Source organism: Arvicanthis niloticus, chromosome 22, assembly GCF_011762505.2.
Source record: "Arvicanthis niloticus isolate mArvNil1 chromosome 22, mArvNil1.pat.X, whole genome shotgun sequence".
NCBI classification, from domain to species: domain Eukaryota; kingdom Metazoa; phylum Chordata; class Mammalia; order Rodentia; family Muridae; genus Arvicanthis; species Arvicanthis niloticus.
In genome coordinates this window covers 9715308-9787396 of record NC_133429.1, presented here as the reverse complement: position 1 = coordinate 9787396, position 72089 = coordinate 9715308, and the positions used below count along the sequence as shown (strand labels likewise).

Sequence of the window (72089 nt, the reverse complement as noted above, 5' to 3'; positions counted from 1 at the left end):
CGGGTCTGCTGTTGTGTGGACCCCGGTTTCCACCTGAGAAATACTGGAAGGTCCACTCAACCCAGAGCCACAGAGGAACAAATGAACTCAGAGTGTCAGATAACACATCCTGAGATATTCTAGAGGAGACACTGCACCCAGAAGAGCAGACACCTAGCTGGACTGCTACCTTGGAGGCACCAAATCCTGTGGCATCCTAGAGGTACCACTGTAATCAGTACATCTGGAAAAGATCACAGAGATATCTGGACCCCCTAGGAGATCAGACACAAGCCAGATAACTGGAAAGGCAGGCTTCAGTCAGAGACAGCAAGTACAGGCAGCACTAGAGTTAACCAGATGACAAAAGGCAAGCGCAGGGACGTAAGCAACAGAAACCAAAGTTACATTACATCATCAGAACCCAGCTCCCCCATCATAGCAAGCCCTGAACACACATTCACACCAGAAAAGCAGGATTCAGAATTAAAATCACTTCTCATGACGATGATAGAGGACTTTAAGAAAGACATAAATAACACTCTCAAAGAACTCAAGGAGAACAGTGGTAGACAGATAGAAACCCTTAAAGAGGAAACACAAAAATCCCTTAAGGAATTGCAAGAAAAGGCAACCAAATGGGAAAAGGAATTAAACAAAACCATGCAGGATCTAAAAATGGAAGTAGAAACAATAAAGAAATCACAAAGGGAGAATACCCTGGAGATAGAAAACCTAAAAAAAGATCAGGAGTCATAGACACAAGTATCACCAACCGAATACAAGAGATGGAAGAAAGAATCTCATGTGCAGAAGATACCATGGAAAACATTGACACAACTGTCAAAGAAAATGCAAAATACAAAAAGCTACTAACCCAAAATATACAAGAAATCCAAGACACAATGAGAAGGCCAAACCTAAGGATAATAGGAATAGATGAGGGGGAAGACTCCCAACTTAAAGGACCAGTAAATATCCTCAACAAAATTATAGAGGAAAACTTCCCTAACCTAAAGAAAGAGATGTCCATAAATATACAAGAAGCCTACAGAACTCCAAATAGTTTAGACCAAAAAAGAAATACTTCCTGCCACATAATAGTCAAAACATCAAATGTACAAAACAAAGAAACATACTAAAAGCAGTAAGGGAAAAAGGCAAAGTAACATATAAAGGCAGACCTATAAGAATTACACCAGACTTCTCACCAGAGACCATAAAAGCCAGAAGATCCTGGACCGACATCATACAGACCCTAAGAGAACACAAATGCCAGCCCAGACTACTATACCCAGCAAAAATGTCAATCATCGATGGAGAAACCAAAATATTCCATGACAAATCCAAATTTACACAGTATGTCAACACAAATCCAGCACTTCAAAGGATAATGGATGGAAAACTCCAACACAAGGAGGGAAACTACAACCTAGAAAAAGCAAGAAAGTAATCTTCCAAAAGCCTTAAAAGAAGGTAGCTAAACAAACATATCTCCACTGCCAATAACAAAAATAACAGGAAACAATATTCATTTCTCCTTAATATCTCTTAATATCAATGGACTCAATTCTCCAATAAAAAGACATAGACTATCAGACTGGATATGTAGGCAGGACCCAACATTTTGCTGCATTCAGGAAACACACCTTTGTGAAAAAGACAGACACTACCTCAGAGTAAAAGGTTGGAAAACAATCTTCCAAGAAAATGGTCCCAAGAAACAAGCAGGAGTAGCAATTCTAATATCAAATAAAATCATTTTTCAACCAGAAGTAATCAAGAATGGTAAAGAAGGACACTTCATATTCATCAAAGGAAAAATGTACCAATAGGAACTCGCAATTCTCAACATCTATGCCCCAAATGCAAGGGCACCCACATACATAAAAGACACTTTACTAAAGCTTAAAGCATACATTGCACCCTACACAATAATAGTGGGAGATTTCAACACCCCACTTTCAGCTATGGACAGATCATGGAAACAGAAACTAAACCGAGACACAATTAAACTAACAGAAGTTATGAACCAATTGGACTTAACTGACATCTATAGAACATTTCATCCTGAAACAAAAGAATATACCTTCTTCTCAGCACCTCATGGTACCTTCTCCAAAATAGACCATATAATTGGTCACAAAACAGGCCTCAACAGATACAAAAAGATTGAAATAATCCCTAGTACCTTATCAGACCACCATGGACTAAAACTTGTCTTTGACATGGACAAAAACAACAGAAAGCCCACATACACTTGGAAACTGAACAATGCTCTACTCAATGATATCTTGGTCAAGGAAGAAATAAAGAAAGAAATTAAAGACTTTTTAGATTTAAATGAAAATGAGGACACATCATATCGAAACTTGTGGGACTCACTGAAAGCAGTACTAAGAGGAAAAATCATAGCTCTAAGTGCTCACAAAAAGAAATTGGAAAGAGCATACATTAACAACTTGACAGCAAACCTGAAAGCGTTAGAACAAAAAGAAGCTAATATACCCAAGATGAGTAGATGGCAGGAAATAATCAAACTCAGGGCTGAAATCAACCAAGTTGAAACAAAAAGAACTATACAAAATATCAACAAAACCAGGAGCTGGTTTTTTGAGAAAATCAACAAGATAGACAAACCCTTAGCCAGACTAACCAAAGGGCACAGAGACAGCATTCAAATTAATAAAATCATAACTGAAAAGGGAGACATAACAACAAAAAACAGAGGAAATTAAAAAAATCATCAGATCCTACTACAAAGGCCTATACTCAACAAAACTGGAAAATCTAGATGAAATGGACAATTTTCTAGACAGATACCAGGTACCAAAGTTAAGTGAGGAGCAGATAAACCATCTAAACAGTCACATAACTCCTAAAGAAATAGACACAGTCATTAAAAATCTTCCCACCAAAAAATGTCCGAGGCCAGATGGTTTCAGTGCAGAATTCTTTCAGACCTTCAAGGAAGACCCAATCCTCTTCAAGCTATTCCATTGAATAGAAACAGAAGGAACACTACCCAATTCATTCTATGAAGCTACCATTACGCTCATACCTAAACCACAGAAAGACCCAACAAAGAAAGAGAACTACAGAAGTCTTATGAATATTGAAGCAAAAATACTCAATAAAATTCTCGCAAACCGAATCTAACAACACATCAAAACAATTATCCATCATGATCAAGTAGGCTTTATCCCAGGAATGCAGGGATGGTTCAATATTTGGAAATCCATCAATGTAATCCACCACATAAATAAACTCAAAGAAAAAAACTACATGGTCATCTCACTAGACGCTGAGAAAGCATTTGACAAAATTCAACATCCCTTCATGTTAAAAGTCTTGGAAAGATCAGGAATTCAAGGCCCATACCTAAACATAGTAAAAGCAATATACAGCAAGCCAGTAGCCAACATCAAACTAAATGGAGAGAAACTTGAAGCAATCCCACTAAGATCAGGGACTAGGCAAGGCTGCCCACTCTCACCTTACCTATTCAATATAGTACTGGAAGTCCTAGCTAGAGCAAGTAGACAACAAAAGGAAGTCAAAGGGATACAGATAGGAAAGGAAGAAGTCAAAACTTCACTATTTGCAGATGATATGATAGTATACTTAAGTGACCCCAAAACTTCCACCAGAGAACTCCTAAACTTGATAAACAACTTTAGCAACTCAAATCAACTCAAACAAATCAGTAGCCCTCCTCTATTCAAAGGACAAACAGGCTGAAAAAGAAATTAGGGAAATGACACCCTTCACAATAGCCACAAATAAAATAAAATATCTTGGAGTGAATCTAACCAAGCAAGTGAAACCTCTGTATGACAAGAACTTCAAGTCTCTGAAGAAAGAAATTGAAGATCTCAGAAGATGGAAAGATCTCCCATGCTCCTGGATTGTCAGGATTAGCTAGGTGATGAAAGAGAGAAAGAGGGGGAGACAGGGAGGCAGATGTTCATGTATCTCCACCAGTCAAAGATAGTTGATATGTCTAGGTGTGGTAGTGGGTTACACCTCTGATTGAGCAATACCAAACTTATAAAGCCTTTGGTTAACATTGTTAAAAAAATGTATAAGTGCAAAAAGGAAAAGGGGGCATGGGATAGGGGTTTTCTAAGGGGGGGGAATGGGGAAAGGCGATGGCATCTGAAGTGTAAATAAGATATCCAATTAAAAAAGGAATTGCTTGTTTATTTAAAAAGTGGCTATAGGATAGTACTACTCAGAACAGGAGGATCTGCAAAGTTTCCTTTTATGTAGATTACTTTTCTAGACTTTCTGATCTTTATCTTTCATTTAACATTTCATGTAAGTTATCATTAACTGATTTTATAGCTTCCTCAGATTGTATGTGACACCATTGAATAGCCTGATTATTACACTTATTGTTAGGAGACTGTTGGTGGCCGACTTTTAGCAGAAAGTGGCTATCAGCTTTGTAGCCATCTTGAGCCATATACCCTGACATGTGACTTGGATTACAATAGCCTACAACAGCTGAGCACACTCTGATAATCTTGGTTTAGATACCTTGATATTAAAGGTGTGTGAGATTATAGGTGTGTGACTTAAAAGTTTAATTTAGAGATAAGATTTAGAGTCAAGACCTAAGGGCATGATTAAAGGTGTGACCAAAAGGCGTGGCTTAGAAGTGAGACATATAAAAGGCAGAGACAGAACAGATCAGAATCAGACACATCAGACATTAGGGAGACACAGAGGAAAGGACCAGACACAGCAGAGAGAAGACAGGTAGCAGGCACTTGGAAGAGAACTTGGAAGAAGTAACTTGGAACTTGGAGGGACTAGGAGCTAGGGACTAGGCACTAGGAACCCAAGACTTAGGACTTAGACTGAAGAATAAACAGGATTGAATTACACTCTGTCTGGTCTGCATTCTTCGAGTCCGTCCTCAGTCTTGCTCTTGCTGAACCCTGACCTGCGGACGGGAGCAGCAGCTTGTGCCGGGATACAGTGGCTGCCCAAACGTGGGTCGGCTTGGGCCTCAACATTTTGCTTGGGCCCCGACATTTTTTGGCCGCCCCAACGTGGGGCTAGTGTGGACCCCAACATTAGGAGATATCAACAGGTATTGTAAGATAAAAATTTCCTTTTATTAGAAGTTAGAATGTTTATTTGTTTATTTACTATTTTATTATTGAGACAGGGTTTCTCTGTGTTGCCCTGGCTGTCCTGAAACTTTCTATGTAAAGACCAGGATGGTCTCAAACCCAGAGTTTGCCCTGCCTCTGCCTTCTGAGTGCAGGGATCAAAGGAGTGCTCCACCACCGCCTTGCATAGAGTAGCTTTGAAGTTTACTCTCAGTTTTTTCCTGTGTGAGCTGGGGTGATGATGGCTTGATTGGAAGGAAAGAACTAAATCATTTTTAGAATACTTTATTTGTTCTTTCTGTCTGCTGTGGCTCATTGTTAACTTTTCCTGAATAGAAATATTTATCATACAGAATTGTTAAGATAGTCATTGAATACAGATGATTAAATGAATTTTAAAATAAGCTCATTTGTGATCATTGTGTGTTTAAAATATAGGTAGGCCACATGTTTCTTTTACACTAGTCATAAAATATTCTCTATTAAGAATGGACGTGGTTTATCTGAACCAGTGTTGACATGTTCCAGAAATACTCCATAAGTGATAGTTTGCTGTTGTACCATTTCTCTCCCTTCTTCCGGTGCCCCACTTCTTCCTGAGGGAGTTGACAAATAATATTGGCTACTGTAAGGAATTGCAGTATTGATCACATGGTTAGTAAACTGTTAAAACAATTGTGCTCTGTGAGTGAGAACAGGATGTCAAGGCTCACATTTTAAGAATTTTATTAAGATTTCATATGAAAACCAGGCATACTTTACTATAGCAGTGTGAATAAGTACCATAATGTGTTGGAAACTTTATGAACTATCCCATAAATCTTAGGACTTGATTACCATTACATAGTAAGTTTAGTCTGCTTTAGGGCAAAAGAGCTGAACTTGGCACAAGTTTTCTTGTGCTACTCAAATCTTATTTATTGCCAGGAAATTGTGTTTAAAGCTTGTTCTCTTTCATCCAGTTGAGTGTAATAGTTTAATAAACATTAAGGGCTGGAGAGATGGCTCTCTAACCAATAGGTTAAGAGCACTGAGTGCTCTTCCAGAGGTCCTAAGTTCAATTCCCAGGAACCACATGGTGGCTTACAACCATCTGTAATGGGATCCGATGCCCTCTTTTGGTGTGTTTGAAGACAGCTGCAGTGTGCTCACATATATTAAATAAATAAATCTTAAAAAAATCAGTATATGAAGTCTAACCAACATTTAAAAGTTAGACTAGAATAGAAAACAGTCAAGTTCATCATACATAGAAAGAGTAGATATTGGTATGGAAAGCATGTGTGCTTTGTTGCATTTCTCACTCCTGTGTCTGTGTCTTACAGATTGATATTAGAGGAGTTTAGAATATTGTGTAGAAGCAGATGTATATGTTAGCTCATCACGAGAATATTAGAAGCATGGCTCCTGTTTTCAGAAAGATCATGTGAAAGATCCAGGACAACAAATAGATGATTTAATAAAGGGGAATGTGCATAGGGAAAAGGTTGGGGGACGGGAGAGGCAAAGGAGAGCTTGGACCAGGGAGAGGATGAGGATAAATAGCAAGAGAGTGAAAGAGAGCAACAGAGAAAGAGAGAGAGAGAGAGAGAGAGAGAGAGAGAGAGAGAGAGAGAGAACGAACTCCATTGTGTTCCTAAGGAGGTGTTTGAGTCTAACAGCATTGGCTAATTGTAATTTAGAAGAAGATACTGGATATAAGAATTAACCTCAGTCCTTTATATTTTTAAGTGGTTATTGACTCTTATTTTCCCTTTCTGTCAGAGATTAATTTTAATCGATTATCAGAGATGTATTAGCTTTTCGGACTTAGGGATAAATGGTAGTAGTGTCTTGGCCATTTCTTTCTGTTTCAGGCCAACTCAAGAGAATTTGCTAGTTTTCTCCTTCTTTTCACTCATTCATAGATCATCAGTGAAATGACTTCATGTTTTAGTATTGAAGACCATCAGTTGCTCCGCTGTTTCTTTGCTGAATCTGCAGAAGTTAAGTATTTTCTAAAATGACTTCTTTTTGAATGACCTGTGCTTAAGTATAAACTACCTCAAACACAAGAATGTTGTGTTTGTTGTCCTTTGTTGTCTCTGCATAGAGAAGTGCTCCAGATGCAGACAATTTCTTTTCCTCCCCATGGACACTGCTCAGAGCTTTAGGGCTGCTCTTCTCCTTAGCCACTCACCCATTGCTGGACAGGTTGCATCTGGTTTTGGCAGTAGGTGAGAATGGGCAGCCTTCACTTGATCAGCCTCTCATCTGGTGGTCTTGGCTCTGCTACTTGCATAGAGCTGCATTTGGCTTTCCTCAGAACAGAAGCCACAAGGGTCTGGCCCCTCATTCTCAGTACAGTAGTTTGTCTTTGAATTCTTTGAAGTCTATTTTTGAATCAGGGCTTCTTCCTCTAGTTTTCTTCTCTAGTTTCAAAGGGCGTTCCTTGAATCCATGCACTATTACTGAGGTGTGTGTGTGTGTGTGTGTGTGTGTGTGTGTGTGTAAGTAAATGTGCACAGAATCTTGTAAGTTTGGAAAATCAACTCAGATATAATTCAAGTAAAATATTGTAGGTTATCCTAGGATTTACAATGTTTATAGGATTGCAGAATCATCATTTTGAACAATGTCTGTAGGGTCCAAGTATTCTAGTGGGTATCCTTAGGGAAGTGTTGCTCCTTAGGAACTTTTTATTGAGGGTAGACAGGAACTTTGAGAAACTTGAATCTAGCTTTGAGTAAGTTATATTTTACTTAGTGCCTGTACAGTTATATTTATGTGTGTGAAAATCCCATAACCTGAGAGATAAATTCAATCATCCTGAAGTAGTAATGGTGCTGTTGATAGAATGACATCTAAGAAACACACTGCTCACAGTAGGATTGGAATGATACACTAAAAACCTGTGCTGTCAACTCCTGGATGACTGAGATGTTCCTATGACATTCTTCTTGTTCTGACTGAACTAATTCCCCATGGTGTCGCACCCCCACTCGACCAGCAAGGAAAGATTCGAGCAACTGGATCTTTCTCAACACCTTTATTGAAGCGCTTCATTCATCATTTACCCGGGGACCTTGAACACCCGAAGGGAGCTGCTTATATGCTCAGCCCTGGTAGAGGAATGCACGTGGAGGTGCGCGATTGGTCAGAATTGCAGTGTTTCATTAGCATATCCCACTCGGGAGGGAGGGTTTGATGCCAAACTGAGTTGGCCCAAGGGTGATCGCATGTGCAATGCACTTGTTTACCAGTAGATCATACCGGAAGCCAGCGCCATCTTGACCAGCCGAGTCGGGGCGGTGGCCTACACCATGGAAAGGCATTTAATGTTTTTAAATACAGAAATTCTCACCTTATTTTTGTACCTCCAGTTACTATAATTTTAACATGTTACAAAACTATTTTGTGTCTGATAATTTTTGTTCATTATGAATTTTAGGAAGAAAACGCCTTGAACTCTTGCAATTTCCATGATCCATTGTGTTTTGTTTTTTCCCCTAGGGTAACAGTGTTTTAGCTAAGCAATTGGTTTCTGTCCTCTCAGTTTGTGGGAACTTTTATTACTATGTATAGCAGTGTATGTGTTTCATGTGTCAGCATCTATTTGTTTCTATGTATTATAAAGAAACCAGATGATCCCTCCTCTTTATTAAGGAGAAACCCATGCACAACTGGTGTTATTTTGACAGCATGTGGACAGCTAGAACTTTGTGTTTACCGTAAAGTTTTGTTCTAAGTTTTAGCAGGATAGATAATGATACTAAAGGACAATGAACCCGATTGTTCAGAAACAAGTGATGAGCTTTACATGTAGACTGGCTCCTTTAAGTATTGACCAGGTGATCTAGGCAAGTTATTTAACCTCTTGAATCTGTGTTGTATCAGCTGTAAAGAAATAAACATTTACCAAAAGATGAAAGCCAGTTTAGAAGTTTTCCCCACAACTTAGATTATTTTGTTGGTTTCAGTCCCATTCTGATTTTTTTCCTTTTTAATACTGGATCTCATGGAGCCCTTGAACTTAATATGACCTTAAACTTCTGATTCTTTTGTCTCTACTTCCTAAGTGCTAGGATGTGAAGACATGGAGATGCAGCTCCCAGGCAGGATCAAGTAAGGATTGGTGAAAGGTGCAAGGAGGGGCTGGAATGCTGCCCTTGAGGAGAAAATGTTTTTCTCACTTGCCCTCAGCTATGTTCTGCTTCCATCTGTCTTTGTGGAAGAGGCTCTCAAGGTCTCTGAGTTATAAATACAGGAGTGATTTGTTAATCAAATGTTTTAAGAAGAAGCATTTGCTTAGTCTTGCCTATATTCCTAGTATTATAGGAATAAAGATTTTATGATTTTAGCTTGCCAAAGGGAATTTGACGGAATTCGTGTTTTTAATCTATGTAAGGCTTAATAAAGTTTGTGTCAGTATGCAGTTGCTTCTGCCTTTGCTCTGCATCCCGTGTCCCAGGGTCTCTCGAGATCCATACCCAGGCTCCCCAACACACTAGACACTGACACTTGATGCCTGAACAGGGACTCTGAAATTGATTCAGGATGGTCAGACAAGGTAAGTTTATTTTACCACAGGGAAATAAAACAAGGTAAATCTTCTCCTTATCTTGCTATGCTTAAGCATCTCTTAAAAGTGCAGGGAATTTGTGTATCTCAGTCTGATTTAGAGTTGTGTCTAGAGACAGCAAGAGACTATAATCCTTGCTTCCCTGATGAGGGTTCCATAGTTTCTGACATTTGCACTAGAGTGAAAGCTAATGTGGAAAAGGCTGCAAGGCAGGGTAAAAAGATTCCAGTTCGTTTTTGGTCTGTTTGGGCTGTTATTTTTACTGTATTTAAGGCTATGAATGAAGACAGGGTAGTAACAAATGTAGCAAAAGAAGTTGTGCCTTCAATAAAGGATTTAAATTTAGATGAGGAAGTCAAGGATGAAATAAATAAAGATAAACAGGAATTATTAAAGCCAGAGAGAACTTGGCACAATCTTTGTGTGATGCTTCTGAGTCTCTTAAACAATTGTCAGGAAGGACTGATCAGTTACAGAAGGATTTCGATTCTCTAAGAGTACCAGGAGCCAGAAAAGCAAAAGTAAAAGTTTCAATGTCTGTGCCACTGCCTGAAGTAGTTTTTTCTGCATCCTTTCCAGAGGATGACATGTTAACAACAGATTCAGATGATGATGGTGATGAATTTCCTGCTTTTTCTTTTCCTATAATTAGGTGTGGCACAAGGGCTTATTATGAAGGAATTCTTGTCGATTATATTGGTCAGGTGAAAAAGGCAGTAACTTTATATGGACCTCAATCTCATTATGTTAAGGAATTATTAAATGGTACAGCTCCACATTATAATAATAATTGGGCACCAGAGGATTGGAAGGTATTGTGTCGAGTATTATTAAAGGAACCTGAATACTTGCAATGGCAAATGTGGTTTAATGAGTTATTCATAGAGAAAGCAAGACCAAATGGAGTTAGTGCTAACCCCACATTACAAGTTATTTCTCATGCCTGCTAACAGGGACAGGACAATATAATGATGCTCATGTTCAAACACAGGGATCTCCTGAGGAAATTCAAGAGCAACTTAGGGCAATATCTATCAGAGCGTGGGAACGGATTAGACTTTCTGGTGAACATTATGGCTCATGCAGAGCACGTGCCCGCGAGCTCCCCGCAGCCCTTGCTCATCCGGGTCCCCAGAGCCTTAGCCAATGGAGCTGGCTCCCCGGCCCCGTGGGCAGAGCTACGCCTCCTCTGTCTCCCCGAGGCTTGTGGTCCCCGCGAGCGGCCTGGGGCTGAGAAGGCTCGCAGAGGCTGTGAGCCTGGATCGCACTGGAGAACTCAGGTTGTGAGCGCCCAGTGATCTCCACAGGTCAGGAGCAATGCTCGCAGTGGCACAAGCTGGGATCTGAGCCATCCTAGTAAACACACTTCAAAAACGTGAGGTGCCGGTGGTCACGTGGGGCCGGCGCTGCCCAATGAGGAGCCGGGGGCGGGGCGGAGGCCGCTGACGCGGCGGAGTCACCCGGGCAGCCTCGGGACCGGTGGATGGCGAGAGTCCCGCGGCCTGGAGCTCCAGCCCGCGCTCTCCGAGCTCGCTGCCCACTCCGGGGCACACAGGCCGCATCGCGTGGAGGCCGCGTGAGCTCGTGTTCACCCGTGGAAGCCGCCTCGGGCGCGCCACCCTCTCCTCGCGGACCGCTCGGTTAGGCGAGGTTTGCGTGACGAGCCTCCCCGGGTGGCTGCGACCAGCTCGGGCCGTCGTTGCGGCTCGAACCACGCGCGCTCGCCTGCGCTCCGGGGGTCTCAGGCCCTGGAAGGTATGCGTGTCCTCCGGACGCTGGGCGCGGGCTCCTGTAGGACGTCGCGCGTGGATCCCGGCGCCTTGGCAGCCTCCATTCATCTGCCAGCTGCGCGCTCGCCGCCTCCGCGCCCCTCTCTGCAGCCCTTTCCCCACTCCTCGGGTGAGGAGGTTCTCCTGGAAGCGCAGGTGTCGGTTATGAGCCCGGCTTTCCCCTGAAGCTCTCAGTAGAGGAAGTCGGGGTGACCCGCCACAGCCCGACCATGGGGGTGAACGTGGTGCATTGGTTCCAAAAGGGACTCCGGCTCCACGACAACCCCGCCCTGAAGGAGTGCATCCAGGGCGCTGACACCATCCGCTGTGTCTACATCCTCAACCCCTGGTTCACAGGCTCTTCCAGTGTGGGCATCAACAGGTGGCGGTGAGTCCGAAGCGCTTTCGATTGCGGTGTCCAGGAATCAGGTGTCCATGCCTTAGTGACACATCTGAGAGTTGGTTTTAGTCCAGGGGCCCAATTGCCTACACCGTTGAAGAGTTGTAGATGTGGTCAATATTAAATAGTACAGACTTAGTAGTAGAGAGTACCGACGACCCCGAAACACTTTAGCTTTCACCAGTAAGTTATGTGTCTGTGTTTGATGGGAGCTGCTTCCCTGATTTGTGAGAAATAATGAGGAGGAGAATTAGTCACCCCCAGATCTTAATGGCCTTGATATTTTAGGCCTCTGAAAGGGTTGTAATCTTTAATGTTGACAAGTGTGTCTAGGTAACTCATAGTGTGGAGAAAAACCATTCATTTATTATAGTGGGCTCCGGATCCAGCTTTCTTTACCCTTGAGGATAGGCAAGGAAAAGCAAGGGGAAGAATTACCTGATTTCTCTTTGCTCAGCTCTCTCTCAACTCCTCCTTGTGGTTCACAAGAGAAAGCACAGTTTTTCTTTCTAGGCAAAGTATAATCCTTCTAGGGAATCACTTCTGGAAGAAATCCTCCAGACATTTTATAAGCTGTACCTTTACAAAAAGCATGAGGTCCAGGGTCCACTTAGCTTTGTTTGTTGAGTTAGGTTTGTTGAGTGACTTTTTCCAGAGAAATGTAAAGTAACATCTACTAATATCTCAGGAAGGGCAATGAGGGAACAAGGAAAAGATTCCATCCAAATCCAACCTCATAGAAAAGTTGAGTTCCTGTGCAGAGACAACAGTGTGTTGTATTCTTTGCCCAGGCTCTGTTCTCTAATAGTGTAGGGTGGTGGAGATGTGAGATAGTAGGACTTCATCAGCTGTGAATATTCTTCAGGGGTGTAGCAGAGTACACCTTAGTCTTTCCAGCAAGAAGAGTTTCAAGTCTTCCAAAGCCCTGTCACCTACTTCTGCCCATCCTCCTCCTTCTCTTTCCTCAATTTGTCCAACGCTTCTGGAATTCCCTCCACTAATCTCAGCTCTGTGGTCTTGCTGTAAGAGTCTTATCATCTTCTCATGGTCAGGGCAATGTCTTGGGAAAGCGTATTTCTTGTAAATGTAATATGTAAACTCTGTTTGGCGAATCATTTTAGACACATTAGTAACTTCCTGTTCTTAATTAGGATTTTACCAGAAGTTCTTAGAAAAAGTCAATATATTGGTTCATGAACTTAGACAACTCTTCTTTTATACACGTTCATCAAGAGACTAGAGTCAACAACTCGGAAGATCTGTAATTACCATCACTTGTGAGTTTTCTCATCCAACCTTCTTCATGTTATGTTACATTATGTAACATAAGCTGAGGTTATGTTACAACATTAACATGAGGACCTTAAGTCAGGATTTGTTATGAATTGCTGTCTGTTTTTCTGACCCATCAAAAGGAGCACCGGTACTCAGAAGCTTTACAGTTTTATGAGGTCCCATTTGTCCATTCTTTGTCTAGAGCACAAGCCATTGGTATTTCAACAGAGGAATGGATACAGAAAATGTGTTTGCCTTGCACCTTTCCTTGCCATATTATCCCTAACTCCAGTCAGAGTGATTTACTTTTGGAAATAGATCTACCTGAAGACTCAGCTATACCACTCTTAATCCTATACCCCAAAAGATTCCCCACCATGCCACAGGGGCACATGCTCCACTATGTTCATAGCAGCCTTATTTGTAATAGCCAGAAGCTAGAAACAACCCAGATGTCCCACAACAGAAGAATGGATACAGAAAAATGTGGTTCATTTACACAATGAAATACTATTCAGCTACTAGGACCAAGGAAATCATGAGTTTTGCAGGCCAATGGATGGAACTAGAAAATATCATCCTGAGTGAGACAGGAACCTAGCATGGCTGCCCTTGGAGAGGCCCAACAAGCAGCTGAACAAGTCAGATGTAGATACTTAAATCTAAACAATGGACAGAGCAGGAGACCCTGTGGGAAAGAGTGGAAGAAGCTGAGGAGGAGGGTGACCCCATAGGAAGACCAGAAGTCTCAACTGCCCTGAAACCCTGAGATCACTCAGACACTTAGCCACCAACCAGGCAGCATACACTAGCTGATCCGAGACCTGAAACATATACAGCAGAGGAGTGCCTGGTCTGGCCTCAGTTAGAGAACATGCACCTAACCCTAGAGAGACATGAGGCCCCAGGGAGTGGGGAGGTCTGGTGGGTTGGGGTAAGGGGTGGGAACATTCTTGTGGAGTTGGGGGTGGCTTGGGGTAGGAGGAATGGTATGAGGAACGGTTGGAGGGCAGACCTGGGAGGAGGGAAACTATTGGACTGTAAAAAATGATTAAAGATAATTTTTTAAAATAAGGGAAAAAAGTAATACATTTAAACAAAAAATACTGTTGAAGTGGAAAACCTCTTTCTAATGTATATCCTTGAAAACAGAAATAAAAGACTGGTAAATGTAATCATATAACAGTTGTACATGCCAATATCAACATGCCAAAGAAACCTTAGTGACATGCTAAGTGGTGACAGTGTGTGTAGTATTCTGAATCAGGCCATCTCACACCTGTCCATCTAGAGTATAGTGCAGACCATGTTGGCAGATCCTTTGGTTTCAGTGTACTCCGTAGTGTTCATATGTTGGATGGACACGTAATCCTCAGTGTGTCAGTGTTGAGAGGTGCCCTTTAAGAGGTGGTTAGGTCATAAGGGCTGTGATACTAAAAATGGTTTTCCTCTCTGGTATTCCCATGTGCACATCTTACATTTCCACCTTCTCTAATGGGAGGAAAGCAGGCACTTGCCAGATTCTGGTTCCTGGATCTTGCACTTTCTAGACTGTGAGCAAACTTTCTATAAATTATGAATTTTCCAGTCTTAGCTAATTCTTTTATAGTTGCATAAAATGTGCAAAGATAGTAACATTTTCTTAAAGCCTTACTCAGTGAATATTTTAGGCTTTGTAAACCATGAGTATTTCATATTTTTATTTCATATTCATGAATATTTTCATATTCCTATTTTTATGCAACCCTTTACATATATAAAAATGGCTTTCAGGTCATACAAAAGCAAACAGTGGATTGTATGTATTCATCCTATGGACTGTGGTCTACAAATCCCTCTGTAGCTTATTCCTTATGTGAGTACTTTTGGGTTTGAATAGTGTTTGTTTTTATTTATCTGATTTATCTTTGCTTTGCCTTTTTCCTTAAATGCTGGTTCCTCTTCCTGATCTTTCTTTCTTTTGTGGATGGGAGGGGGTTGTCAGGACGCTATCCATATGCTGTATGGCTGAGCTACATCCCCAGCCCTCAATTTAATTTTCTGAGATAGGATCTCAGAGTTGCTGAGGTTTGCCTTGAACTTTGAGTCCTACTGCCCCAGCCTTCAAAGTAGCTGCAATTTCAGGCCTGTGCTACCAGGTTCAGCTTGAATGACTCTTCTATAGTATAGATGAATAACCTGCTTTGAGTTCTCAACCTCTGATAGCAAAATATGATCTCTTCACATTTATTGTTATTGATGACTTTAGAATTTTTTAATTGCCTTATTTTTGCCATGTTTTTCCTTTTCTTTTTAGTTTTATGTGAATTTTATTCCTCATTGGACTTTTTAGTGGATTGACAATTTTATATTTTTTTACTTTTGTTTCACTATGGGGTGTTTTAAATTTCTAACAATATATTTGGACCTAATTTTATCTTCTTTTGTTAAAAAATTTTTAATTGAACATTTTATTTATTTACAATACAGACGTCATCCCCTTTTCCCATTTCCCCTTCCTAGAACTCCCTATCCAACCCCCTTTCCTCCTTTATGCTTTTATACCATTTTAATTACTTCCATGTATTAAGGTCAGTTCTAGGTTGAGGGTTTCCCCAGCAAAAACACCATCCAACTGACTTTTCGAATAACCCTTAAGTTTCCACTTCAGGGAAAGACACAGGAGAGTGGCTGCCTCTGCTTAGGTGAGAAGCCGCAGGGAACTGAGCAGGAGGCAGGCTTTATATAGGGTTTCTTGATTTCTAGGGTGGGTTCGGTGGGATTTCAAGCCAAGCCCAGGGATTGGTAGTTTTTTGGGCTCAGGGATTGGTGGGTTTGGTAGGTTTTCAAACCTGTAGTGGGTTTAAACTTTTTTCAGTACAGGCTGAGCAAGCCAGTAAGCAGTACCCTTTCATGGCCTCTGCATCTGCACCTAACCCCAGGTTACTGCCCTGTGAGTTCCTGCCTTGGTTTCATTCAGTGATAAACTACAGTGGGGAAGTGTAAGCCAGATAAATTTACTTTTCCCCAACTTGCTTTTTGGTCATGCTGTTTTATCGCAACAATAGAAATCCTAACTAAAACAGCACTGTAGCATCATTTAAGGTAAGGCACTTTGGTGCTTGCAGCATTGATTTTTGTTGAAGAGTGTTTGTAAATGTTGACTTTTGAATGTTAACATTATCCTCTGTGTTACAGAACAGAAGTTTTCAATTTTAATGAAATCCTAATCACTGTTTACTTTCATGGATTATGCTTTTGGTGTCGGTATATAATTGATTTTTCAACTATTAAAGCAATTCCTGATATGGAGACTATACAGTAGGATCATCTTTCAAGATGTTTTTGCTTCAGTTAATCAATATTTTGTCAGGTAGTTTTACCTCTGTATTCATGGTGAGTGTTGACCCATGACATTTTGTTTTTATCATTTTCAGGCATTGTTATTAGGGTTGTGGTGAATTTAAATAAGGAGTTGAGAAAGTGTATTTGTTTCCCAATGATTGGAAACTGCTTTTTTTCCTAAATGTTTGATGGAGTACAATAATGCAACTGTCTGAACTTGGGTTTTTAGTACATATACCTGATTAACACTTAATGGTTTTAGAGTTAGCTAGTCAGCTTTTTCAGATTCAGTTATCAGCTTCAGTATGGTTTATTTTTCATGGATTATGTCTGCTAACAGTTAATTTTTATTTCATTGCTGTGAGTTTGTTTATAATATTCCTTATTATTTTTGCTTCTTGTAGAGTTTGAGGCGAGGCTCTTTCTTTGATGTTCATGATCCATGCTTAATTTTTCTTGAGTATTATTAGAGGTTTTTAATGCAATTAAATGTCAAAGCTACTTTTATCTGGAGAGTTATCTCTGTGTGTATACACACTCAAGTGCATGTTGTGTGTGCATTGCATGTGAGTGTGCATATATGCAGAGACCAGAGCAAGAATTGGGTTCCTTCTCTTCATTATTGCCTTGAGATGGTCTATGGTCTCTCAGAACTGGAAGCTCGCCTTGGTGGTAAGTTTGCTGGCCAGCTAGCACATGGATGGGTCCAACTGTGTTTGCCTTATAACACTGAGGTTTCCTGCAGGTGCCCTTGTGCTTTAGTTTTTTTAACCTGGGTGCTAGGGATTCAAACTCAGCTCCTCATGCTTGTATAGCAAGTTTGCTTACTCAGGGAGCCCTCTCTTCAGCTCCTGTCTAAAGTTTGGTCTTTTTTTTTAACACTGAACATCTGTTTTCACCTCTGTGATCCTTTTCTTTGGTTTAGGTTCCACATTTATTTTCTATCTTTTCAGGGTAGAAACCTATATCTTTGCCTCTTTGTCATCCCAATGTAAACACAGAGACATGATCTTGCTTTTATTGGTGATTAAGTTCATTCCAGAGATAATTTTTTATTATCATTGATTTCAAAATGTTACTTAAATATCTGTTTCAGAACTTGATATTATTCTTTGTTTTAAAATTTTGGCTGTTTCAAGTGCTTTGATCCAGTGAGATAATATACCTATGATTTTTCTCCACTTTCAAAATTTGCTTATGGTCAGAATGTGAACTGTTCCTAATGAACATTTCAAATGCCCTTGAAAATAATGTAGAATAACACTTATTTCTTCCTGTGTGGAAGTCAGGAAATTGAGTAAAATGTCAGTGAAATTGAGATGGCCAGTACCATTATTAAGAACTTCCATAATTTGCTGATTGATGTTTAGTTCTGTCAGTGACTAAGGGGGTGTTTATTTCTTTCCCAGAGTTGTCTATATTTCCTGATGTTGAAATCTGTTACAGTAGGAACATACACATTCAGTATTCAGTAGCTATGTCACTCTGATGCTCGTCATTATGGCCTGCTCTTTTATGTGAGCTGAGGTTTCCCATCTTGATCTTTGATTCCTCCTGTTAGTCAACTTTCCTATGGTTTGAACCCTTTTCTCCTATGGTTGTGTTTAAAGTGAACCTTTCTGGATGTATCTAGTTAAGCTTTACATTTTAATACATTCTAATATCTGTACTTTTATTGGACTGTTTAGATGATGAGTGTGAAAGTTAGAAAGGTACAATTAGAATTAATTAATTGCACAGTTTACAGATGTGGTGTTTTGAAATCAGGGTATTGTACATGTTAGGCTCCTCCAACTGAGCCACACTATCATCCCAACTATGATATTTTATATAAACCTAGGGTAGTAATGAAACTTACTACAAATAAAGAGACAGTTCACTAATAAGTATGTGTCGACACAATTAACATATATAAGCAACTACAGAAGATAGAAGAGAAAAGCACTTATAATAAACAAGTTAAGACCATTATTAGACAGTTCATATACATGCTAATTATTTGATAGGGCTGTTGCAAAGGTTGTATTGAAAGACAGCATTTCTGGAGCTGGGTGTGGTAGCACACATTTGTAGTCTCAACTATTCAGGAGGCTGAGTCAGGTGAATTGCTTCTGCCTAGGAGTTTTCCCTGAGTCTGGTCAATAACGCAGCAGATGCTCCCCTTCAAAAATGAACCAACACACAAACACTCTAAGAAGAATCATTAGAAAACTCATAGTAAGAGCACTGGTAGGCCTACTGTGTCTGCAGCCTCTAGAATTAGCCCATGAAGAAGAAGTACAGGACAGACTTGCATACACATATTTTATTCTTTACTAAAGACAGTAGCTTCAGCCAATGTGGATAGAAAAAAATCAGTAGATGGTTTAGAATGCAGGATAGCTACTTGGAAATATCCTTTTGTGGAGCAAATTAAAATTCATATCATATGCACAGACCTTGCTGTGGAGACCCTTAGGCAAACACTAGGTGGAGCTTAAGAGATTCTGTGGAAGAAGAGAAGGAAGAATTGTAGGAGCCAGAGCTGTCAAGGACACCACAAGAAATTGGCCCACAGAATCAACTGACCAGGGCTCATATGGGCTCACAGAGACTGAAGTGACAATCAGGGAGCCTATATGGTTCTGGCCTAGGCCTGTATGTTATAGTTGTGTCGTTTTGTCTTCTTGTGGGACTCATAACAGTGTGGGCAGGGGTGGTTTCTGACTCTGTTGCCTGATTTTGGGTCCATTTTCCTCCTACTAGGTTGCTTCATCCAGCCCTAATATGAAGGGATGTATCTAGATTTACAGTTCCATAATATCCTGTGTTTGGTTGTTATCCCTGGGAGGCCTGCCCTTTCTTAAAGGGAAATGGAGGAGTGGATCTGGGGGAGAGAGATGGGGAAGGGACTGGGAAGAGAGGAAGGAGGAAATACTGTGGTAGGCATGTAATGTATGAAATAAAATAAAACAAAAACAAAAAACCTTGCAGTACTTAAGTAGAGAGATCTCTGGGATGCATTATGAAGTGGATAATATAATAAGAAATGTTTTTGTTACTTGTGTTTTCATCAAATAGCATAGGGAGAGATTAGGAGGAGATGGGCCAGTATAAGCAGGACTGATAGGGACACTCACGCATGGGATTTGTTTGACTTTCCTTTGATATTTCTTTTTTTATTATTAAGTTATTTTATTTTATTTACATTCTAGTAATTGCCTCCTATTTGTCTCCCATCCCACAGTTTCTTATCCTATTCTTCCTCCCCCTTGCCTCCAAGTGAATGCTATACCCAATTAGGCCTCTCTCTTCCCTGGGGCCTCAAGTCTCCTCAGCATCAAGCACATCTTCTCCCATTGTGGCCAGACCAGGCAGACCTCTGCTATATATGTTCCACGGACCGTGGACTGTCCTCTGTATGTTCCTGGTTGGTGGCTCAGTCTCTGGAAGCTCCCAGGGGTCTGGGTTAGTTGAGTCTGCTGGTCTTCCTATGGGGTCACCCTTCCCTTGAGCTTCTTCGGTTCTTCTGCTAATTCAACCTTTAGGGGTCTCCGACTTCAGTCTAATGGTTGGGTGTAGGTATCTGCCTCTGTCTCAGTCAGCTGCTGGTTGGGCCTCTCAGAGCACAGCCATGCCAGGCACCTGTCTGTAAGCACATCATAGCATCAGTAATAGTGCCAGGCCTTGATGTCTCTCCAACCCCACCCTGATGAGATAGATCCCACCTTGGGCCGGTTATTGAGCTGCCTTTCCTTTAATCTTTTCTCTATTTTTCTCCCTGCAGTTCTTTTAGACAGGAACAATTCTTGGTCAGAAACTTTGACTGTGGGAAGTGTTCATTGGGAACAGTTCACATTCTGACCATAAACAATTTTTGAAATTGGAGAAAAATCCTCACCATTAGATCCTTCTATTTCCTGTCTACCCCTTATCCATCTGGCATAGGTATTTTCCCTTCCTCGGGACACTCCCTCTTCTCCATTCCCTTACTTTATCCCTAATCTCTGTGGCTGTAATGACTGTATCTTGCTTATTAAAAACTTATAGCTAACACCACATATAAGCAGATATACACCATATTTGTCTTTCTGGGTTTGGGTTACCTCATTCAGGATGAATTTTCCCCCTAGTTCCATTCATTTGCCTGCTGATATCTTGAATTCATTTTCTTAACAGCTGAGTAATACTGCATTGTGTAAATGTACCACATTTTCTATATTTCTTCATCCACTGACAGATTATCCAGGCAGTTTGCAGTTTCTGGCCATTATGCATAGATTAGCAATGAACATAGTTGAGCAAGTATGGCTCTGTGATAGAATGAAGCATACCTTGGTTATATACCCGAGAATGATTTAGCTGGTCTTGGGGGAGATAATTCTTATCTTTCTGAGGAACTGCCACACAGATTTCCACAGTGGCTATGCAAGTTTGTCCTCCCACCAACAATGGAGGAGTGTTCTGACTCCACATCCTCACCAGCACAGCTGTCTTTTGTTTTATTTTCTTAGCTACTATGACTGGTATAAGATGAAATTTCAGAGTAGTTTTGATTTGCATTTCCTTGATGACTAAGGGTGTTGAACATTTCTTTAAGTGCTTCTCAGTCATTTGCAATTCCTCTTTAAAAATTGTTTGTTTATATATACCTCATTTTTAAAAAAATGGGTTGTTTTCTAGATGTCCAGATTTTAAAATTCTTTATATATGTTGAATATTTGCCGTCTTTTATATGTATAGATGGTAAAACCTTTTCCAGTTCTGTAGGCTGCCACTTTTTCTGACCCCATATTGTTTATAAGTTTCCTGTTCAGAAGGTAAAAAAAATACATGAATTATTTCAGCAAGAATCATCTGAGAGCATCAGTGTTATTGAGCTGTAATTCTCTTGGGAATAGTTTTCTCTTAGGAAGCTTTCTTTGATGGCTCTTGGACCCATCTTGGAGTCTGGGTTAGAGGTTTCCCTGCAGCTTGTCACTCATGATGCCATTGGCTAATAACTGCACACATATCCTGCTACTCACTTAGTGGCTCTGGCTCTGGTCCTGAGGATACAGTATAGTGTGTAAAATACTCTCTGGACAAAGCACTGTTGAGTCAGGGTCCAAACTCCAGAGTCCATGTCAGCTTTGCTCTACTGTTCTTTGTGGTGGGGTCCAAGTGTGAACTCTTGAGCTGTTCTCAGGTCAATCTTAAGTTCTGCTCAGGGTGTGAACAATAGGATGGAGTCTTAGGGTGACTTTGAAGTCCTTACTTAGCTCCTTGCTCTTCAATATCACAGAGGAATTGACTGACCAGGAAATAGCCAGCAGGAAGGGTTAAGTATAAGGCTGGCTTAGATGATTCCCAGAGTATCATCCTTGATAAGATTGCTGGACTGACAGGTTTATTTGGCTTCTAAGGGCAGGAAATCCAATGGTAAACTATATCCCTGATGCCCTGTAGGAATGGTCAGAAGACCGGGCCTAGGGATCTGATGTTCTCCTGTCCCTGGTCCAGGTCATAGGTAGCAGGAGAATAGATTCTTGTATGCTCTGTCTGTAACATGAACAAAGCTGAAGAGATGCTGACAGCCAAGGGTAGTGCTTCATACTGCTTGTGACTTGCAAGAGAAAGAAGCAGCTGAAATCAAAGGTACAGATTGAGGGCTGAGGCAGGCCCTGCCATGGTTCTGCTCCAGTCAGAGCAAGAAAGCCCCTCTGTTCAGCTGTGTGGCTATATAGCTCATGCTACCTGGCACATGATCTCAGTCTGTGTCCTACACTTCTGCTGGCTTGCCAGCCCTCCTGTGTACTCAACCAATCTTGTACTTTCCAGTGAATCTCACTATGTCAGCAGTGTGCCATGCCTGTATCAGCAAGCTATCTTATCTTTGTTCTGTCATAGTGCAAGATGTTAGGTACAGTATATTCATAGGGTGAGCATTGACTCCTCTGTCCCTGGTGACATTCCTGACCTGAATCCTCTATACAGAGGCAGATGTGCTCTTCCAGCCTGGTGGCTGACACCTAGGCCTCATTTGGGCCAGGGATCTCAATCTCACAAAATCCTTCCTGTTTTACTCTTGCTTTCATCCTAGATGTAGGGGATGGAGTGATCTCAGTATCTCCTGGGACCACCCACTACACCACTCTAGGGCCACTGGACTGCTCTGCCCCCTGCACTGTTATTCTATAAATGGTGAACTCATTTTGAGGTTGACAGAGAGCATGCCAATCACAGCACTGTGGGTCACAGAGGAAATGCTGTGTCTGTGTGAGCCTCCCATGGGTCATTTTCTTTAATGGCATCCCTCAGTTTCTAAAGTTGGAATCCCTTCATGATTCTTTGTAGGTTTTGTGTTGCTGAGTCCTGGACCTATAAACAAATCTGTAAAATTCTTAAATCAGACACCTTGTCTTTGGATGCATTCCAGAGTGGTGTCTGTACTGTTTTGAGCTGTGGGATTGTGAATTTCATAGGTGCAAATCTTGGAAATATCAGCCTCTGAGCCTTGTGCCCAAACAAGTTTGAAAAGGATCAATAACCACAAAGTACAGAACTGCAGTATTTTAAAATTTTTTTTATTGGATATTTTATTTATTTCCAATAGAGGTATCATCCCCTTTCCCGATTTTCCCTCTCTAGAACCCCCTATCACATTGCCCCCACTCCTTTGTAGGGCACTGAGCTGAGAGACAACCACGTGTCTGGTTGAATGAGCTTCAAACCCCGGAGACCCTTTGAGGGACGGTAGGCCGTTTGGCTCTGTTCCTGGACCCCTGGCTCTCTCAGCTTCCGCCCTTTACCACTTCACAGCCCCTCCCTCAGAGAGGTTGAGAGGTCTACAACCATCGGGTCATGTAGGAATGGTGCCCCAGGCTCTCCTCACATGCATATGAGGCATCCCCAAAACCTCAGACTAAGCCAACAAGGTTACCTGCTGCTAAAACCTTCACCCACCCCAAACTGTATATATTAAGCTTAATTGAGAAGTAAAGCGCATACAAGAACCATCCAGGTGTCCGAGAACTTCCTTCCGTCATTGACCCTCCGCCATGCCGCCCTTCTCTGCTACTTAGCTGGCACTTCCCGGCTTAAGAGCTGTAATGCTTTAGAGCCCGCAGGGCTATTCCGCTACCTAGCCCAGCTAAACAAAGAGCTGTACCGCGCCGGCTCTCCCTGGAGCCTGCCTGGAATGCCCAGCTGCTTTTCTGTCAGCTAGTCGGCTCCTTATCAGCCTGGCCCGAGCCTGGACCAGTTCAACGCAGAGTAGCAGGGGCAACACCTGGAGAAGATCAGCCAGCAATGACGGACGCCAGAAGCATCGGCAGGGGCAGGCAATCTCCCTTCTCCGCTCATGTCCTGCCACCAGCCGGGAGACTGTCGAGGGACATCCTGCAGGACCAGAGTCTGACACTCCTTTATGCTTTTATACCATTTTATTACTTGCTTGTATTAAGGTCAGTTCTAGGTCGAGGGTCTAGCAATAATAGATGCAAATAGTCAAGGAACAAGCAAGACAATAAACACAAATAGGCAAAGAAAATGCAATGCATTAAACACAGTTATGTGAACACTCCCATGATCACTGTTTCTAAGGGCTTATCAGGATGAGCAATGTAACTGAGTCTACTTCTCTGTCCTAGTGTAAGGTCATTTTCATGTCTAAAGCCTACTTCCTTGTTATAGTCTAAAATTTAGATTCCTGTCTGAAATTACTTCTTTGTTCTAACCTAAGATTTAGATTTCTACCTGAAATTTCTTTTTTGTTCTAGCCTAATATCAGATTTCTGTCTGAAGATATTAAAACTGCATTTCTGATGTTGGATTGGTAAAGATCTTTTCCCAATCTGTGGGTGGCTATTTCTGTCCTATTGACAGTGTCCCTTGCCTTACAGAAGCTTTGCAATTTTATGAGGTCCCATTTGTCAATTCTTGATCTTAGAGCATAAGCCATTAGTGTCCTGTTCAGGAACTTCTCCCATGTATCCATGTGCCCATGTGTTTGAGGATCTTCCCCACTTTCTCTTCTATTAGTTTCAGTGTGTCTGGTTTTATATGGAGGTCCTTAATCCACTTGGACTTGAGTTTTGTACAAGGAGATATGAATGGATCGATTTGCATTTTCCCACATGCTGACCTCCAGTTCAACCAGCACCACCTGTTGAAAATGCTGTCTTTTTTCCACTGCATGGTTTTAGCTCCTTTGTCAAATATCAGGTGATCTTTGTATCAAGAGAGTGCAGTTGGTATGTGCACAGAATGTGCTGGAAATGGAGGCACTTCTGAATCATAGACCCCATTGTCCTGAACCCAGTGGTTCCCTATGCTAAACTCAAAAGAGCCTGGGATTTCCAGGCAAAAGAAAGAATCAGACAGGTGATCCATGCCTCCATGTTGGGCCAGAAGAAATAGTCTACCTTCTGATTGACTGTGCTCATCTCTCAGGTTGAGCAGTACTAAACCCTGTTCATATCTGTGGAAGGAGACCATCTCTCCCCTAAGATTTAAAAAGACACAGCACTCTGCTATGAGAGTATGGGCCTCTTCAACTTTAGAGGAATCCCAATGTCATTGCTTCATGTCCCAAGAATATATGGTGCTCTCAAAGACCAGATTGCAGTCATGATCTCCCTCTATGTGGATCTGAATAGCTAAAACTCTCTGAAGATGCTCAAGAGAGGATCTTTCAGCTCTGCTTTCCCTCCAAGTGTCAGCTCATGTTCTAGACCTCAGGGAATTAAGAGAGGGATTATATACTCTGAGTAGTTTGGAGGTGAGATGAGGACCAGTTCAGGAGTGAATGGGGTATGATTTGGCTGCCATTGCAATGGGTGAAATTGGAGCAGTGGCTCATTTCAAAATGCCACAGACATGATGAAGGAGCTGTGAAGACGTACAAGGTTCAGGGATATGCTCAGATATCATCCCCTATGTCTACATTTCAAGAAAAGTACACAAAAGGAGGAAAATGCCCACATGGTTCACAGCAAAGCCTGCTGTGACAGGCCTAGATGTATAGTAAAGTGGGTTCATTTTAGAGCTGTTAAGACACTGGATGTGGCCACCATCTGCCCATACTACACAAGAGCAAAGCCTGCTGTGACAGGTCTAAATGTGCAGTGAGGCGGGCTTACTGTAGAACTGTCAGGACACTGGACATGACCACCATTCTTCCATGTTACACAATGGGAGAGGTGTAAGAGCTGGATGACATGCAGACTGTTTGCCAAGGTGATGGCTGTAAAAATGACTGAAATGGACAAAGAAAGACAGGAGGAAGGTGAGATTGTGGGTCTGTGGCCTGTCAAGCAGGGCTTCAGATGTGGCCCTTTCCTGTGCACCTTGATGGGTTTCTTTGTTGTCAGGGCAGTCATTCTCAGGACTGACCTTCCTCAGCCTGGTTTCCCCCTTCTCACAAGGACACAGTGCATATTTATCTCAGGTATGGACAGACATGGGTACTTTTACCCAAAACACAATAAATACTCTCTTCTCCCATATATTGATAATTTAGAAGCATTGGGTTGTTATTCTAGCAAGAGTATGTAACTCAAACCTGAATGGCATTGGATAAAGCTATAGGGGGCATATCCATGATATCAACTGCAGCAAGTGTGGTAGGATTATTCATATTGCATCCATCTTTCCGGCCTCACTTTATTTAGCATGTGGTGCAATCAAAGCCTCTACTCTAGGTGCAGAGACCTGAGATTGCTTGGGAGTGTTTCCTTTTACAAGAAATAGACATTTCACCATGTTGCCCTCTGAGAACAGAACCTCAGGACATCAGCTACCAGAGAGACTGATTAAACAAATAGACAATAATAACAAATCCAGGGAGGAGAAACCCCCTGAGAATAGTATTTTTTTCTTTGCAAGAAACATGAAGATGCTTCACAATTACCTTCAAACTGGAACAGATCAACTAGCAAACCTGACTTGGGAAGTTCTCAATGTGGAAGGAGACATCATCTCCAGCACTTCCAGGGTGGCTCTATTGGACTCTTGGTTCCCTAACTTACGATTTAGTGGGGTATTGACTGGGGCATAGAGGGGATTTCATTACTTGTTTTGTTGAGATCAAAAGCTATGATCAGTTCTGTACTTGTATAGATTTGGATTTAGAAAGAATGGAATCTGCTATATCACATTTGTAAAATTCATTATCCTCCTCAGCTGAAATATTGCTACAGAATAGAAGAGACTTATACTTTTTACTTTTCTAACAGAGGGGGTTGTATGTTGCCGTTAAAAAAGAGTGTTGCTTTTATACCAACCATTCAGGCATTATTAAGTTTCTTCTCTCGGGTCCATGCTGTTCAACAGACTGATGGCTTTTGTACACTATTCAAATGAAACCCATACAGGTCCATTATTACAGGCTGGAAGTAGGGGACTCTAAAACCTTTGTCATCAAGACTGACGAAGATTAACCCCTAACTTCCATGCTAAGCCAGATAGTCAGTGATGGGTAAGAGAACAACTCAAGTCCCTTGCCCCTAACTGGGGGCCTCACCATCCTAAGAGTGGTGCTTAACCAAATGACTGTTGAGTATCCAAAGACAGGATAGGGAGGCTGGGGTCCTTTGTTCTGACCTAAGACAGATAAGGTTTCCATAAGTTTTCCCAGCTTTCCCTTTTGGGAAAGTATAAAATAAATAAAAAGGGGGACCTGTTGGGAGTCGACTCTTAGCAGAAAGTGGCTATCATCTTTGCAGCCATCTCAGGCCATATACCCTGACAAGAGACTTGTTTTCAACAGCCCACAACAGCTGAGCATACTCTGATAAACACCGTTTTTCTCACATATGCTGTTTTGTTTTATAGTGCCCACAGCTGCAAGGCACCTGGCAAAGTGCCTTCAGCTGTGTTCCCCTGCTTGTACCTATGAATACCCAGGATTTTGTTTCAATAAAGGGGACTTGATCAGACACTCTGTCTTGTCTCCATTCTTCCTGTCTCTTGCCCCTTCATCCCCACTCTCTCTTGCTAGTCCCTGTTGACTGACCTGAACAGACTGGATCAGGTAAGGGCTATATTTTCTATTAATACTAGGTTAAATATTTACAACAAAGTTGGGAAACATGCTTGCTTTATTGACATGGCAATAGGACCTTCTCTAAGAGCCATGAACCCATATGACTGAATTCTTATATAATCAGTCTAGAATGTGTGAAATTCTACTTGATTTTAAGGTGATTATCCCAACAAAACAAAGACAATATATTTTGGATTGGTTTTTTTCAGCTATGGTTATTATGATGCCTGGTTAGTTTGGTTGACTATATCCTTGGCCTCTTGATGCTGGTTTTTATTGGTTTAGGGAAATTATATACTACACTATTCTTTTGTAGCTGCCTTTCAAGTGCTAAATAAAATGCTGAAACTTCTAGGGTATTGGGAACAAATGGTTATTTTTACTTTCAGTGTTTGAGTTTCTGATTCATTGGCAATAGACCAACTGTCCTTGGAGCTGTTATGTATATATTGTAGTACAGCCTGAGGGGAAAATGTTCCTTGTATTGTATAGGATCAAATATCAGAAGGAAAAATAGGGTTCCAAAGAATCTTCCACTGGACATGCGTAACTATCCAGTTTGCTCCAAATAGACATTATTTCAGATACCTCCCACTAAAATAAATGCAAGGATCAAGCTGTTACCACTGCATCTGCAGTGAGCTATCAGAGACATGTAAATATTACTGCTCAGATGGGTTTGCCTGTCTCCTGCTTTTTAGTCAGCCATGGGAACTTTCAGTAGGATAGTCCCTCATTCAGATGACTTCTTCCCACCTTAGGTATGCCATTCTATAAGCATCCTTACAGATATGCACAGCCATGAGTGTGTCAGAGGCAACCAAAGTTACTCACATGGTCTGTGTGCTTCACATACTGGCCATCCCAATGTGAAAGCAGGAAATCATCCTCTTATATATTATACCACATTGATGAACACACTTGAATATCTAATCTCACAATCATCTAACAGTAATATTCCCCCTTATTTTTATAACTACTGACTTTTTCAGAATTTTGTACTACATATTTTTAGACGCCAAGTCTCATAAGTAAAATGTGATTTGCAACCATGAAAAATGACAAGAGACACTCTGTGTTTTTCTTGTTTTTTTTTTTTTCATGGATTTCTCTGGTAACATATATGATTGAAAATTGTCCAATTATTTTCAGAATTGACATGCATTCTGTCTGGTACCAAACATCACTTTTTCACCCAAGTGGAGAAAAGGCCTCATGTTCCCAGAATACTCCATCTAACATGGGGAACATGGAGGAAACAGAACATGGACTCAGCAGCTGCCCCAGTGTCAGGACATGCTCTCCTGGCCATTATGAACTGCCAAGAAGTCAAGCTTCTCCTCTTGTGTCTGAGGACATTAAAGGTGTGTCTAGATATTCTACTACCATAACTTAATAATCATTTACCAATGAAAATTTGGTTTATAACAAACAGCATTGAAGAATTAACCAAACCATATAAAGGGAAACTGCACCTGTGTGTTATAGATAATTTCCTATTGCTAGAAATTGCCTCCACATTTTGATACCTCTTTTCACTGTTCCTGAATCTATGTAAGAGGTAAATATCAGAAATAAGATAAACTAATAAATTAAGGACGTGTTACTTATTTTGATATATTGACTATTAACTTAGATATGTCTAATACATAGAATAGCAATTTGATACTGAATTGTGATTTCTCTATGTAAAACCTCTGGCTGGCTGTCCTGAATCTTTCTTTGTAGACCAGACTGGTCTAAAACTCACAGAGATCCTCTTGGTTCTGTGTCCAAGATCTGGAAATAAAGGCATGTGCCACCATGCTTTTCTCTTAAGGAAGTTTTAATACATAATACACCCATAGGGGAGAACTAGACACTATGATCTCAGATTTGAGTTCACAGTTCAGTGGGGAAGGAAGCCAAGGGCTGTAATAGAAGTGCAACCAGGCAAGTTGTGTTGCTAAAGTGCAGATACTGCTGTATATTTAATGTTGCTTTCCATCTACAGACAAATTACTGTCCAGAAAAGGACACACTTGAAGAATAGTCGACTGATTATATCTGCCTAGACAGAGTAATCAGCCCTTAATAATTCTGCAGCTCTAAGGTCTGTCAGATGATCCTGGGCCAGAAGGCTGAAGATCAGATGCTCCAATGTTTTGTAGTATAGGGAGTGTCCCAGTGTTCAGTGGTCTCTATAAATTTGCTAAGATTTAGAAGCTATGCTTTGTGCTTCCCACAATTTTAGTTAACTCAGCCATTCTGGATTTCTGACGGGGTTGAAAACTTATAGTCTCATAGCTGATCGTGGCTATTTACTTTCAGAGAAAAGATTTGAGTGGATGGTTTTCAGCTGACATTCATTCTAAAGCTAACAAAAAAGCCAGGTTCAGAACTAAGTGTTTTAGTTAGGAGAGATGACAGAGGTTCTGGTTAGTCAACAAAATGATGGACTGGGTATTAAGACTATCTTGTACCTTACTGGTACAAATTGGCATAATTATGCTCTAATTGTATTTTGAGAGAAAAGTTTCATTTTAAAAGGAAGGGTGATATGTAGGAGGAGCTAAGGTGGGAGGAGTACCTAGCGGAAGAGAAGGAGTAAGGAGAGGAGGAGAAGAATGAGAGGAGAAGCTAGGTGATGAGAGAGAGAAAGAGAGAGAAAGAGAGGGGGGAGGATATGGAGGCAGATGTTCACGAGTCTCCACCTGTCAAAGACAGTTGATATGTCTAGGTTGGGTAATGGGTTACACTTCTGATTGAGCATTACCAAATGTATAAAGCCTTTGATTAACATTTTTAAAAAGTGTATAAAAGCAAAAAGGAAAAGGGGGCATGGGATAGGGGTTTTTCGGGGGGGGGGAGAAGTCGGGAAAAGGGATGGCATCTGAAATATAAATAAAATATCCAATAAAAAAGAGGTCATCTAAGAGATACAAAAACAGAGACCTAATGTAATAGCCAGAAACAAAAAATAAAAATGTCCCCCAACTGAAGAATGGATAAAACAAAATATATTACAAAGAAACAAACCAAAATATGCAGTACATCTACACAATGGAATAGGACAGATTTCTTAATTTAACAGGCTGGCAAGCCAAGGATGGGTAAGATTTTGCACAGAGACTTACCAACCTAAGACATAAGTGCATTGCTTTGGGAATGCATATTCCATGGTGGGTAAAAAAAGGTATTCTTGTCAGAATGATCTAAGACAGGCTCAGTCTTGTTTATGAAATAAAAAGGGAAAATTGGAGAGCTTTTGGGGCTGCTTGGAAGGAATCTGACTTTGGCAGAGAGGAGGAATTGGGATTCAGGCAGGAATCTGACATGAGGATAGAACAAAGAAGTAATTTCAGGCAGCAATCTAAATCTTAGGCTAGAACAAAGAAGTATGCTACAGGCATGAAAATTACTTTGGGCTAGGACAGGGAAGTAGGCCCAGATATTTAAGTCATCCTGATAATCCTTTAGTAACAATGATCACAGGAGTGATCACAGAACTTTGTTTATGGTCTTGCCAGTTCTTTGACTATTTATGTTTATTGTCTTGCTTGTTCCTTGACTATTTGCATCTATTGTATTTGCTAGTTCCTCAACTTAGAACTGACCTTAATACTTGCATGTAATTAAAATGGTATAAAAGCAAGAAGGAGGAGGGGGATAGAATGGGGGTTTGTAGGAGATGGATGGGGAAAGGGGATGGCATGTAAAATGTAAATAAGTAAAATATCCAATAAAAAATCCAAAGACATCATGAATTTTGCAGGCTAATGGATCAAACTTGAGATTATCATCCTGAGAGAAGTCACTCAGTCCCAAAAAGGCATGCATGTCATTAACTCAGTTATCACTGTATATTAGCCATAAAATGCATATACCATGTTACATTCCACAGACTCAAAGGAGCTAACCAAGAAGGAAAGCCCAAGATTGTATCTCACTTTGAAGAAGGAAAGAGGGAGATGGAGGGAACTGGGAAGGAGGGTGATGGGGAGGGGGAATATTGGGTTTAGGGCCAGGTAAGGGAATGTCAGGAGAGATGGCTAGATGGCCATGAAAATTAATAGATATTTGCAACTGACTGGGGTGAGAAGATGGTGGGCATCAACAGAACAGGAGAGAGATGGGACAAGGGAGGCTCCCAAGCATCAAAGAAGATGACCTTATATGTGACTTTCTACATACACTGGGGAAATGCAACCTGAAGAGGCTGCCACCTGTAGCCAGGCAGAAACCCCAGTGAAGCTACAGAATCCCCAACCCACACACAAAAGTTTCAACCCCAAATTTATCTTATTAGAAATATAGGCATGGGTGATGGAGAAGAAACTAAGGGAATGGCCATCCAATAACCAGCCCAACTTGAGACCATGGGCAAGCACCAATCCCTAATACTACTCATGATGCTCGTTTTTGCTTCCAGACAGGAACTACATGTTCTCTGAGTGGTTCTGCCCGAGAGCTGACTCAAACAGATACAGACACATAATCTATGGATGGTGTTTGGTGACTTTTATTGAAGAATAAGAAGAAGGATTGCAGGCTCCAAACTGGATAGGAACTCCACAGGAAGACAAACAGTCTACTAACCTGGATTCTTGTGACTCTCAACACTATTCCACTGAAGCACCAAACAAAGCTCATAGACGAGCTGGACCTATGAATCCACACACATGTGCCACAGATGTGCATCCCAGTCTTCATGTGAGTCACAGATAACTGGAATGGGGGCTGTATTAGAAGCTGTTGCCTGTCCTTGTGAAGTGTGCTAGCTGGGCTACATTGGGACTTCAATGGGAGATGAAGCACCTAACCTTGCAGAGACTTGAAGTCCCAGGATGTGTGTGGGTGGGAAACACGGGGCATAGTAGGAGAAAGAAAAAAAGATAAAGAAAAAACAGTCACAGGTGTAAGGATTTCAATTACAAGGACAAGGCACACATGACAAAAACCTGTATTTCCATGGAGGCATGTGAATAACAACAGCTGAAGTAAACACGCCTATCCAGTACCCCTGGGAGGAGCACAAAACACTCCAAGAACAATTTTGTGTTTGAAGAAACTGAGGCTACAAGATTCACATCTTGTTTCCTTGGGGCTTTCTCACAAGCATTCAGGATTCTGACACAACTCCATTCTTTAAATGTGTATAATTGTATATTCTATAACTGTGCATGCATAACGGTTTCTATTTTTGGAACTTGCATGACTTACCATGGATTAGAAATCCTCAGTTTACTTCATATTGTTCAAGAGGAACAAACTTAATTGTGTCAGCATTGCAAAGTGAGTTATGTACAAATTTATAATTTCTGATTGAGAAATAATGTTTGAAGACTAAATATTTTTCTTAATTTTTTACTTAAGTGCTTGTACTAAGGGAGAAAGTAAAATGATATATAAATATAGAGAAAAAAATCTGTATAATTACAATCACTTCTAACTGACTGAAATACGGAAATCTTGGACCCATTGATACTTTGGTCATTTACCTTAATCTATCAATTCCCATATTACAAGATTTTTAAATTTATTCTGAAAAGTAATGAATATTTGTAGTTTTCAAATTCTGTAATAATGAGTATAAAGACTGATTTTCTATTCTGGGAATTAGGAAGCTGCAGGGGATGGAAGACCAGGAGAGCAACAAAACTCAAATAACTCATGGAAACTGAAGTAGGAATTGCAAGGTCTGCAGAAGTCTACAAGGATCCTCTGTATATATACTAGGAAAGTGTAAATGAGTGAGCCTCTGATTCTTTTGCCTTGTGTTGGGGTCTTTTACTTTCTGTTGGCTTAGCTTGTCCAACTTTATTATAATGGGTGTTATTTTATCTTACTGTATTTTATTTTGATACGTTATGTTGTTATCTCTAAGAAGCCTGTTCTTTTCTAATGAGAGGAAAAATAAACTGAACTCAGAAATGAGAGAAGGAATGTGTGTGTGTGTATGTGTGTGTGTGCATGTGTGTGTGTGTGTATGTGCATGCATGTGTGTGTGTGTATGGTAGAGGGGCGGTAGTGAAAACTATCAGAATGTGTTGTATAAATAAAGAATCTATATTTAATAAAAGGAAGGTGGAAGAAAATATAATGATTCACCTGATGAAAGGAAGAACAGGACCTAATTTTTAAATCTCAAACTTCAAATAATAGTAATAAAATAAAATAGAATTGTATTTTATATTTATTTTAATGGTTTTTATACTGACATTGTAGATGATAGAATGAATTCACTTAACTAGTATATTTTATACTTAACTATAATCTGAAATAAGCATCATTGTGGTGGGAAAAATAATACACATATCTTCAATGCCATCTGACCTCCCTATGGATGAAGCTTTCTGAATCTATTCAGTAAAGCACATTCATTTGTAAGGTCTCCTATGATTCTTGCATGTTGGTCTTTCAGGTTCACAGTGTTAATGATATTTCCTTTCATGTATACCTTTGATATGTAAAAACATATGTATTGAGAATATTTGGAAATGAATATGCATTTACAATGTTTCACCTTTTCATTAACTGGTATTATTACTAATGAGAATCTATAATGTATCTATCAATCATCTATCTGTCTATCATCTAACTATCATCTATCTATCATATCACACATACTTTTGTGAAAATCTATTATTTAATAAAAATGCCTATGGGTCAACAATTGTTAAAAGGATATGTTTTTAAAACCAAAATATTGAAGGACATGAAATGCACTTGTCACTTTGTCAACTCTAGCATGAGCCTTTGAATCTTGACATCACAATGACCTGCCACCCTGACTCCCAAAGACTCCTCAGACTTCAGTGGTTGGTTTACCAACTGCAGTGTTCACTTTGGATTTTAGTGCCTAGAAGGAAAGCAATAATTTCAAGTCTGTTGATTGGTTTTCGATTGCAGGCTCCACTGTAAAGGTATGTATACAATAACTAACTTGATTCTTATGATAGTCTAATGGAATCAAGAAGTGTTCTATCTTGATTCCTTCAGAACATGTGAACTAACTTTTACCTCAGCAGTGTCTTCATAAAATCTTACTCATTAGAAATTTTTAGTACCAATATTCTAAAAAAACAGAGTTGTCAGGTAAAGGGTGGTATGCTTTGAGCCTCCAGGAGAAAGTTTTCTATAAGTCTTCAAACAATACCTATCTTGCACATGAAAGAGGATTATTTTCTAGACTATTTAATTGTTTTTTACCTACTATGAACACAAACTTTTGATGTAAACTGGTCAGACTTCAACCTAGAGACTATGACCTCTGTGGTTTTCAGAAAATTGTTATTTTTTCCTAGATATGTTGTGGTTTTTTAAAGTTTTCAACATTTTAATGTTCATCCAGGTCGAAAGGAATCGGTTTCAAAACATACTCATTTACTTTTGGATATCATGAAACTGAGTTGGTATTATTTTTGTAAACATCTTTACATTATTGTGGAATGTGAGTGATGATAACCATTGCCTGCTGTTCCTCCTGACTCCTTGAATCTCATGGGTCTTAACTGCTTTCTAGGCAATAGGTGGTGTCTCTCTACATATTAATTGAAAGATATATGTTTTGGGCAGCATGATATTCACTTAATATATGTTTTAGTGTTGGAATTATATGAGCAGAGTACAGTAAAGAAACCACCCAAAGAGTATCTATTAATGTACTTCTCTATTGATTTATTATTCTTCTCTATATTCGATCTCTCCTATGACTTTCATACTCTACATGGTTGTGAAAATGTTATTCCTTACAAAAACTTACAGTTCAACAATTGCTAGAAAAACTTTTAAAGCCACTAAGTATAAGGAAAGGAAATGCATGTGTCACTTTGTCAGATGGCATGAGCCTTAGACTATTGACATCACAATGGTCCTACAGCCTAATTACTACAGAGCCCCCAGACTTTGGTGGTTTGTCTACCAAATGCAGTCACCAGTTTGGTGTTCAGGAGTAGGAAAGCAAAATAAAATTTCAAGTCCATCTGTTTATTGTCCTGTTTGTTCTTTTACTATCTGGGTTTATTGTGCTCCTTGACTATTTGCATCTATTGTATAGCTAGTTCCTCAACCTAAAACTGACCTTAATACTTGCATGTAATTATAATGATCTAAAAGCAAAAAAGGAGGAGGAGGGATAGGATAGGAGGTTAAGGGGGGAGATGGAATCAGGAAAGGGGATAACATTTGAAATGTAAATAAATAAAATATCAAATAAAAAATCTTTCAGTGAAAGAGGAAGAAAGACTAAAAGAATAAAAAAATTCAGGTCTATTAAAAGGTTCTCCCTTCCAGGCTGCCCAAAAAAGGTATTTTATAACTAATTAGATTCTCATAATAGACTAATCATATCGGTTAATGTTCTCTCTTCATTTCTACAGATCATATGAGCTAACTCTCAACTCAGCAATGGTTTCTTGAATACGTAGTCATTGTAGAAATATTCAGTACCAGTCTTCTCTAAAAAATTATTCTGTGAGGAGAGGTATGCTTTGAGCATACAGGCGAAGGGATTTTATAAATCTTAAAAAATCTGCCCAACTTATAAGTGAGGATTATTTTATATGCAACCCAATTGTTTTAATCACATGACCACAAAGATTTAAAAAACAATTGTTCAGACTTTTTTGGTACATTCAAAATCTAATAACTTGCTTGCTTTCTTCAGATTGTCATAGTTTCTAATACATATTGTGTTCTTTGGAATCTTTCCAAGGATTTGAATATTAATTCCAATGACAGGAGCTACTTTCCACACATGTTCATTTGCTTTCAATTTTGCTTATTGTGAAATTGAGTTGGTATTTTTTGTCATATGTTTTACATTATTGTTTGAAGTATTGATGACAACTGTTGGCAGGTATATCTCTTCGACATTTTGATTCACAGGAATCCTAAATGCTTTCCAATTAAAAGATATGGTGCCTCTGTGCATATTGTTTGAAAGATGTAACATGTTTCTGCCAGAATTATATTCCCTTAAAGAAAATGTATATCATAAATATATCATTTATTTGAGCAGGTCACATTAAAGAAACCAACAGAAGATTTGCCACTCCAGTATCACAGGGGAGAATTTTATTAGGGATATGAGAAGAATCATGTTCAGAGGCAGGTGGAAGAGTTCTGAGTAGAGACAAAAAAGAAACAGATTTGCTATGGCCAAGGCTGGGTATTAGAGAAGGAAGAATATCAGGAGAGAAAATGGGGATAACTTGAGTAGGAGAAACTTTGCACTCCTAAAGATGGAGGAGACTGTATAGTTAGCATAGCACAGGAGATGGAGAGGTTTGGAGAGGTACAGAAATCTAGGTGGAGACTTAAAAATGTACAAGTGTTTTTACTGCCCAGAATCCATGATGGTATCCGTACAGGAGCCACTGGCAAGAGTCAATGAAATGACCCTTTATTCTGGACAAAACCAACTTCACATATATTTTTGAGAGCTGGAGGGTTTGTTTGATTGTTTCTTTGTTTGTTTTGCTGATTTGACAAAGATCGAGTTTTTTATAACAGTTTTGACAGCTCAACTGAACATCAGAAGTCTTTGGCTTGAATTGTTTAGATTAATCCAAATACACCTTGAAAAGACAATCTACACTTGTAGATTTCTAAGTTTTCATCATTCAAAACAGCTTGGAGAAGGGACAATCACTTTAAGAGGAAATTTCTTAAGGAAATTTCTTAAGGAAACAGATATATAGGCCAATAAAAGAAAAGACATGTGTGTGTGTGTGTGTGTGTGTGTGTGTGTGTGTGTATATATATATATATATATATATATATATATATATATATTCACATATATTTTTTTTCAGTAGGATATCATTTGTTACAAGTTACAATTACTCCGTTTTTATTCATTTTTAATTTCATACATGTATATCATATGTTAACTGCTATCATTATAAATGTTGCTATAATATTTCTCAGATTTTTTTCAACTTTACTGCATTTTAATATCATGAACTCTTCAAAATGTAGTATGAACATTGGTCTTATAACTTATCCACTAAATCTTGTTCTGTCAGGTGGAGACCTGTACCAGGAGTATCCTATATTTTCGATATAGAAATAACTTGTTAAGGGCGACATGGAACAAATGCATCGAACTTTGCTGTGCCAAGGCCCTGTGGAAATCAAGAGCTACAACGAAAGGAAGAAAAGATATCTATCCTTATTTAATGATGTTCTGGTTGTGTCTAGCAACCTGTGAGTATATGCAGCATGCATTCCTTACTATGAGAGGCTACACTTTACTTAGGCCTTTTTGTACAAAAATAACCTATGTCCTTTTACTTCATTTTTTAAAAAGATTACAATTTATTTCTCCAGGATTGCAACTTCTCTTTCCTCTACCATGGTTCAGGTTTGGTGGACACCCCCTACATGTTTCTCAATAGTTTTGACAAATGTTTTAGACATAATTTTAAAAAGCAAATAATTTAATGTGCTCTCCTTCTACCAATTTGGTAAATTTGGCTGCCAACCCTGATCAGTCACTGTAATATACAGAGAAGGATGTGGAACATGAATTTTATTCAGTCAGGCAATATTTCAATATTGTTTATTTTGGAAAGATTATTAAATATAATTAATTAAAATATATAATCTTAACTAATATTTTTATGGAAATTAAGGAAATAAAGCAAACTGGTTACTAATAAACAAAACTGATGAAAGAAATCTTGAAACACATGGATTTCTAAAACTGCCATATGTATATACACATATGCATACACAATGTATATTCATAGATTAGTCATTCACATTCTCTCATCCAAAATCAATCAGGCTATGTCAATTTGTGTGCATTGGGAATCTTGTATCCAGTAACTTCTTTCAACACATGATTTGTTGAATTCCATCTACCATGGTTTGAACTGTGCCTGAGTGATAAAATGAAGGAGTCCTGTTGTGCTCTGGGGCAGGAAGAACTGGGTATTTCTACAAGCGATTACAACTACAATGCAAATCAAACTAACAGATATACTTGATTCTCTTTCTAGGAAAAGGAAGAAGTTTAAGATAAAGTGTATATTCCCACTGAATAACCTGTGGGCCTTGGATGATGTGTTCCTTGTCAGAAGAAAGGAAAACTGTAGTTCCAAGACCCTTTACATATCTTGGCCCACTGGAAATTTTTATGTCATCTTTCGGTAAGACCTACAGTTTGGACCTGTATTCACATTAGGATAGCTATATAAATTGAAGGCCAGTTAATGCTTCATAATTCACAGTTTAAACCAATTAACCAGAATGTTTGCAAAATACAAATCCATTTTAGTCTGATTGTATACAGGTTGCGAACTCAAATTTTTCTCGTATTTGATGGTTCTAGAGTATTCCCCAATTGGAAAACATTACCTTCAGTGTTCACATGCAGTGATTCCTGATCACAGCATCAGAACCAACCCCTAAATATCACCATGTAACAATATGTTTTCTTGCAATAACATCACTTTTTATTTTACTGACATTCAATAAGTTATGTATATATGTGTCTGTGTATGTTTGTGTGTGTAGGTTGAAGGGTAGAAGCATGAGCCACCCTTCTGATAAAACTGGTTACACCTGGAGGATAGAGTGGGTGAATAGTTAAAGGCACAAACAAGAATGTGCCAGTCTTTGGGCAGGAATGATTTCTCCATAGAAAATCAGGTTGAGTTAGAGATGTTTGAACCATGGAAAAGGGGAGAAGAAAGTTCTGTGAATGAAAGATTTTGCAGCATGGATAATTATTTTCAGGACGAGGAAACAATGTACACATAATTTACAGATGGAAAAACTATACGTGACATAGGGTTGTGAACATGGGGAAGAGTAGTAGTGCATTGGGTAAGGGTTGCTGTTTGGATAAGAAAAACATTGAACTACAAGATAATGTTGATGACTATAAGACACTGTGATTGTGTCAAATATCAATGAGTTCTAACTGATTCCACATAGAATTTGCAGTTATAAAATGTTAGCATTGTGAGTTCATCTTTAATCCATCTTAATTGAGAGTATTACATGCTAAAGTAGAATAGTGGTGGTCTTATCAATTTATACCAGGAGATTTAATGTGATGACACACAGATGAAGTACTAGTTTCTAGGATCTCCTGTCTTCTATGAATCATGGTACATTTCTGTGTGAACATGACCTCACATTAAGAGAACACTGGCGTTTTTTCTTTTTCTCTTTTTTTTCGTGGTATACACCTTTATTTTTTGAATTTTTAATTTTTATTGGAATGTTTTTTATATTTCAGATATTATCCCCTTTCCCCATTTCTCCCCCACTCAGAAAACCCCTATCCTATCCCCCTTCCTTCTGCTTCTATGAGGATGTGCCCAAACCCATCTTCCTGCCTTCATATTCCCCCAACTCAGGCATCCAGCCTTCACAGAACCAAGAACCTCCACTCCTACCTATGTCTAACAACTAACTATCCTTTTATATATATGAAACCGATGCTAGGAGTAATTGCTGACCCAGGCATAATCACACAGCTCTTAGAACATGGTCAAGTCTTGACATTCCCAACTAGCTTCCACACTATATTCAACTTCCTGTCATACAAGTGTTCCATAAATCATGTCATTCAGAAGGGCCGTCATGTGGGGAATACCATCTACCACTGCACCCTCATGGTGGCCATTGGCTCATAATAATTTTTATAATTTTCATGTGAAATAATCATATCATTCTCAAGTCTCTAATCCTGTTTCTCTCTTTTAACATTACAGTTCGAAAGACGAGAAAGATCAATGGTATTATTTTCTGAAAAGGTATTTTACTTGTGATTATACTTTAATTCTGTAACAGATATGGGAATTGCAGTTTGTGCTTTATTTCTTTCTTAAAATTATATTTGGTAGCCTGTCTCCAAGTATGTTGTTGATTAGATGATCACTGGATACTGCTTTCGAGTCTCCTGTCTACTGCATATTTTATTTAATTTTGAGGAAGTTCTGTATTCATTGTCTCCTCTTTCTATTGGAGTAAATAGTACTCTTCAGTCTTACTTTAAATTCCATTTCATAGATGTTAGTCTACCGTGTGCATCCAAACCATCTGCTACTTTCTCTTTTGAGGTCAAGCAGATTTAAAGGAATTTACTGTAATGATTTACATTCTCTAGTGCAACCAACCCAACATTGGGAAGCTGTGAATGAGAAATCAAAAAATCTAGTAGTTTTTCAGTCCATGAGGCTAGTTTGTTTCACCTGATCTCCTGTATAAACTGGAATCCTGAAGAAGTAGATATCAACAGATGTGCTGGCAGTAACTGCAGTCAGGCAAAGTCTGCCTTCTGTCAATGTCCTTATGTAGCCCTCCATCAGAAGGTGTGGCTCAGATGTGTGTACCACCATGCCTAGATTGGGAGTTTGCTTTGTTCCAGGCAGACCTTTCACTCAGAGATCCACTTCCCTCAGTCTTCTGGGATATTAATCCCATGGGTGGGTGTGCCAATTCTATCTTGCCTGGGACTAAGCAATTCATGGCACCTATGCCTCAAGATCTCCATGTCAAGGTCCAAGTCAAAAGCCTGTGTCTTCCAGCCTCAAGGTTTGGATTACAGGTGTGCCCTCCATTTCTGGATTGTAGCTCATTCCAGATGTAGTCAGGATGACAACAACCTTGCAAACAAAAAGTTCTGAGGACATGCTGTGCTTCCTAGATCAGTGTGCTATTACCTGACTGAGGTTTTGGTTCTGAAACATTTTTAAATGTTCCCTAATCCAATAATGCATATTGCTAAACTGATTGTCCTGTATTTAACACTAAGACGGTACTTATAAAATATTGACAGTGATTAGCTTAAAAGAAACTACTAACAAATTAATTTTACTATGTTTTGTGTTTTTATTGCATTTGAGCAGAGCCATTGATAAAGCCAAGAAGGGTATCAAGAAAACATTCTCACTGCAGATATTCACCGAGAACATCCCAACCTGTGACAGTGTATGTGGAAGTCAAAACTGATATTTCAAGGTCATGACTAGCAGAGAGAGGCAGTTTGTAGAGTAATGGAGATGGAAACAGAAGAAGAGGGTGGAGGGGAGAGATAGTAAGAATTTATGTATATGGAAAAGTTGTAAGTGTATGGCATGTAGACTTGTGTCTTTTATATGTGAAATCTAGAAAGAAATATGAAGCAATATTGATCCACATTATAGAGCAAGATAAAAAAAGTAAATATTTTTTCTTAAAGGACTGAAAATTGAGTCAGGTAATTGCAACAGCATACATTTCCAAGCCAAGGATTACTAATATTAAAATTAAGCTGCTTCATCCCAAGTTCTTATTTCTTATATATTAACTTATGTGTTGTTCAAATATCATTTATTTAATATTTCTGATTAATCAAATAATTATATAAGATAACCATAAACAATCTTAAGCAAAGCAAAATATTATCAAGAATTAATTTCCTCCCCTCATCCACATGGATCATAACTTTTTATCTCTGTACCTCTGTCCTCTGCTCCTTCAGGACGTCTCTTACTGCGCATCCTGACACCTGCTCTGGAAGGCCCAGTACATAATCATGGTTCTTGATCCTCTTATTTAGTTGAATGTTCTAGGCATATGGATACATTTTCTTGTATCTTCTGTTTAGAAATATTTTTATTAACTTACCATTGGTGTGTGTTCATAGGTGTGTACAGAGCTTAGAATATATCTCATGACCTCACACGTACTACATAGTAATTTTATCATTGAGTTACACACACAGCTATTAAATACTTGTCTATTTTTTCTAATACTTATATTATTGTTCCATTTTCACTATTGGCTTTAGTGCAGATCATAAATTTAAATGTTATGCAGCATGCAGAGCATTGAAGACCATTCCTACTGTAAAGCAGAACAGAATGTAGCCCAGAGGATCACCATCTCTCTGACTTTTATAAATGCTAATGGGTATAATAAGTATCTAGAGTCAATATTTGAACATATCACTTTTGAAATTGCACTCAACTTACCAAGATGTGTATAATGATCACCACGCAATTTGATCTTCATACTTTTTCTTTTTTATCTTTTATTTACATTCTAAATTCCAGATTTCATTCCCCCTGTACACCCTCCAACTGTTCCACATCCCATACCTCCTCCCCATCTCCTGTCTCCATGAAGATGTCTCCACCACATATACCCACACCCAGCCAGGCCTCTAAACTCTCTGGGGTCTACAGTCTCTTAAGGGTTGTGTGCGACTTCTCTGACTGACTCATTCCCAGGAGTCCTCTACTGTATATGTGTTGGGGTCTTCATATCAGCTAGTATATGCTGCATGGTTGGTGGTTTAGTGTTTGTGAGTTCTCAGGGGTTCAGATTAATTGAGATTTCTGGTCCTCCCACAGGGGTCCCCTCCACTCCAGCTTCTTCCAGCCTTTTCTTAATTCAACCACAGTGGTCAGCAGCTTCTGTCTATTGGTTGGGTGTAAATATCTGCATCTGGCTCTTGTCTGCTACTTGTTGGGTCATCTGCAGTGTGGTCATGCTACATACATTTTTGTGAGTTTTCCATGGCCTCAGTAATAGTGTCAGGCCTTGGAACCTCCCTTGAGCTAGATCCTACCTTGGGCCTGTTGCTGGGCCTTCTTTTCCTCAGGCTTCTTTCCGTTTCTATCCCTGCAGTTCTTTCAGACAGGAAAAAATATGGTTCAGAGTTTGACTGTGGGATGACTTCCCTCTCTTGATGCCCTGTCTTCCTGCTGGAGGCGGGATCTCTACATTCCATCTCCCTACTGTTGGGCATTTCATCTAAGGTCCCTCCCTTAGAGTCCTGGAAGTCTCTCACCTTCTAGGTCTCTGGTGCATTTTGGAGGATCCCCAGTACTTCCTACCTCCTTAGGCTGACTGTTTCCATTCTTTCTGTTGGCCCTCAGGGCTTCAGTCCTTTTCCCTTGTCCAGTACCAAATCTGGTCCCTTCTTCCCCTCATAGGCTCTTCTACCCCTGCGTGCTTTCTTTCCCAGGTCCCTCTCTTCCTCCCCACCTGAGATTGTTTTTTACCTCCCAAGTGGGACTGAGGAATCCTCACTTGGGTCCTTTAGCTTGTTGACATTATTTAGATATGTGGACTGTATTTGGTACATTCTATCTATCTATCTATCTATCTATCTATCTATCTATCTATCATCTTTCTTTCTTCCTTCCTTCCTTTCTCTCTCTCTCTCTCTCTCTCTCTCTCTCTCTCTTTCTTTCTTTCTTTCTTTCTTTCTTTCATTTTTCTTCTGGATAATATCTGATCATTAGTGAAAACATACCTTGCATTTTTGGGTGTGAGTTACCTCACTTCTGGTTGATATTTTCTAGCTCAATCTATTTGAATGCAAAACTCAGGATGTCCTCCTTCTTAATAGCTGAGTAACAGGAAATGAAGCACAGTTTCTGGATCCTTTCTTCTCTGGTAGGACATCTGGGTTGTTTCCAGCTTCTGCCTATCACAAATAAGTCTGCTATGAACATAGTGGAACACTGACCCCTGTGGCATGGTGGGGCATCTTTTGCACATCTTTCTAGGTTATAAAATCACTACTTAAAGAGAAAAGTATAGTATAAAGTAATTTCTATCCAGTGAGATAAATTAGGAGAGCACTCACTAGCTTGGCTGAACTAGATCTGTCTTCAGGAGAGAGAAGAGAAGAAGAGCAGATAGTCCTTTAGGGAAGTGTTCTCTTGCCTCTGCTGCTTGATGTCAGCTGTGGCAAAAGCTCATTGTACATGAGCAATTTCCCTGGTGTCTTACAACACTGCTGTGACTTAGATCCAACTCCTTAAAGGAAACATTTTTACTTATTTTCACCCACAACTCTAGTGCTTTCATATTTTATCCTGCCTTAATTGTTGAAAGCATTTTCTGTATTTCTGAAGATTAGTAATAGACACTTTTCAGTCTTTCTTCATGTGATGCTATGTTTAATTCCCTTTTGTTTTTGAAGAGATGTTTTCAGTTTATAAAAACATTCTTCTAATTTGAATAAATATCCTCCATCACTTTTCTTTCTACAGGTTCCCTAGTGATTATTCAGTAATGATCACTCATGTATTTGCCAGTTTTTGGTGGTTTTCTTTGGTATTTTGTTTACAGTTTGGCCTTTTAGGTTTAAGAGTTCTTTGAATCATCCCTGTATTTCATTACACTTAAGATAGTCCTGTATTTTTTTCCTTTCAATGAATTAGGAAAATGTTTTTACTATTCTTACTTATGGATTTCTTGTCCTCGCAATTTTACTTCTTTAAATTATTCTTAGGAGTGAATGTAGATTTCTCAGACTCTCTTGATATTTTAAAACATAGATGGAAATGATTTTAGAATCATCTTTATTGATAATTTCATATAATTATAGAAATCCACTGCCTCGTCCCCTGCCTGAATCCCAAGATATCCCCAAACTTCTCCCTAAGTTGTGCATGTCTTCTCCTATTCTTGACTTCAAATACAAATATGTAAAATACTGAGTTTTGACCTAATATTGTAGAGATAACAATTAACTACACTGTCTTCATGAGTCAATGCCTATGCCATGGCTGGAGGACAGCATTTTTCTACATGCCCTGATGGCTATAAGTAATCTGTTTTGAAATTCATACCTTAGTGATGGCAAAACCTCACTGTTTCACATTATTTATTAATACATAATTTCAATAGTTACAGGATTTTTATTTCTATCTGAGTGTATACTTCCTTTTTATACAGTAAACATTTTTTGTATCGTTGAACAATTACTAATTTTTTCCTCATAGTAGGAACATGTGATCTATCATAGGCTGATCTTCTGAGAATTACTTACATATCCCTGGTTCACCATGAGTCAAGAAATATTTTAACATGTTAAAAAACCTCCCATCTCTTTCATTTTCATGCTTTAAAAACATTATTTTTAGAACTATTTTGGTTAAAAAGTCTGTCTCTGAAATGTTTCTGTTCTATAAGCAACATCACCATCAAGAAGAAATGTATACATCTTTGCAAATATTAATTAGATCTTAATATATTCAAAATTCTCTGAGAACACAATATTTTACAATAATGTGAATTAAAATCTATGTGAATTATTTCTCTACCTCATGTGTGGTTTTCTATAATAATACTTTGTTATTTTTAAATTATACAGAAGTTTTGACATACTCAACAAAATATTAGAAGCTTTAATGTATTATACTCCATTTGTGTGTGTCAGTGTGTGTGTCTTCATGCATGTGTGATCATGTATGTGGTGTTCAAATATATTCTTTTAGAATATATGATTTCTGAATCATGAGCTATGTTTTCACCTTTAGATGATTAACTCTACATTTTGAGCAGATACTCACATTGCTTTTTTTCCTGTTTACATTAAAACTACAAGAACATAGCTATTCATACACATTCTAAGATATTTTTGCCTAATTGCTACTCTATGGATAGCAAGATATAAAATCAGGTAGTGTGAGATGTCCTTGCTCATAAAATTCAAGTAAACTGGTATGTTATGATAGGGTCTTGGAGAAATTTTCAGTACACGCACACACATACACACACACTACACACAGACACAGACACAGACACACACACACACACACACACACACACAAACAAACACTTATTTTCAGGGTAATAGGTTATGCCCAGCAGTTAGAAGACACTAAAGAAAACTCTGTGAAAGAGATGTCTTATGAAGTGGTTTCCTTTGGTCTTGGGTCAAGATTGTTCATAGATAGTTGGGAGGCAGCACTGTGTCATGATTCTTACATAAAGGATTGTTTCTGAGAAACTTACAATGCTTATGGCAAATAGCTGATACTGTAGAAACTAACTTCATAAAGATATACCTATCTACTCACTGTCATACACTTTGGTAATGTATTAGGATTCCAGTGTAACAGTGGTATCTTCTCAGATTCGTATCATTTGATTTAATGCTACTTTCTTCTTGATGTTTTCCTAGGTCTCTGGAAGAATTTTTAAATGTGAGAGGTGGTAGAGAGCTAATAAGACAAGCACCTTGCTTGTTCTTGGCAGTATTAAGTGATGGAGTAATTCTAAAGTATTTATTTCGGGTTCCTAGTTCTATCACCATTACTTATTTCAGTGCTGTATATCTGTACATTATCTAACTGTATACAAAGCATGATATGAAGAGAGTACTCACTCATCTTTTGTTTGTTTTGTTTATAATTTTTTTATTTTTGTTTGTTTTTGTCTTGTTTCATTTCTTAAGTGAAGCTGCTATTTATCCTGATTTTCCTAGAACTGAGCTCATGGTGTGTATGAATGAAATGGTGTAAAATGATGAAGTCTGGATGGAGAGGAAGGAAAGGGTTTTGCTCTGTGTTAACCACCCTCCCTGCTTTCCATGGCCATAATTCAAGAGAAAACCAGGATTCTGTGCTCCTGCACCCATGGCTACTTAGTAATCCTTTATTATATACAACCTGTTACAGTTATGTTTGAATTCCAAGTACCCACATAGTTAATTTTGTGGTAAATATGGTAGACTGACAGTCTTTCCGATTTAACTCAAGGAAATAAAACTAATTGTTTCTTCTGTATTACAGACTGTAGATTATAGTATGATTAGACACTAATTTTGTAATCATGAGGTTCAAAGTTATTTTATACCACGCTTCTCTGTACTTTTCATAGCCTTTATGTGTACCAGCAACAACCAGAGATACAGTGAATGATATAATGAAGAAGCTACTACCGATGATTAGAGTGCCTGTGAGTTATTTTCAAGTTACTTTGAGTTAAACTTGAATTTTGTATTTGAGGTATGTTCAAGTGTGTATGCAAATAAATAATACATATAAAACTTAATCATGATAAATTTACAAATCATATTTTAAAATCTTTTCCCTTTAGAACTGTGGTATCTAAGATATAATAATAATCTTTACAGGGACTTTTTCTTGAATATCTTGTCTACAATTCCAGAGAAATTAAACTCATAGCCCAAGGATATTGAGCTATATTTTTACTGTTACTAGACACTAAAGATGCATCCTAACAAAGTGAGATTAATTGGTCATATGCACGCAGAATAATTTAAAGGATGCCAACCTTAGAGACAACACGATTTTTCTCTCTTTCTTTCTCTCTCTTCATTAAATTGTTATTGAATTCCTTTATGGTATATAAATCCTCTCCTCTCTTATTCCTTCTTGTTTTCATTTCATTTCATTTCAAGTTTTAAGTGTGCATGTTCTAGTGTGGTGTTGTCATTTTTAAATCTATAATAAAGATTTCATCTATGTTCTTTCTCTCTGCATACATGTCTATACATTTGGTCTTTCTGTTTTAAATGTGCATGTGTATCTCTGTCTATTTCTGACTTTCTTTGTGTGTGTGTGTGTGTCTTTCTCTGTCTCTGTCTTTGTGTGTGTATATGTATGTGTTTCTTGAACGTGTGTATGTTGCTCTCTATCACTTCCTGTGAGTTTGTATGATGAATCTCTGAGTGTCGTTCTGTTTCTCTGTCTCTATCACTCTTTCTCTGACTCACTATTTCCCCTCCTTGTGTGTTTCGGTGGGTGTAGGTAAGAGTGTCTGATTGAGTGGACTTTTATCCCCTAGTGTAATAATTAAGAACTCTATGGAATGATTTTTTGATTGTTTTAATCATGAATCAGCAAGAAAGTACAATTAATAATAACACCAGTTAGAGCATATTATCATTTTAGTCACTCCTAGAGGTTGCTAACCATTTCTTTCTTTTCATTTATTATTTAGTTTTTTTCACTTTATATTTCATTGATGACTGCCCAGCCCACATCCACCTTCAGTCTGTTCAACATCCTGTACCTCTTCCTGACCCTCCTGTCTCCATGAGGATGTCCCTACCCCTCATCTTCCCCCCAACCTGATCTCAAAACACACTATGGCCTCCAGTCTCTTGAGGGTTAAGTGTATCATCACTGATTGAACACAGACCCAGCAGTCCTCTGCAGTACGTGTGTTGGGAGCCTCATATTCAATGGTCTATGCTGCATTTTGGTGGGCAAGTGTTTGAGAGATCCCAGGGATCCAGATTGAGTGAGACTGCTAGTCCTCCTACAGGGTCATCCTCCTCAGCTTCTTTCAGCCTATCCCTAATTCAACCACAGGGGTCAGCAGCTTCTAACTACTTCAACAGAACCTTCTATTTATATGACTGTTTTGAATGGATCCATTACTTGGTGTGCAATAATTATGTTGTGGAACTTCTTTCCAGTGTCTGGCCTATTTTCCAAATTAGACACACCTTCGTCCTTTCCACAGACTGGCTATCTCTGAATGAAAACCAAAAGTTGTGTGTACTCCTAGGCACCTTCAAAACTTCCCTGTTTTTGTCTATTTTTCTCATGTTGCTGAAGCAACCATAGCTTTCAAATGTTCTTTATCAAGTCATCATAATCACTGGGAGTATATGACTCTGTGGGTACTAGGTTGTGTGCTTAAGCCAAATCAACGTTCAATATTCCACTGACAGAGACCTATGTAAGTAATTTTATAATATTTTCTGCTGGGTGGTGGTGGCACATGCCTTTAATCCCAGCACTTGGGAAGCAGAGGCAGGCGGATTTCTGGGTTCGAGGCCAGCCTGGTCTACAGAGTGAGTTCCAGGACAGCCAGGGCTACACAGAGAAACCCTGTCTCGAAAAAACAAAATAATAATAATAATAATAATAATAATAATAATAATAATAATAATAATAATTTCTTTCTTACTGTTGGTGGTAGAATGCAATTATTCTACTGTGCAATAGACCAAGATTTTCTCAGAGAAACCAAGGGTTTTCTCTGAATTTTGTCTTGATGACTCAAACCTGTGGTTAGAACACATGCCATTAATACTGGTTCTAGTAATTTCCCTGCTAGAGAGCTCAAAATTGTAAGAAAAGAAACCACTAGATTCTTTAAGATTTTACTGTCAGATTATTTGTGATGGTTGGTTCTTTTTGGCTCCCAGTACATTGAAGAATACCAACTGTGGTTCTGTCCTGGCCAATGGGAAGCTCCAAGATTACTGCAAGGTAAGTAACAGGAAAATTTAAGGAAGGACCAGCTGAGGTCAGTAATCTAAGCCTGAAGTCTCAATGTTTTCATTATGTACTCTTAAATATAAGTACACACTAAAGCAAAATAACTAAACATTTTTAAATTTATTTTTCTTTTTCTTTTTTTTTCTTTTTTTTATTAGATATTTTATTTACACTTCAGATGGCATCCCCTATCCCCATTTCCCCTCACCCCCTTAGGAAACCCATATCCCATGCCCCCCTTTCCTTTTTGCATTTATACATTTTTTTAAAAAGAATGTTAATCATAGGCTTTATAAGTTTGGAATTGTTCAATCAGAGGTGTAACCCACTGACCGACTTAGATATAACAACTATCTTTGACTGGTGGAGATACATGAATATCTGCCTCCCTGTCTCCCCCCTCTTTCTCTCTTTCATCACCTAGCTTCTCCTCTCCTTCTTCTCCTCCTCTTCTTACTCCTTTTCTTCCTCTCAGTACTCCTCCTACCTTATCTCCTCCTACACATCCCCCTTCCTGTTAAAATGAAACTTTTCTCTCAAAATACAATTAGAGCATAATTATGCCAATTTGTACCAGTGAGGTACAGGATAGTCCTAATACCCAGTCCATCCTTTTGTTGACTAACCAGCTCCTCTGTCATCTATTCTAACTAGAACATTTAGTTCTGAACCTGGCTTTAGGATGAATGTCAGCTCAAACCATCCACTCAAATCTTTTCTCTTAAGGTCAATAGCTATATGTTTTCAACCCCATCAGAAATCAAGAATGACTGAGTTAACTATAATTGTGGGAAGCACAAATCATAGTTTCTAAAACTTAGCCAATTTATAGAGACCTCTGACCACCTGGACACTCGCTCTACTTCAAAACGTTGGAGCATCTGTTTTTCTGCCTTCTGGTCCAGGATCTTCTGACAGACCCTAGTGCTGCAGAATTATTAAGGGCTGATTACTCTGTCTAGGCAGATATAATCAGTCGACTATTCTGCCAATGTGTCCTTTTCTGGACAGTAATTTGTCTGTAGAAGGAAAGAGGCACTTCTTGTCTAGTGGCTGTCTCACCACAACTGGAGTAACTCCAAAGATGCTCAATTTCTTCTTAGAATTCAATACATGAAGCTGTCAGGAGCAGACAGGTCTCTAATCAAAATGAACATTAATACTGAAATGTTTGGCATGTCAATTCTAAGGATTTCTGATGTTTTGAAAGCCAGCTATCCATGTAAGGTAATCTGGACTGTTGCCTGTTAACTCCACTCAGCTATTTCTACATAAAGCATAGAGAATACCCTTATAATAAACTCCAAGTCATGAATTTGCTATAGTCCCTTAACTCACAGGCTGGCCTTCTCAAATCAGTTAAAAATAGTTAAAGAAGACTGGGTCTAAGCTTTGTATTCCTAAATGTGTTATACTGGTACAATGCCTATGAGAGTAACACTTTTTGTCTCACTCTTATATCATTAAGAAGCTCATGCCAATGAAAATTTTAAAATTTGTAATGAAAGTAAATTGGTGCCGTTTAAGAATTTATATCTTCATCTTGATAATAATTATACAGATTTCTACTAATAGGCTATGGCTATGCAATAAACCCTAGCTAATTCTCTCTATTCCGACAAAACCACTACTTTTCCCTAGAGAGACAGCCCAACATTTACCACCTTAGTCCCCAAGCGCAGGGAATAGGGGCGCTGACTCTTCATTAGCTTCTTCAAGCTGATTATGGGCGTTGAGATATTAGAAGAGGAGTGGGGGGGAGAGCAAATTGACAATCCTCTGGTGCTGTGTCTTCACTGCCTCCAGATGGAATTCCCGGACCTCAGAGGTTTGAGCAGGTCTGCCCAGCTTGCTTGTTGAGTAGATACACCAAGGCTGATCATTCTGCAATATACAATTCTCAAAACAAATTTTAGTATCAAGATAGTTTTTTTTTTTAAGAGGGCTGACATTTTATTAAGATTGTTGGTTCTACTTGTTTTTCTATTTTTCCCCTCTTTTATTGGATATAATATTTACATTTCAAATTTTATCCCCTTAAAATTTTGGAGAAACCAAAATATTCCATTTTTTAATTTATTATATTCATAATTACTAATTTTAATACAGCCTTCTGGCACATGATAACATGTCATTATGAAAGAGTCGTAGGTCTAACAAAAAAGAAATAACTGAAATTCTGTGTTTTTTTGAGAAACATAATTTTCCTACAAAGAGAAAAAACAAAACTCTGTATATATTGTTTCTGAAGAAAATAACTGAAAAAAATCATTTGTTGATCATTACAGAAAACCCTATGTGTAGAAGAAAATATTTAGTGATTTCCAACACCCACGTAATAGCTAATAGTCATTCATAATTCCAGTTTCAGGAGATCAAATTCCCTGTTCTGACCTGCTCCGGTATCAGGCTCAGAATGGTACAAAGATGTACATTGGAGCCAAACAGTTACAACAGAAACAAGTCTAAAATTAAAATGAAAACAGGTTCAAAGAACAACTCACTGTCTTTAAGGAAACTTCAGCCACAAGCCTTTTTTTCTTGTGTGTGTGTGTGAAGGTTTTTCATAAGCAGTAAGAAATTTGGAAACTTTAAAAATTATTCTGTTCATTCCAAACTATGTAGATTCTGTTTCATAATGAAAATTGTGCATGTATATATATCTCTGAGTCCATGTGAAATATTCAGTTCACGTCTTCCTTTGACCAGTAATTCCCCCATTGAATGAGAGATTATTATCAGATTATTGGAGGCTTCCTGACTGAATCACCTGCCATTCCTTCTATTGCAGTGTTTTAATTTCTCCCTAACTAAATTATTGCCAAATAAATAAAGTGATCAGAAGCATTTGGATAAGATTTAAATTGTGAGATCAAGAGTGCTTGCAAAGTTGATCTTTTGAAAGCTAATGGAAACATGAAGCTCTAATACATAAGGTGACCTTCAGACAAGTGACAGTAACAATGTCTTTTGGAGATGAGAGAATATTGTTATTCAAAAATTTCTCATGTATCTTGAAAAGAATCTGTGGGGATATTCTTGATCATTTGAAGGAATCCAAAACCAATATTTTTGGTTGTCCTCAATATTTATTTTCAGGGCTTTAATGAACTAGACCCTTAACCCACTCATTGGACTTTATTTTCCTTTATGCAACCGAGTATTGCTATTGAGTCCAGGCAAGTAAGGAACTCTCAATGCTCACTATTTCAATCAAATGAGTGCTGAAAGTATAGGAATCTGCCAAAATTATCTTGTCTTTTTACTTTTTATAAGGTGGACACAATAGCAGTACTCAGAACATGAAAAGATAAATGCAGACATTTAAAATAAATTTATGGAGTGAAATGTGTCAAATTGATAGTATTTTAAGGTTTGGAAGAGCTTTGTTCATCATGGATGCTTCAGAAATCCCAAGAACTTAAAGCTCTTCTTAGTTTCTCAGCATGATTTTAAATGTGTATTTCAACCCACAGGCCATATGCTAGTAAGTATCCCTCATGTCTATATTTTTTCCCATTGATCACTGGGAAGGATCTGGAGTCCTTTCATCTCAATATTGCTTTAAATCTTGCTCTCATTGTAGCACTGACATTCCATCTGTGTCAGAAACAAAGGCAAATTTAAAAAAAAAATTTAATCATATTGGTGATTCATCAGAACTGGTCAAAGCCAAGGTTTCTTACTTCCAACAAAACAATATCTATCACACAGCAATACTCTTTTTGACATTTCATTAGAGAAGAAATAACTTAGAACAGGGGAGAGCACATTAAGAACATCGATTTAATTCCAATTTTGTATTTGTAGTTCTGGCCCAGAGCTAACTGTTTGTTGGAACAGTCTAAAAGTGGTGTTGTGAGAAAGGGATTATTCTTACTGCTTGTGAGAAATCTTCAAACACACACGCAAGAAAAATGTCTTGAATTGCAGTTTTCGTAAAGACACTGAATTGTTCTTTAAACATGCTTGCATGCCCTCCCAAGGTGTAGCAGATAGCAGAGAGTTTACTTCATCTGGTATTGTTCATACGGCTCTATGGAGAAACATGATTTGTCTATCCAGCTTTGGAATTGTATACATTCCTCTGGTGACTCTTCTTAACCTTCAGTTTATAAATTATCTGATGTGATGAGAAAAGGTGTCTATTGCATACACATTCATCCTGCCTCATTATTAGGCCACATTCTTCTAGGTCCATGTTTCCAACTAGAGTACTAAGAAACTGTTGTGTGTCCAGAAGGGCTCATGTATTTTCTAGAGCATAAAGCATCACCCTGACCATTGTCAAAGAGAACACCAATGGAGGAAGCAGAGGCCATTCCACTTCACTGATTCCAAGAAACCCTGTCCTCATATTGTGAATGGAAATGGACTCTCTATAAATGTGGTTGTCATCATGACAGAAAAAATGTATTGGACAGAGAAGTGCTTTCTATGGCTAATAGAATTACTTATAGAGTTCTATGCTCCAAATGATATGAAGACATATATGCAGTGGGAATTATTTAAATTGATTAATATAAAGCTAGACAAATAAACTGAATTTCTTGTGATGTAAAAATCTTATTAATATCAAGACTATAACAGGCATGTCTTAATACTGTCAGAGTAGAACACAGCAAAATCTGCCAAACAAAGTGCTCTGGTAGATATAAATAAAGTGATAAATTGAAAATTATCTCCTCGATTTTAGGGTTTTCAGCTTATACATTCTTCCTTTATGATAATATCTCTGTAAGTCTACTAATGCTTAGAGTATACAGTCTATATTGTCCAGAAGAAGAATGAGACACAAAGCACAGCAGTGCATGCTAAATCCCATTGGAAGGTTTGCCCACTCATTATTACTAGATTTAATTCATACTCTTATTTTCTTCTTATAGGCCAGGAGTGTCTACATGATATTATACTGAACAACCTTCAAACTAACTTCAATAGAAGGAACTCAAAAATGTTCCCTGCTTTTCCCACCTTGCCTGGGCTGCTTGTGAACGACATATACTTGGATGCACAGGGGCAATTCATCTTAAAGCCTGCCTTAACGTACTCACCTACAAGCCAGCAGCAAAGTGAGTCCTCCACCTTCCTTCAAGTACCAGCTCAGTTCCCGTCTCAATTTGGCACAAAATACCAATGCATGTTGTCATTTTCTTGCTTGAGGAAGGGGCACTGTAGAAAACAAACCGCAAACAAAACAATATGGCCCAAGTCTAGCCTGAGATCTCTATATTGTTATATAAAGCTTGATTATAGGAAGAACATTATATTTGTTCTAGATAGATAGTCAACATAAGCTGGTATGCCCAGACACTATATGCACATGAGTCTGTGTGCACACATCTTTTCTCCCATTAGAATATGATTTCCCTTAGTTTCATGATCAAAGCAGAAAAGGACCTAAGAACTGCATTTAAGCTATTGTATTGCAAGAGAAACAGAAAAGTTATATGTATGGAATTGAAGATCATCTTTTTCAGACTAATGTAAAAATAACGTTAGTCTCTTAGGCCAGACTCTAGTTTTCTTCTTTTGTTTAATCCACTATTTTCTTCATTTACATTTCAAATGTTATCCCCTTGGAAAATACCCTATCCCACCCTTCTCCCCTTGCTACTATGAGGGTGTACCCCCACATACCCACTACCATGTTTCCTTACTGGCATTCTCATACACTGGGCCATGAAGCCTTCACAGGAACAGGAGCCTCTCCTCCCATTGATGTCCAACAAAGCCATCCTCTGCTACATATGCACCTGGAGCCATGAGTTGCTCCATGTGTACTCTTTGTTTGGTGATTCAGTCCCGGGAGCTCTTAGGACTCTGGTTGGCTCATTTTGTTGTTCTTCCTATATTGTTGAAAACCCTTTCTGCTCCTTCAGTCCTTTCTCTAACTTCTCCACTGAAGACTCTGCTCAGCCCAATGGCTGGCTGTGAGCATCCACCTCTGTCATTTATCAGGCTCTTTCAGAGCCTCTCAGGAGACAGCTATATCAGGCTCCTGTCAGCAACACTTCTTGGCATCCACAATTGTGTTTGGGTTTGATAACTTTATATGGGATGGATCCCCAGGTGTTGCAGTCTCTGGATGCCTTTTCCTTCAGTCTGTGCTCTACACTTTGTGTCTGTGTCTCCTCCCATTATTATTTGGTTCCCCCTTCTAAGAAGAACCAAATTACCCATCCATACTTTGTTCTTCCTTCTTCTTGAGTTTCATGTTGTCTTTGAATTGTATTTTGAGTATTTCCAGCTTTTGGGCTAATATCAACTTATTAGTGAGAGTATATTATGTGTGTTCTTTTGTGACTGGATTACCTTACTCAGTATGAGATTTTCTTTTTTTGTTTTTTTCTTTTTTTTATCTTATTTTTTATTTATTTTTATTTACATTTTATTTACATTTGAGATGCCATCCCCTTTCCCCATTTGCCTTCCGTAGAAAATCCCTATCCCATGCCCCCTTTTCCTTTTTGCTTTTATAAAATTTTTTAAATTTTGGGGGGCTAATATCAACTTATTAGTGAGAGTATATTATGTGTGTTCTTTTGTGACTGGATTACCTTACTCAGTATGATATTTTCTACTTCCATCCATTTGCGAAAGAATTTCATGAAGTATTTTTTTTAATAACTGTATAGTACTCCATTGTGTAAATGTACCACATTTTCTGTATCCTTTCCTCTGCTGAAGGACATCTGGGTTCTTTCCAGCTTCTGTCTATTATAAATAAGGCTGCTTTGAACATAGTGGAAAAGGTGTCCTTGTTATATGTTGGGGCATGTTTTTAGACACTTGAAGTTTTTGTCATACAGAACAAGAATGAAATTATGCTATTGTCTGGAAAATAATAGCTGTATTATTAGAGTCACACTAAGGTATTTTTATTTGTGACTATTGTGAAGGGTGTCATTTCCCTAATTTCTTTTTGAGTCTGTTTATCCTTTGAGTGGAGGAAGGCTAATGATTTATTTGAGTTAATGTTATATGCAGCCACTTTGCTGAAGTTGTTTATCAGGTTGCAGAGTTCCCTGGTGGAATTTTTGGGGTCACTTAAGTATACTATTTTATCATCTTCAAATAGTGTTTTTTAAAATTTCTTCCTTTCTAATGTGTATCCCTTTGACTTCCATTTGCTGTTTAATTGCTCTGGCTAGGACTTCAAGTACTGTATTTAGTATGTAGGAAAAGTGTGGGCAGCTTTGTCTAGTCCCTCATTTTAGTGGGATTGCTTCAAGTTCATCTCCATTTAGTTTGATGTTGGCTACTTGTTTGCTGTATATTGCTTTTACTATGTTTAGGTGTAGGACTCGAATTCATGTTCTTTCCAAGACACTTATCATCAAAAGGTGTATTGGATTTTGGCAAATGCTTTCTCAGCATCTCATGAACTGATCATGTGGATTTTTTTCTTTGAGGTTGTTTATATAGTCAATTTCATCAATGGGTTTCTATATACTGAACCATCCTTGAGTCCCTAGGATGAAGTCTACTTGACCATGATGCATGATTGTTTTCATGTGTTCTTGGATTTGGTTTGTGAGAATTTTATTTTATTGCATATTTTTGATTCAATATTCATGAGATAAATTGGTCTGAAGTTCTGTTTCATTGTTGGGTCTTTGTGTGGTTTCGTTATAAGCATAATTGTCACTTCATAGAACTATTTGGGTGGTGTTCTTTCTATTTTTATTTTGTGGAATATTTTGAAGAATATTGGTATTAGGTCTTCCTGGAAAGTCTGATAGAATTCTGTAGTAAACCCATCTGGTCCTAGGCCTAATTGAAATTTGGTTTTTTAAAGAACTGTAGAAATTACACGTTCCATGTAATGATCTCATTTTCTCCTCAGATGTTGAAAAAAGACATGATAAGAAACAAAGAACTTTCGTAACATCATATTTCCATCATGGCTCCATTCCTCAGCTGTACCAAGCATGTACTGTCCCAGGAGTTAATTCGAAAGGACAACTCTTTGTAAAAGAGCTGAGTTCTATTTGTCTTGATGGCAAACTGCCCACAGGCAAGTCTTGTTGTGAAGTGCAGATACTGCTGTTAATTTAAGTTGCCCATGGGTGTTTAGTTAGACAGTCACAGAGGAGGAGTAAAGTTTGGTACTATATGATTGCTTGACTCCATTACCTATATGCATAGCTTTCAATGCAAATACAAGAATTTACATTTTATGCCAGAAGTATGAGCCATATACAACTAGGTATCCAGTGCCTTATGAATCAGTGTCATTATTATAAATGTAATAATACTGATTAGTTATTTTCTGTGTATTTGTGGTGATGCAGAAGTCATTCAGGTTACAAAATGTGAAGGGCATGCAAGGCCTAAGTGAATTCAGTTACAACAAATAACAATTTTCTTCTTTATTAGATTCAGAGAAATTACAAGCAAATGTTTCTGCAACTTGGAAGACACCTCAAAATACACCATCGCCAGCAAAAAAACAACTCATTTGCAAATTTCCACCCATTGTTTCGTTGAATAGAATGATGCCTCTTCCAATAGTTGTGAGCTTCATTTTGTGTTTCTAGAGTTGTCCTATTTCACATAATTTCTGGGAATCTTTTTTCTAAGTGTAAATTATTTCATCAAACTAATGAATGTATAGATAACCTATTCATGAGTGTAAGATTGTTTTAAACAGAAATAGAAACTACTGAAGTTTGAGTCTTCTAATTTAAAGAAAAATGAAAAGAGAGAAAAGAAATTGTATTCCTATATTTTGCACTGATTTCAGCAAAGGCCCAAACTTACCAGCATGTTGGGTGAAATGGATCTATGGAAGTTTCCCCCTCATTCTCCAACTATCAATTCTGTCAGCTGTGTTATGATTCCATGTTAACATAGAATTTACCTTAATGACATCGCCTCTGAGATTACTCCATCTTATAATTAAAATATCTACAAACCTTTATTTGATATTATCAATGTATTAGATGGACATGTTGTTCTTTACTATATATATTGATTTTTTATCCTAGTGGACTATATATTATTGCCACCTACTATAGTTTAGTCTATTTTAAATACTGTACTAGATTTCCACTTAGTGCATAATAATAATTTATGTCCAGCATCTATTTTAGCACTAAGTTTTCATCAGGAATTTATGCTGCATGGGAACAAGTTTATCTTGTTAGACACATGAGAATTACTGCCCACTCCTCAGGTATTTTAGAGCAGACTTTTCTGTCATCAATAACTGTAATCATGTAATCAATTTCAAAGAGCAAAAATATGGAGCAAATCTGTGTGTGGTCATCATTTTTACAGACTGAAAACATGGAAAATGACTGAAATTGGGTTCAGTTCACTGGGTTCTTAAATGTGACAGTATCTTTAGATAAAGATAGTTGAAAATAAGAAGTCACAGAGGAAGGAAATAAAAGTCTCAGAAGTGTAGTGAAAAAGAAAGCTTTCTTAAAAACACAAATGTTAGGATTTATAATAGAGGTTAGGGCAGACAGGAAGTAAAATAGTGATTTGGTCTTCATAAGAGAAATAGCCAATAGTAACTTAGATTGGCATGCTTGAGAAAGATAATCATAGAAGAAGAAAAAAGTAAGAGAGGACCATTGACCAAAATGCTTTGGTGTGGTTCAGTCCTGAGGATTATCTGATTCCAAGACAACCTTGATGTTTCAAATTGGGAATAATGGTTAGGGAAGATACTATATTTGGAAGCTAAAAAGAAAAAAGTTCAATGCCTTCTTCATTCCTTTCAGTTGTAGCTATGCATCCATAATTGCCAAGTTTCTGATTTACCTTAAAAGACATATTTGTACTTCTGCTGTTTGGATCTGTAATAATAGAAGCTTGTCCTTATCCACACAAGATATATTATCCATAATTGTGGAAAAGGGGCAAGAATTTGATCAAATATCCAGGTTGTTATTGTAAAAATTACACTGGTCCCTGTAGTATAAGATTAACACTCAACTGCAGATTGACTGGAATGAAGAGGCCCTGCTTATTGTAGGTTCAGTTTTAAAGGTAAGGAAGGTTTTTGTATCACCAACATTCACTATCGCTAGAGAGATGCATATGTGCTTTCTGGCCTTGAGATTACCTGATGCTCACAGTTTCCTTGAACTTAGGACACATGACCTCTGGATAAGAGACAAGGAAGGCAATAGTCTGACAAGCTCAAAGATTGATCACAAAGACACAAGTGAACACCTTCTGTTGGAAGTTAACTTTCTCATATATCAGATGGGCTTTGTTTTGGCATTACTAATGTTCCCACTGATGTCACCTCTATAACTGTAGCATGTAAATGCATAGCAGAAGGAGGAAGAATAGTGGTAATATTTTTTTTAAATATACATGTCTTAAATCATAAAAAATATTTCTCACAAATAACAAAAACAGTACAAAATAGATACTCCACCACAAACTAATAATAGATTATAAGAGACTTGGATGTTACCATCTGTCCAGTAGATGCATGAATTTTTTTTCCTTCTCTACCAAAATATATAGCAGCACTTTCATTTTTTCCAGATATTGCCATACTAACTCCATGTCAAATAATCAAAAATCAGCCTAACCTACTTGCAAATAATCTACAACACTTAATTAGCAGTGAGCAGCAGTAACCGTGGGGCAAATATCATTGTTTTATTTTTATTTTGGCCATGATCTCAGCTTTTCTCTCAGTAGACTGTGGAGCAATGGCCCCAGATATCAAGAAAAGATAAAGGTCTGAGAGTAGGCATGCTGAATAACATTAGGTAGAGGTACTGAATTATCCCTCCCTGGCCCTTGAACTTGCCAAATGTTTCTGGCTCTTCAGGCCAGAAGCCTGGGGCCTCATGATGCGAGGAAAAGTGGATCAATAACGGAAGGTGACCATGTGTATTGAGAGCAATTTAAAGGTACAGGAATATCTGGGAATCATCCATTTTTCTGATTTGCTATCCTTCGCCTGTGAAAGTTAATTGCTGTATTTCATGAACAAAGACACTTTTCTGTTCTTCAAACAACCCGCTGCTTACAATTAATTTTATTAATTTAAATAGTTGAATATTTACAATTTGTAAGGAATGGATGTGAAATTGTAAGACCTCACAGGTAAAACAGGGTGGTCATGTAAGAACATTGGCTACTATTCCAGGTGAGCCTGTAAGCAGAGTTGTACATGTATATTCTAACTTTACTGTGAACTGAAAAGTACTAATTCAACAAATTATATGATCAGAATGAGGTGTTTTCTGGCCCTGTCATTGTTTGATGGTTGATTATTTTCTGAAGAAGCACTTGGTTTTGTTCCTTGATTGTTTTTTGTTTTTTAAACTATTGTTTATTATTTATTTTTGATATTATTATTATTACACATTCATTTATTCATTTTATATCTTGAATGCTGACCCCTCCCGCATCACCCTTCACAGAGTCTCTTCCCTTCTCCTCTGAGCATGTTAGGGTCCCCTGTGTTATCTTCACCCCCTGGCACATCCACTCTCTTCAGGGTTAGCACATTTTCTTCTACTGAGGCCAGTTTGTGAAGGGTTTCCACAGTCAACAGCTTTAAGGATAGCCCCCAGTCCACATGTTGGGAAACCCACATGGAGACTGAGCTGCACATCTACTACATACATGCCATAGGTCATGATGGAGCTTTGGTATTTTTTTTGATAGCTGCCAATAGTCCAGGTTAGTTGACTCTGTTGTTGTTCCTGTGGAGTCCCTATCTCCTTCAGGACCATGAATCCTTTCCACAACACTTCCACAAGAGTCCTTGAGCTCCATCCAATGTTTGGCTGTTGGTCTCTTTATCTGTTTTAGTCAGCTGCTGGGTGGAGCCTCTCAGAGAGCAGTTATGATAGGCTCCTATCTGAATGTCCCACATAGGAGCTGGCCTCCTTTGAGACAGGAAGAGCTTCAGGCTGTGAAGTAGAGTGCCGATCTCTGATTGCAGGTAGTAGTGTGGACTGGAAGCCAGGAAAGGCAATATGAATAGACAGTAAGTTTACTTAATTGATACTGGAGCCAGAACTCTGCTTCTTTGATTCTAGTCTTACATAAGAACACATAAACTCCTGCTTATATGTTGCACTTTTAAGCCAAAATTCTGGTTGGTGACAGGTTGGGAATCTCTTAAGAAAGTAGGGTCTCAACCAGTTGTTCTCAGCCTTCCTAATCCTGGGACACTAATATAGTTCATCATCCTGTGGTCATTCCCGACCATAAGATCATTTTGCTGTTATTTCATAATTGAAATTTTGCTACAATTGTGAATTATAATGCATAATGTGTGGTATATCTGATATGCTGGATATATGATTTGTGACCCCCAAATGGATTTTGACACACAATTTGAGCATCACTGGTCTAAAATGGTATTTTTATACAAAAATGTTTCTCAAATATTTTCTACACTGTGCGCTTACTATCACTTTTCTTGATTTTTTGTCATTAAAATAGGATTTCAGTAGCAATATAGAAGGAAACTTGCTTTCTTCAGATTCATACGAAAATTGGATTAGTATCCCAAATGAAGATTCTGTGCTTGGAAACAATTCTGCCATACTAAGGTAATGATAGAGTAAGATCTTGAGGAACTGCACAAAGATAGAAGCAATACAATTTGAAGGTACATAGGCTTGTATTTACAGGACTATAAAAAGGAATGATGTCCTATTCTGAGAGGTTCCCTTTTCTCAGACATATATAGTCACTTTATAAACAGGTGCATTTCTCAAGCAAGAGTGTTGTACCATGTTTGTAGTCCCACCATTTGGGCGTCTTCTACATTATAACTGCCATGGTTTGCAAGACAGTCTATGCTACACAATTGTGTGCAGGTCAGCCTAGATTATTGGTTTGAGTTCCTGTATGAGATAAATTAAACAAGTGTGTATAATATTTGTGGATTATTTACATCCTAATATTATTACCATAGTATTGTGAATATTGTGCTTGTTAAATACGTGTCATTGATTAGAAAATGAGGCTATTACTGAGTTTGTCTTTCTTAACTATAATTAGCTAGAGAGGTCTGGGTCAGGTATAGCTTTGACTTTTTGAATCATTTTTCTTGACGGTGATACTGCATGGAATGATTTCTTAGATAAAATTAACTTTGAGCTCCAATTTCTACCCATGACCTTAGTATCTCTGTCTTACCTATAGCAGAAGCTTTTATAACTGCATTGTGTAGGGTCACTAGTGTGTTTTATACTCCTCATGTTCCAGTGTGTAACAAGTGTGTTATGTCTATTCATACTACATTAGATATTAAATGTGTCCTCATGGTGGTGGGAAAGATGGTTCACTGTCTAACAACACTATGTTTCCATACACTGAACACACATGGACTGTAACTATCTTCATTTATCCTATTTCCAGGGAACCTGACACCTTTCTCTGGGTTCTGTGGGTAGCATGTAGCACACAGATATTCATACATAATTTTGAAAACTTCCCATGATTCTATAGGGAGAAGTGATTTGCAGAAAATATTTTAGGTAATACTTTAGCTGTATATTCTTACTTCTTTTGAATTTTGATTTTATAAGTAGCTGATGTATAAAACATTTATGTGCATTTTTCTTTTTTTCAGAGTTTATAAGTAACATTACTTGTTAGACAATCAACAGTAAAATTCTCCTTTTTCTTTTTATAGTATTCCATTGAATATGCCACAACCATACATCGTCTTGCTCAACCATCTTATCCGTGAATCATTAAAAATTAAAACCTCTTCCAGGATTCACCTAGACACTGACCTCTTATCTCTCCTCTTAGCTCCTCGTGTTCTGTGGGGTCAGACTTGCAGGAACTCATTATTTGGGAGGGACTGCTCAGAAAAGGTAAAATGATCAGATTTTTCCTTTTGGGAACAAAGTCCTCATGGTGATCCAGGAATTGGGACTACCTCAGAAAGGCCATTCATGTTAAAGGGCACCATAGGATTGCATTCTTCTGGAGTGGGAGATGCATTAATCTGTTTCAGGAAGGATTGGGAAGGGAGATAGTTGATGTAGCTTGAAGGAAGTGAATAATTTCTTTTGGTTCTTTTGTTCTTTACTGTTTTCTTTCTTTCTTTTCAGATATTGATTTTAGATACTGATGTTTAACCAACAACATGCTGTGTCCAAAAGACTACAGTCAAGTTGAAAAAATCCAGATTAACTAGGGTTTTTTTTGTTTATTGGTTTTCTATTGTAGATGTACTGGGAGCACATGATAGTTGTGCTTCCTTGTTATGACATATTATAGTTATGAAAAACTCCCCCCAAGTGCACTTCTGGTCATAGAAAAGCAAATTGCATACAATTTATATATGTATGTGTGTGTGTGTGTGTGTGTCTGTCTTTGTTGTGTACATATATATCTATATATAATTATGTACATATATATATATAAACACAATATGTGATATAAGGAATATTGATAAAAAATTGTATATTTTATATACTTTCTATTGTTTTAGCACCAAATCCTACTTATATAAAAAAGAATTGTGTATGTTCGCATTACTTCGAGTCTATTTATCCCAGGTTTTCTATAGCTCTTAATTTAACTATAAACTCATATGCTTTAATATTTTTATCAGTTTATATCCTGATTACAAGTACCCTCTACTGAGCGCCCCTATTCCCTGGTCTTGGGGACTAAGGTAGTAAATGTTGGGCTGTCTTTCTAGGGAAAAGTAGTGGTTTTGTGGGAATAGAGAGGATTAGCTAGGATTCATTGCATAGCCATAACCTATTAGTAGAAATCTGTACAATTATTATCAAGATGAAAATATAAATTCTTAAACCGCACCAACTTACTTTGATTACAAAATGTTAAGGTTTTCATTGGTATGAGCTTCTTATTGATATAAGAGTGAGATGAATATTGTTACTCTCATAGGCATTGTACCAGTATAACACACTTAGGAATACAAGGCTTAGACCCAGTCCTTCCTTAACTTTTTTTAACTGATTTGAGATGGACAGCCTGTGAGTTAAGGGACTATAGCAAATTCATGGCTTGGAGTTTATTGTTAGGGTGTTTCCTATGTTTTATTTAGAGATAGCTGAGTGGAGTTAACAGACAACAGTAGAGATTACCTTATATGGATAGTTGGTTTACAAAACATCTGAAGTCCACAGAATTGATGTTACAAGCATTTCAGTATTAATGTTCATTTTGATTAGAGACCTGTCTGCTCCTGACAGCTTCCTATATTGAATTCTAAGAAGAAATTGAGCATCTTTGGAGTTACTCCAGTTGTGGTGAGACAGCCACTAGACAATAATTGCCTCTCCCCATCTACAGACAAATTAGTGTCCAGAAAAGGACACACTTGCAGACTAGTCGACTAATTATATCTGCCTAGACAGAGTAATCAGCCCTTAATAATTCTGCAGCACTAAGGTCTGTCAGATGATCCTGGGCCAGAAGGCAGAAGAACAGATGCTCCAACATTTTGAGTTAGAGGGAGTGTCCAGGTGTTCAGAGGTCTCTATAAATTGGCTAGGTTTTAGAAGCTATGCTTTGTGCTTCCCACAATTATAGTTAACCCAGTCATTCTGGATTTCTGACGGGGTTGAAAACTTATAGCCTCATAGCCAATCCTGGCTATTTACCTTGAGAGAAAAGATTTGAGTGGATGGTCAGCTGACATTTGAGTGGATGTCAGCTGACATTCATCCTAAAGCCAGGTTCAGAACTAAATGTTTTAGTTAGGATAGATGACAGAGGTGCTGGTAGGTCAACAAAATGATGGACTGGGTATTAGGACTATCTTGTACCTCATTGGTACAAATCGTCATATTTATGCTCTAATTGTATTTTGAGAGAATAGATTCATTTTAAGAGGAAGGGTGATATGTAGGAGAAGCTAAGGTGGGAGGAGTACTGAGAGGAAGAGAAGGAGTAAGAAGAGGAGGAGAAGGAGAGGAGAAGCTAGGTGACGAAAGAGAGAAAGAGGGGGGAGACAGGGAGGCAGATGTTCATGTATCTCCACCAGTCAAAGATAGTTGATATATCTAGGTTGAGTAGTGGGTTACACCTCTGATTGAACAATACTAAACTTATAAAACCTACGATTAAAAATTTTTTAAAAATGTTTAAATGCAAAAAGGAAAAGGGGGCATGGGATAGGGATTTTCTAAGGTGGTATGGGGAAAGGGGATGGCATCTGAAGTGCAAATAAAATATCTAATAAAAAATAAACAGAAAAGAAAATGTCAAAAAAAAGTACCCTTCACTGAGTCTGCTCCTCACAACCTCCTCCTTTCTCAGTTTAATTTTAATTTTGGGGGAGGAAGTTTACAGAGGAGAGAGCAGATATGGAAGGACAGGAAAATGAGTGTTACTGGGTTGCATGAGGAGAAATTCACAGAGCTTCAATGAAGAATATACATTTTGACAAGGAAAAAAGATAGACAACAAAAAAGACAACAGAAAGTAAAGAAAGCAAGGATATATTTTAACCAGTGGTTTCCAGGAATAAGGTCCACAGGAAGAAAGTCATGGTGGTGTTACTCTTACTGAAGTAGGAAAGCCCAGGGAACAGCTTGTTCACTTTAGAAAGTAGCTTAATTTGCTACTATTGCTATGATAAAACACTGATGAAAAGCAACTTATGGAAGACACTTCATGATTTATTTCTAGTTATCAGTTAACTGTGGAGAAATGTGAGGGTCAAAACTGAAGCAGGGTAGGTACCTGGAGGCAAGAACTGAAGCAGAAACTGTGTAAGAGTTGTGCTTCCTGTCCTGCACCTCATATCTTTCTTTGTCTAGTTAGTAACTCAAGGGTGGCACCATCCTGGAGGTCTGGGCCCTACAATTTCTATTGTTAATCACAACAATGTCCCATAGACTTCCCTACACACTGGGACAATCTGATGTAGACATTTTCTCAACAAAGATCCCTCTTCTCACCAACTTCTTAGGCATTTTTCTATTTCTTTAATGAAACACCAGGAGTAAGGCAACTTATAGAAGTAAATATTTATTTGCAACTTAGAGATGTAGAGAGATTATATTCCTTCAAAGTCATAAGAGAGGAGCATGGCTGCAGGAAGGAAGGACAACCAAACAGGAATCAGAGACCTGGTGGCTCTCATCTTAGGCAGCAAACATGAAGCGTAGAAAGGACACAGCCAATGGCACCTGGCCTCTGTAACTTTAAATCTAACCTATGACATACTTCTTCCAGGAAAGGCAAGCCACTTAAACCACCCAAAAGGTCTCACCAAGATGGCATCATATAGTGTGATGCCTGCAATTTGACTATCACAATGAAACTCCACCTCCTCCCCACATCCTCAAAAAAATCACTGAATTGAGAACCCTTTGAATCATTAATTTTATTCACTCACAGGTATTCTGGCAGCGTATCAGTTCTGAAATGTTACTTTGCTTTACTAGTTTCTCCATTCTTTGCAATAGTTATGAAATATAAACATGTTATGTAAGTTGCAAAAGTGTCTCCATTTTATTCACAGACTTCATTTCACAGGTTCATATCTGCTTGTAGTAACTGCTATTTTCTTTATCATTTTCGATTTTAATTTTTTATTGATTTCCATTTTGTAAACTATTTGAAATGACAGAGGCTCTTGTTTTTGCCTTTTGGTGTTACAGATGTCTATTATGCAAATCATGATTGACAACAATATAGACGTTTTGGGAGATGATGACAGTACAATTTGTAATGATATTCAAAAGAGATCTGATGACATAATGATGTCACTAAATACTGCTGGTAAGTCACCTGTTATGAAAATGCCATAGAGTGTCACAGTGGGAAAACCTCAAATGCTATTACTGAAGAATTAAAGATTTTCTCTGCTCTTTCTCAGTAGGAAGGTCCTACTTGTACGGGATATGTTATTAGTCATCAGATGAATGGAAGGATGATAAAATTCCATGATTTCATAAATTTGTAAATATGAGAGGAGCAGCATTTGGGCATATCATAATATTAGAGTGTGGGAACAGCTTTCTTAAAATAACACTTTAATTAAATTATATATGAATATATTTATATATTCATATATATACATATAGAAACACACACACTTATGCACACAAAGACACACAGACACACACACATGCATGCACACACATACACACAGATAGATATATACATACATACATACATACATACATACATACATACATGCATGTGTATATGACAGAGGGACTCCTTATTTAGCCCCTGTAAGACTTTCAGAATATTACCTGCTATATTTCTCACTTTGCTTCCCATGGTCCACAAGTCTTGTAGATATCTTGGATGTGAAATTGTTTTTTTTTTTTTTTTAAATAACTTAAAGAATTATTTGATTTTAAAATCCATTAAATGTACTACAAGACTGAAGCATGTGCCAACAAGCTTTGCTATCCTTGTGTAAAAACACTAATTATTGTTTAATTTACTTTAAGAAATAATCTTGCCAGATGCTTGGGATTTGCTATAAATATTAAGCTGCACAGGATCCATTACAACACATAGGTGAAGAATAATAAAGATGCTAAGTTAAACATACCAGATTTAACAGGTAACACCATTCAAAAGAAGATATAGTGTTAACTCAAGTAATTTTTTTGTGTAGAGTTCAGAAAATGCACTGAAAAGTAGTCTTACCTGAAGTGGGGTGAATCTATCGTCTGAGAATGTTTGTCTAATGAAGACATTTTATGTTTTATGTAGGATGGGACTATGGAAAGACTTCAACATATAATGTTCCACAAAGGAGCTATTTGTTCCAAATAGTTTCACTCACTATACTATTTTTCTGTTGTATTATATATATTTACCTACTATAATAAATTTCATTAAAGTGTGTTGTTGCTTAGACTCCAGTGTGCCTGATTCATGATTCTTCATAGTCTTTGGAAAATGGCATTTTCAATATTCTCCTCTACCTCTGTTGCTCAGGCACCTGTATTCATGTGACAGATCACTAGGATCAATTATTATTTCTTTCCCAAACTACAACCGAAATGAGATTCTAAGTACTGCTCAAGAAATGGACACTGGGTTTATCTGATGAAATTCTTCTACATTCTGACCCATTGCTCAGAATCAACTTTGTAGTAGTACAATAAAATCAGACTCACTCCTAGACATTAGAGCAACAATTTTTCAAAAAAGAATTTATGTTCCTCTTTTTGTGAATAGGTTCTCTAGATAATTATTTTCATTAGGAAACACAGGTCATGATTTGAGGGCTCAGGGTATCATCATACAGCAGTTCTGATGTCAGGAGATTGCAGCTACTGAAGTTGCTCACCTAATTGAGAAGCAGAGGACAATGAATGTTCACATTCAGGGAGCTTCTTCTTTTATACATTCAGGAAGCTTGCCTAAGGAACAGTACAGCCCAGTCACAGTGTTAACTTTTCCCACATCGGTTACTTAAGCATAGACAGAAACTAATTTCATTAAATATTCCCTGAGAGTTGTGCCCAGAATCCTTTGTTATAAATAGTTCTAAATAAAATTCTATTGACAATCAATATTAATCCTCATACATGATAAAATTAGAGTTGAATCACAATTTAAAGAATATTGGAAATGGTCTGAAATGAAAGGTCAGTGTCTACTGCAATTGAAACACAGGCTTTGTGACATGAATTCGGGTCATCAAAACTTACATTAACAAAACAAACAAAACTAGGTATTGTACCACAATCATGTGTAAAGTAGAAGTTTCCACCTGGAGATGGAATTTGCAGATTGGAATGAACATGTTGTTCTGTAATGACCAAAAGATATCCTGTGTCAAAAAGAGATGGAAATAGACCAATACTTGGCTCTGTCCTCTAATATAAATAAGCTCAAAACTCTAACTATATTGCCAGTGCCATATGTTTCTTAGATGATCACGTGTGCGCGCGTGCATGCGCGCGCACACACACACACACACACACACACACACACACACACACAGATAATACACATTTGTACATGCATCACATTCTCAGAAACACACATAGGTATACAGTGTATATTTGATGTAGTATCTCTCTTCATAAACTAAGACCCTTATCTCAATGCCAAGCATTCTTTATTTATGGTTTATGTTTCTAGAAAGAGTCTATGATTCAAATTTGAGATATGGAAATCATAGAAAAATCTCTAGTAAATAAATTTATACATACCACATTAATAATTTCTAGGACCCTCCTGCACTCCCAGAGCACACATTTGATATGTTTCATTTATCACTATTATTATTTTAAAGGTTTATTGAAAATTGAATTAAGGCACTGTGACCTTCCTTTTCTCCCTTTCGCCCATTGCATGCACCCCACTCTCAAACTCATTGTTTCAATATTGTTATATAAGTGTGATTATTTGTTTAAGATTTTATCTATAAAAATAGAAACGCTTGAGTCTACCTTTTTGTGTTTATGTATATGGTTTCCAAGGTGAATAGTCTGTATTGGACAGTCCTTTAGACTATCACTTGTAGGAAAGGCTAATATTCTGCCTGCCAACTTTAGTTGCCTATAATATTGTGACACATGAATTATGACCATTGCATTGACATTGCATTGATATTGCCATCATTGTGGTTTTGCATCCATTTTCTGAGATTTCAAAACACCCTTTCAGGTGTGCTGCCTCTTAGTCTTTATAACCCCATTTCTGCAATATTCCCTGAGGTATACACACTGGTGCTATGACATACATGTATTCTTTGGTGCTGGGTTTTCCCCCAATTTACTGATCTCATCATTGTGTCCAGTTTTGGTTTTCTATGATGGTCTCAATTTCCTGTACAAAGAGGCTTCTTTGATGAGAGTTGATGGCTTCACTTATATGAGTGTATAAGAATGAAATTTAGAATGCTGCTGTAAGGAATTGAACTGATCTAGTAAATTAGTCTGAGACATTTTCACGTCCATGACCTCACTAGCTTTCTAAATCCAACTAGATTTCTGCTGCTAGCCATCATTTCTTTCAATCTCTTTGAGAGTAATCCTTCCAGATATTAAAATATTTCAAATTACTTTCCCCGAAATACTGATGTTTGTCATAGCCATTGGCTTCCTCTCAGGGGTGACGAGTGTAGTGCCTGTTGCCAAATAAATCTTACAGTGATGCCTCTGAATTCAACTGACTCAAGCAGGATATGACCTAGAAGCCTCTAGCTTGAAGTTGAGTTTCTCTGGTACATAAAACAGCAGGCAAGTTGACATGTTAGGGAAGTAATTAGTAGTTGTACCCACCCTCTGCAACACTTATGAAGTATGTCAATAACCAGTACAGAAAGCTATCAGAAGAGGTGCAGTAAGTGACACTTACATGTCAGTAATATCCAAGAGGTCTTTGATTAGACTTAAGTTTATTTACTTTACCACATAATTGAACATAGTTCTGGGTCTTTCATTTGGTTTTTCACAAAAAAATTGTTATTGTAATGAGGCCTCTAATGGTCAGTAATTTGGGCCTTGTTATTTGTCTCTAGGATTATCTCATTCCGGACCATTGACTTGACCAAGTCACACATTTTCGCTCCTCTGACAAGAGAAATGCATTTTCCAAGTATATTATAAAGTAAATGAAATATAAATATAGTATAAAGTTCCTTCCTTTTTAGTTACTTTCTTTTCAACTTTCCAAGTCTTCAATTCACCTTAATCAACTATAGTCTGAAATGGTAAATGTTGAAATATCTAGTAATAAAAAGGTGCATACATACTAGATAGAATACCATAATGATTTAAGTGAAGAAAACTTTTATACCAGTAACTCCCTTGTTTCTACCATTCCTTGTGATCATCTCCTGATCATTTGTTTCTCAGATATGCTGGGATTTCCACTGCATCCCAGGCTGTACTGTACCCACACCAAAATCTGCCACTGGCCTTTCTTCAGATAGTCTACACTGGCAACACATGTGTTTTCTATAATTCTTTGTCTACGATGGAATCTTGTGTGCCTTTCCCTAAGTCTAGTCTCCAAATTAAAACATTTAAGAAACTGTTCCTTTAAAATACAGGAGTCAATTATAAAGTTGAGCCTCTCTAAAATATTGTCTCAAATTTTCCAAAGGCCTTTAAAAGTCAGTTATTGCATTCTACTGTGGAAGGATTGAAGGTTCTGAAGGGGCTTGCAAAACCACAGGAAGAACAATATCAACTAACTAGGAAAAAATTTAATGTAGTAAGGGGAAAGAAGCATGTGCATATAAAGCAGACCTATTAGAATTGTACCAGACTTCTCAACAGAGACTAAAATCTAAAAGGGCCTGACCACATATTTTTCAATCTCTAAAACAACCACAAGTTGAGAAGCTAAAATGCAACACCAGACAAAAATCTTAATCACCATAGATAAAAAAAAAAAACCAATATATTTCAAGACAAATTGTAATTCAAAGAACATCTATCCACAAATCCAGTGCTACAAAAAATACTAGAAGAAAATTTCAACACCAGGATGGTAACTATATCCAAGAAAACATAGAAAATAAATAATTCAATCCAGCAAAAACAGGGAAAGCACACACAAATCCACAAATATGCACACACACACACACACACACACACACAGAGAGCGAGAGAGAGAGAGACAGAGACACAGACAGAGACAGAGAGAGCGTCACCAATATCAAAATAACAGAAAAAAAGCAATCACTGGTCATTAACATCTCTCAACATCAATGGACTCATTTCCCCAATAATAAGAAATAT

General features: G+C 38.2%; 3 protein-coding genes and 1 long non-coding RNA gene across 6 annotated transcripts; all 4 read left to right on the top strand.

Moving 5' to 3' along the window:
- The first annotated feature begins 11662 nt into the window (after positions 1–11662).
- On the top strand, positions 11663–34076 carry LOC143436019 (uncharacterized). 3 transcript variants are annotated; one of them, XR_013106274.1, is made up of 4 exons: positions 11663–11820; positions 28589–28800; positions 31848–32128; positions 33039–34076. XR_013106274.1 is itself a non-coding variant. In XM_076919834.1 (3 exons), exons 1-3 carry the CDS (start codon positions 11663–11665, stop codon positions 31949–31951), a joined length of 474 nt encoding a protein of 157 aa, XP_076775949.1. In that variant the 3' UTR covers positions 31952–34076. The 3 variants fall into 3 exon arrangements, 1 of the variants encoding a protein (XP_076775949.1); XM_076919834.1 differs by having other exon boundaries at positions 31848–34076; XR_013106275.1 differs by lacking the exon at positions 28589–28800 and having other exon boundaries at positions 11693–11820; positions 31848–34076.
- A 3299-nt stretch (positions 34077–37375) lies between these two features.
- LOC143436016 (rho GTPase-activating protein 20-like) lies at positions 37376–47489 on the top strand. Its single transcript, XM_076919832.1, has 5 exons — positions 37376–37627; positions 38425–38574; positions 40150–40191; positions 41287–41368; positions 47045–47489. The coding sequence occupies exons 1-5, from the start codon at positions 37509–37511 to the stop codon at positions 47150–47152; spliced, it is 501 nt and encodes a 166-aa protein (XP_076775947.1). The 5' UTR covers positions 37376–37508; the 3' UTR covers positions 47153–47489.
- Positions 47490–49165: 1676 nt separating this feature from the next.
- LOC143436018 (uncharacterized) lies at positions 49166–57436 on the top strand. Its single transcript, XR_013106273.1, has 3 exons — positions 49166–49413; positions 54309–54494; positions 57272–57436. It is a non-coding gene; the product is annotated as an uncharacterized LOC143436018 (long non-coding RNA).
- A 372-nt stretch (positions 57437–57808) lies between these two features.
- LOC143436017 (rho GTPase-activating protein 20-like) lies at positions 57809–68220 on the top strand. The gene is made up of 4 exons (XM_076919833.1): positions 57809–57941; positions 61861–61970; positions 63062–63248; positions 67023–68220. The coding sequence occupies exons 1-4, from the start codon at positions 57921–57923 to the stop codon at positions 67170–67172; spliced, it is 468 nt and encodes a 155-aa protein (XP_076775948.1). The 5' UTR covers positions 57809–57920; the 3' UTR covers positions 67173–68220.
- Positions 68221–72089: the final 3869 nt, after the last annotated feature.

Coding starts and splice junctions, on each gene's coding strand:
- LOC143436016 (XM_076919832.1), top strand. CDS start 37,509: ATGGAACAAATGCATCGAACTTTGCTGTGCCAAGGCCCTGTGGAAATC. Junction 37,628..38,424: donor CTGGTTGTGTCTAGCAACCT/GTGAGTATATGC, acceptor TTCTCTTTCTAG/GAAAAGGAAGAAGTTTAAGA. Junction 40,192..41,286: donor TGGTATTATTTTCTGAAAAG/GTATTTTACTTG, acceptor GCATTTGAGCAG/AGCCATTGATAAAGCCAAGA.
- LOC143436019 (XM_076919834.1), top strand. CDS start 11,663: ATGGGGGTGAACGTGGTGCATTGGTTCCAAAAGGGACTCCGGCTCCAC. Junction 11,821..28,588: donor GTGGGCATCAACAGGTGGCG/GTGAGTCCGAAG, acceptor AATTATTTTCAG/AATTGACATGCATTCTGTCT. Junction 28,801..31,847: donor TGTGTCTGAGGACATTAAAG/GTGTGTCTAGAT, acceptor TTTTGCTTCCAG/ACAGGAACTACATGTTCTCT.
- LOC143436017 (XM_076919833.1), top strand. CDS start 57,921: ATGATGCCTCTTCCAATAGTT. Junction 57,942..61,860: donor TGATGCCTCTTCCAATAGTT/GTGAGCTTCATT, acceptor TCATTAAAATAG/GATTTCAGTAGCAATATAGA. Junction 63,249..67,022: donor GGAGGGACTGCTCAGAAAAG/GTAAAATGATCA, acceptor TTGGTGTTACAG/ATGTCTATTATGCAAATCAT.